Consider the following 72,089-nt stretch of genomic DNA (forward strand, 5'->3'; position numbering starts at 1 on the left):
TTTGTTAATTTTGAGAGCCTCCTTAGGCAGGTGAATAGGGGTGTGGGGTAGGCAGTTAGACCCATGGGTCCCTGTATGTATGTATGGGTATGGGTGATGTTTAAAGTCATGAGATTAGACGAGATGACCTAGGTTGTCAGTGTAGATAAAAGCGTGAGATGTCCTGAAGGACATGTCAGCATGTAGAGAGCAAGAAGAAAAGTGACCAGAACAGAAGACTGAAAAGGAGCAGCCACTGTAAAAGCCTGTAAACCAAGGAGTGTGACAACCCAGAAGCCAAGCAAAGGAAGTGAAATCATGTTTATTATCGAAATTATTCTCTATATCTGAGAGTGCTCTTGGGCAGGTCACAACCTCTTCTATGGTCAGACAGTGTTTCTAATGCTCTGAACCCTTCCTTCTTTCCTTCTTTCCTTCCTTCCTTCTTCCTTCCTCCCTCCTGCTCTCTTTCTCCTTCCTTCCTTCCTTGTCTTTTTTCATTCCTTCCTCCCTCCCTTTTTTCCTCCCTTTGTTCTGTCTTTCTTTCCTTCCTTTCTTTTAAAATCATACAACCACAAACCCACCTTTCCAAATGAAAGCTGGTTCTCAACAATAACTTCCTCCAATCATACGTCTCCATATACCATTCAATTCTCTGCTTCCTCCTCCCTACAGATCAGCATCCTCCATCCTCTGTTTATCAAAAACTTGTTCTTCATTTCACAGATTTAGAGCATCTATGTGTATTCCTAAAAAGTACTTTTAATTTGCTGATTTTAAACATTACTTAAAAAGTGTCATGCTGCTAAACATATTTTGGACTTTTTCCATGAAATATCGTATTGCAGATACTCAGCCTTTAATTATGAATCATTGTAGTTAATTTTGATTGCTGTCTCGTATTTCATTTTGTGACTATGCCATAGTTTGCTCTTTGATTCTCCCACTGGTAGGCAATGTTGTTACTCCTAAAGTTGTGCAACTGTGAGCCATTGCCTCACAGTTACAATGTCTGCCGTTGTATATGTGGGAGAACGTTTTTTAAGAATATTCGTAGAAAAAGAATTACTACAGCTACGGGTTTTGTGAGAACTCAACTTTAAGAGGCAATGCCAAATTGATTTTCAAAGTATATGCATCAGTTTTCTCTCTCACCAGTGACATACTGAAGATCCTGTGATTCTACAATATACCATTTGGAGTTTTCAAAATTTTAAAATATTGCCGACTAAAACTATATGAAGTATGTCTCTGTGGTCTTAATTTAAAGTTTCCATCACCAAGCATATTGAACATTTCCTTATATGTTTACCGACTTTTTTATTTGTATGTATTTTGTCCATTTTTTGAAATGATTAGTTGATTTTTATATTAATCCTTCATTAGGTGTGTGTATTCAAAATATCTTCTCCTGGTTTATAAATTGTCTTTTCATTTTTTAAGGATGGTGTGGTTAATTTTAGTAAGTTGAAGTTTTTTATCCTTTGGTGTCTTGTTTGAAGGCCTATTCAGTTCTCAAGATCTAAAGCATATTCCCACTTATTTTTGACAAGATTTTTAGCGTTTTGTTTTTTATTTGAGACTTTAATCCATCTAGAATTAATTTTTGTATGTGGCATGAGGTAGGGGTCCAGTACTCCATCTTTACATATGGATAACTACTTTTCCAATGGATTTTTAAAGTCTTTTCTCTACTTTTTCATCTCACATGCTACTCTGAAGTGTTCCAAAATCCCTCACACATGTAGACAGATTTCCTCCTTCCACCCCATTGGTCACTGTGTCTTCCTGTGTTCTATTTCATTCTCCTGTGATGTCTATAGTTTCCTAATCGATGCTAATATCTGGTATCACCACTTCCTACTTTTCTCCTTCAGAAAGGTCCTGGCTAAGCTTAGAGGTTTAATCTTTATTCTCTGACATATATTTTATATATCATTTTTCAAGTTCCATAATTGGAAATACATGAAATAGATCAATTTAGGTAAAATTAATATCTCTATGATATTAAGCTATCCTGTCTATGAACATGGTATATTTATTTAAATACTCTTTACTGCCTCTTATTAACATTTTTCTAGGGTCTTTCTTATAGTTTTCTCTCCTTTTATCCTGTAGTTTCTCCAGGGCGTTTTTGGGAAAGGGGCATAGCAGGGCGTTCCTGCAGAATCCAGGCCACAACCAAAGGCAGCGGTCCTTCTCTCTGCGGCTCTGCCCTGTTGCCTCTAAAGTGATGCTTGCCGATGTCAGCGCTCACACGCAATTTCACACCTTAGTTTATGTTGTCCCCTCTGTTTCGATGTCCTGGGCTCTCTTCTCATCCTGGTTAACACCGTTCGTTAACTAGCACTTAGCTCAGACAAGACCTTTACCCCAGGAGCTTTTCTGACCTTCCTGTCTGGGTGAGTTTCCCATGATTACACGCCTTTCAAATTTCTATCAATTTCCATCAGCCTGACCAATGAGTTTGTCTTACCCATTTCACTATGGGCATCGGGACAGTGTTTTATTTGTCTTGGGTTTTTCAATGCCTAACATAGAGTTTTTCATATACAGAATGTTCCTTAAATGTTTCTTCAGTTAAACTGCAAAGTTGCTTAGTAACCTAGAGGTCATAGGCCTGGGATCTGATTTAAGTCGACATGATTAAGTGAAATTATTCTGAAAAAAAAACAGCCAAGGAACCTGAGTCTTGCCCTTCCTCACAGCTAAGAACAATGCGAGAGTGCTGATGGCTACTTCTTTCTGAGCGTCGGTCTTTCCGTTTACTGTGTGGCCATTATCCCTGGCCTCCGTGTCTAGTTGGGAGCTTTGAATTTTAAAAAAAGGAGAACAAATGGGGAAAGTGACAAGTGTTCTGAAGACACAAGGATGAGCACCACAGGGGGCTCTGCTTTTACTAATTCCACTGCAAGCCTCAGCCTTCCAGGGAAGTGCCAGGGTCCAACGTGTAGCATTGACGCTCTTGGGAGGGGATGAAGAGATTTTTATACACACAGCACAGTGAATCTCTCTCTCTCTCTCTCTCTCTCTCTCTCTCTCTATATATATATATATATATATATATATAGACATCTACAGATATATAGAGATAGATAGATATCTATATATAGATATATACACACACATGTGTGTATAAATATATTATATATACAGTATATTATAGGTTGATTATATACATTTAAATATTAATGTGTGATATATATGTTACTCATATATTAATTATGTTATTTTTACTTGTCAAGTCGTCTTTGCTAAGAAATTACTTAAAAAATGATGAGACCAAGACTATCCTTTTTTATATGAAAAATATAACAACTATTTAAACAGTAAATTAAAGATTCATTGTATTCTATTTTTAATAGCATTTATAAGGATCTCTTTATATGACTTCAATGCAACAAGGTTTAAGCTACACTTTAAAGATTCAATTCTATTTTATAATGTCCTTAATCCAATTTGGGGGGCAAATTTCCTATCACTAAGCACCATTAACATTTTTATGAAAGATTGATTATTTTGACAAAGGAGGCAGCCGTGGCTATGATTATAATGATCGCATTTTCCAAACAGGGAGAGAAGCTTTAACCTGGGCCAGGAGATGCGAAGCCCAGCTCGGGGAGAACCCTGGGCCCTGAAGCGGGGCCTGGGGCTCACTGTGGGGAGAGAGGGAGGCTGGGCAGGCAGAGACAAGACATGTCTGCACTCTTTTACATGATTGTACAGTATTTGCGTGTACGTGGACGTCAATATAAGTTCATAAATGTCCAAACTACTGCGCCCTAATAATACAAACAAACCAATACATCACCATATCTGCTCCGCCTTTTTCAACTAACACAGCTGAGATCGAGTAGAATTCTCCTTTCTAACTGTCCTTCCCTCTCTTTTTCCCCAAAAGGTCATCAGGTTTTGGAAGTCGTTGCCTACCTGTCCCGCCCATATGTTTAGCACTGATACTACGTATTTTTCATTTATAAATAATGAACAGTACTTATTTCTGGTGCATGCTCAATAGTCAGTAAGAGGTATCATACTGTATTATCCTCCGGCAACACTCTGCTGTTCGCTCACACCTGTCCTTAAGACTGAGCCGTTGATTCTCACGGATCCGGTCCACTCGTTTTAACAGCTGTGTATCTGCGATCGTCAGGGGTCTCGGCTGCAAACAACAGAAACTGACTCTAATTAAATTAAGCAGAAAAGGATTTCATGAGAAGGATGGTGGGGATTGACAGAAGAAACAGACAGGAATTCTGAAGAAACTTCAGGAAAAGGACAGCTAGGGGGAGAGGCCAGGCAACTGACATCACGGTCACAGTGTTACCGAAGGAAGTGCGGTCAGGGACCCCGCTGGTGCCTCTGGGCCCGTGGTGAGTGCCACACGGCCATCTCTAGCAACACCACCAATAGCTCCAAACGATCCTTTTGCAGGCGCTCTCCTACACCCTGAGAACAGAGCACTACATAAGACTAAGCATTTGTCCTCATAGGCCTTACTCCCCAGGCGGGAAGACATCGTACACTGTATTCCCACCTGCGTCTGCATTATACCGCCACACCTGCAGACACTCACTCGGGACTCAATGTCCCCGGCAGAACTTCGGCGGCACAAGTGGTTGTTCAAACTCAAGCTTGCCAGTGCTCTACCTGCCAGGAGGCCGGACAGAATATCCCCTCCCTGTTTGCAACTGGGAGAAACACGATGCTACGAAAATAGCACGCTTGGTGTCGGCAGGGCCAAATTTTTAATTTCGGGCAGTTGGTAGTAAAATTATGTCCAAAACTGTCTTCACTGGCATTTCCCTGATCTGTAGAGAGAAAGAGAAGTATGTTGCAGTTATATTCTCTGTGTTTATGCTGGTTTTTGATTTAAAAAATCAGCTTTATTAAGTTATATTTTACATGAAATGAAACTCACCAGTTTTACTGTAAAATCTGGTAAGTTTTGACAAAGGTACATAGTCACAACTATGAGATAAACTACACGCGTCACCCCCGAAAGTTCCCTCATACCCATCTGTAGTCTGTCCTCTGTCCCATCCCCAACGCCAGGCACTGATCTTACCCATGTAAGTTTTTTTTTAATTTTCATAACAAATGGACTCGTACAGTACGTAGCATTTGGTGTCTGGATTTCTTCCTTTAGCATAACGGTTTTGAGGCTCATCGATGCCGCTACACACGTCAGCGGCATGATTCCTTGTGTGGCTGAGCACCGTTCCGCTGTACGGGTATTCCACGATTTGTTTAGCCACGCACCAGCTAATGGGTATCTGGCTTGTTTTCAGTTTCTCGTGATTATAAATAGAGCCCTTTGTATGGGGGTAGGTTTTTATTTCTCTTGGATAACAAATGAAGAAAAGAAGGTCATAAGGGGTGTGTGTGTGTGTGCATATAGTTTTTGTAAGAAAAGACCAAATTATTTTCAAGTGACTGCAACATGTGGCATCCCCGGCAAGTGTGTATGAAAGTGGCATTTATTTGCTCAACATCTGCACCAATAACTGATGTTACGAGTCATTTTCAATTCCGCTGTTCTAGTGGGTGCGCACCCCTTTGCTTTGTAGTTTTAATTTGTTTTCTTTTCCTAAAGATATTTCCCCAAATAATTTTAAGTTCTCTTTAGTGCTTTTCTATGCTATCCCTGTTTCTTCTTAGGTGAAAGGTCTGCTCAACAATTATACCCACAATATTTAAAGTCAGGTTATTTTTCTTTTTATTGTTTAGTGTAGAAGTTCTTTATATATTCTTAATACAAGTCCGCTTTTGGATGAATGTTTTGAAAGTATTTTCTGCTGGTCTGTGGCTTGGGCTATTTTCTTTACTATCTTATGAAGAGCAAAAGTTTTTAATTTTTATGAAGTTTCATTTATGACTTTTTCTTTTTATGATTCATGTTGTTTGTGTTTTACCTAAGAAATCTTCACCTCACTCAAGGTCGCAACAGTTTTTTTTCTACATTTTTATCTAGAAGTTTTATAGTTTCAGCTGCTGTTACATTTAGGTGCGTGACTCATTTCTAATTCATTGTTTATATAGTGTGAGGGGAGGGCCAGCTTCATTCTTTTCCATCTGGATGGCCAATTATTCAAGCAGCATTTACTGAAAAGACTATTCTTTCCCTTTTGAATTGCTTTGGAATCTTTGTTGCAATTCAATTGACCATAGATTGAGGATGGGTTTTCCATTTTTCATTCTTTTCCATCGATCTATTGTGTCTTTCTTTACACTGATAACACAAGGGCTTGATTACGGCGGCTTCAGAGAGCTTCAGTTTAGGTACAGTAATTCCTCTAAGACTGCATCGCAAGTACTCTTAAAATTCCCATATAAATTTTAGAACCAGTTTACCAATTAAAAAAAAATCTTACTGTCATTTTGTGATTCTGTGATTTTGATGGGGATTTTGGAAGATCTATAGTTACATTTGAGTATATTTAATTGAATAATATTGAATCTTCCAATCTCTAACATGCTTTATCTCTTCATTTACTTATTTAACTCAATTCAGCAGTGTTTTATAGATATTCTGTTATATTTGTTCCTGCATGTGTCATATTTTTAATGTTTGGTGAAATGGTATTGTTTATTTAAAGTTCAATTCTTTAATATATTTTATTGATTATGCTATTACAGTTGTCCCATTTTTTTCTCCCCTTTATTCTTCTCTGCCCTGTACCCGCCCTCCCACCATCATTCCCCCCACCTTAGTTCATGTCCATGAGCCGAACATATAAATTCTTTGGCTTTTCCATTTCCCATACTATTCTGACCTCCCCTCCCCCTGTTTATTTTGTACCTACCATTTATGCTACTTATTCCCTGTACCTTTTCCCCCATTCTCCCCCCTCCTCCTCCCCACTGATAACCCTCCATGTGATCTCTATTTCTGTGAATCTGTTCCTGTTCTAGTTGTTTGCTTAGTTCATTTTTGTTTCTGCTTTTTTAGGTTCAGTTGTTGATAATTGTATTTGTTGTCATTTTACTGCTAATATTTTTATCTTCTTTTTCTTAGATAACATTTCATATAATAAGGCCTTGGTGATGATGAACTCCTTTAACTTGATCTTATCTGGGAAGCACTTTATCTGCCCTTCCATTCTAAGTGATGGTTTTGCTGGATAGAGTAACCTTGGATGTAGGTCCTTGACTTTCATGGCTTCGAATACTTTTTTCCAGCCCCTTCTTGCCTGCAAGATTCTTTTGAGAAATCAGTCAATAGTCTAATGGGAACTCCTTTGTAGGTAACTATCTCCTTTTCTCTTGCTGCTTTTAAGAATCTCTCCTCATCTTTAATCTTGGCTAATGTAATTATGATGTGCTTTGGTGTGTGCTGCCTTGGGTCCAAGTTTTTTGGGACTCTCTGAGGTTCCTGGGCATCCTGGAAGTCTATTTCCTTTGCCAGATTAGAGAAGTTCTCCTTCATTATGTTTTCAAATAAGTTATCAATTTCTTGCTCTTCTTCTTCTCCTTCTGGCACCCCTATGATTTGGATGTTGGAACTTTAAAAATTTTCCTGGAGGTTCCTCAGCCTCACCTCATATTTTTGAATTCTTATTTCTTCATTCTGTTCTGGTTGAATGTTTATTTCTTCCTTCTGGTCCAAATCATTGATTTGAGTCCCAGTTTCCTTCCCTTCACTGTTGGTTCCCTGTACATTTTCCTTTATTTCACTTTTCATAGCCTTCACTTTTTCCTCTATTTTATGACTATACTCAACCATTTCTGTGAGCATCCTGATTACCAGCGTTTTGAACTCTGCATCTGATAGGTTGACTATTTCTTCATTGCTTCATTGTATTTTTTCTGGAGCTTTGATCTGTTCTTTCATTTGGGCCATATTTTTTTGTCTGGGCACACCTATTCCATAGTACGGGGCAGAGCCTTAGGTGTTCACCAGGGCAGGGCAGGGCAGGGCGTTGTGACACTGTATGTGGGGGAGGGGTCTGAGAGGGAACAGTGCCACTTGCCCAGCTCCCAGCCAGCATTCAGTCACTTCCCTCACTACCCACAAGCAAATTGGGCCCTTCTGCTGCTGATTCCCAGGTGGGTGGATTTGTGTACATTCTAGGACCCTGTGGATCTCTCCAATGAACTCTCCTGTGCAGCTGGGAGTTTCTCCTACTGCCAGAACCCCCACAGGTTTTCTCAGTCAGAGGTTTGAGGGTTTATTTCCCTGCACTGGGGCCCTGGGTTGCAAGGTCTGTCTTGCTCTCCAGTTGTTCATCCAGGTTTATCCGCTCGCAAATGTGGACCTCTCACTCTGCCAGCTACCACCTTGCCGTGTGTCCTCTCCCCTCTGACTGCCCATCTCCGCCCCTCCTACTGGTCTGGATAAATGTTTCTTCTTTAACTCCTTGGTTGTCAGACTTCCATACTGTTCAATTTTCTGGCAGTTCTACTTATATTTTGCTGTTGTCCTTCTTTTGGTTGTGTGAGGAGGCAAAGTGTAGCAACCTATGCCTCCATCCCAAATTTCAATTTTTAATTGTTCATTGTATGAGAAATACCTTTGATTTTTGTATATTGATTTGTATCTTAGGGCTTTGTTAAACTCACTTATAAGTTATAAAATTTCTCTTACACTTTTTCTTGGAATTTTCTGCACAGAAAATCTTGCTTTACTTCTTTCTTTACAACTTAGATGCCTTCGATGTCTTTTTGTTGCCTGATTGCCCCAATTAGGGCCTCCAGGACAATATAAAATGCACATGGTGAGCAAGGGCATCTGTGGCTTGTTTTTAATTTTTAGGGAAAACATTCTGCATCCTGCCCTTAAGTGTGATGTCAGCCCTGGCTTTTTGCTAGACTCCCTTTATCAGGTTGAGGAAGCCTCTTCCATGCCTAGTTTACAAAGAATTTTTGTTTGTTTTATCATGAATAAGTATTAAATTTAAAAAATACGTTTCCATATCTACTGAGATGATTTTCCTTTTTAGTCTGCTATTATCATGAATTACATTGATTTTATTTATGTATTTATTTTACATCAGTTGATTTTAGAATGTTAAGCCAAACTTGCACTGCTAGGATGGGCCCCTTCTGGTGATGATGCATTACGGCTTTTGTGCACGTTGTTGGATTTGATTTGCAAGAAGAAATTTCTTGTGAATTTTCACCTCTGTGTTCTGGAGGGATATTGCTCTATATTTTTCCTTAAGTGTAATAAAGATAAAGATGTCAAGTTTAATTATGATACTGCAAGACTCATAAAATGAGTTGAGAAATATTCTCTCATCTCATATATTCTACAAGAGTGGGAGTAGAATTGTTTAGAGGTCTTCTTTAAATACTTGGCAGAATTCACCAGTAAAGTATGTGGGCCAAGAACTGTTATTATTCCGTTTGTTTTGTTTGGCCTTTTTAACTACGCATTTGATTTATATAACAGATGCAGGAATTTTCAGGTCATGTTCCTGAATTAGTTCGATACTTTGTGTCTTTCAATGACTTTGTCTTTTTCACTTAAGTTGCTGATTTTTTGTTCTGGCCCTGAAGTTGTTCACAGTATTTTATCCTTGTCTTTTTAATATATTTACCATTGTTTAGGATGTCACCTCTTTAATTCCTGTTAAGGGTAATTTGTGTCTTCTCTGTTTTATCTGGATCAGCTTGACTAGATATTAATCAATTTAATTAATTTTTTCAAAGAACCAAATTTTGGTTTCATTGGGTTTTTTTTTTCTGTTGTTTTTCTGGCATTGCTTTCTAGTTGTTATTGCAATTTCTTCTTTAACTAGTTACTTAGAGGAAGGTTGTTTAATTTCTCAGTATTTTAGGATTTTCTAGATATTTTACATTATTGACTTCTGGTTTAATTTTGGTTTGTTAGATAAACACATTGTTTTATTATGTTATTTAAATCTCAAATTTATTGGGACCTTTGCTAGACCATATTCTTTTCTTTGTTTTCCTTATTAGTTTATCAAAACTGTTTATGATAAGACGTACTGAATTTAATCAAATATTTTTTGTATCAATTGCAATGATTATATATTTTTTCTCTTTTAATTTGTTGATAAGGTGATTTACTTTACAATATTAAACACATCTTACATTTCTGAGGTAAATCCAATATTCAGTGTTTTGAAACACAACTGAAATTTGATGTGTTCATATTTTATTTATAATTTTTATGTCTCTATCTCAGTAACAATGACCTATAATTTTTCTCTTGCTCTGGCCTCTAGTATTAGAATCAAGCTAATACTAACATTATATAGTAATTTGGTAAAACTCATTCATAAAACATCCTAAACCCAGTGGCTTTCTAGAAGAGATACATTGATATAATCTATCCACCACCAAGATTTTTTGTAATAACAATTGGTTAATTCATATATTTTATTCTTTTATTTCATTTGCAATCATTCATATTATTTCAATAATTATCCCTATTATATAAATTATCCCATTTACTGTAGTGAAGTTAATCACAAAATCTCTGTGTCTGTTACTAATCTTTTCCATTCCTAATGTTTTTATTTGTGAATTTTGTCTTTTTTCCCTCTCAATCTTTCCAGAGATATTTCTGTTTCAAAAGTCTTCTAAAGAACCAGCTTTGGTTTTATTGAATCTATTTTTTTCTGCTATCTAGTCTTGTCTTTATTATATGTTGGCTTCTATTTCCCTTGGATTTACTCTATTGCTCTTTATCTAATTTATTAAACTGTTTACTTCATTAACTTTTAAGCATTACTTTTTCTTAATACACACCTTTAAAGTTACAAACTTCCATCTCACACTTGACAGGTTTGCATAAATCCTAATTGTCACTTATTTCTAAATCATTTGTTATTTACATTATGCCTTCTAATCTTTTTCTTGAATTGTTGCCTTTTTTCTTTTTTAGTGTCTAGACATATGATGGACTTAAGAGGCATCATCATTCCATTGATCTCTGATTTTCTTGCCGTGTGATTAGAAGCAATCTATTTGACATGATGTTTTGGTACCAGTTGAAACTTTCATTATAGTTTTGTTATATTATTGGTCAGTGTTTTGTAAATAATACATGACTGTTCTTAAATGTATTCTCTACATTTTTCAGGATTTTACGTGTGCCTTGAGCTTTTTACTATGTTGCTCAAATTTCTCATAGCCTTACTAAGTTTTTATCTTTCTTTTATTAAAATATCTCATTCTGATTATGTATTTGCCAATTTCTCTTTATAACTCTGTAAACATTTGCTTTTTACAGATTATAGTTATGATTTTAGCTATGTTAAGGTTCATAACTATTATATACTCTGACAGAGTGTTCTTTTTATTATAAGGCACAAACTTCTCCATTCTTAATGACAGTTTTGAGTCGAGAGAGCCAGTCAAACATCAGGAAGCCCAAGCCCACCACACATGGATGTTATTCTCTGCGACGTGAGCTCAGTCAAGGTTTCCCCCTCTCTGGGCCTCAATTCTCCCTGTTTCTGGACCAACCAAAACGTATTATGTTCCTTTCATATAATTGTCATTAAACCCATTTTAAGAATTAAGAAATGCATGTTCAGTGAGGAAATACACTTGTTAAAGCTGAGAATATCCTAGACAAAGCTCTTTCTATTATGTCATACAGCCTCCTCTTAAAGGCCTCTGTTTTGGGTTTAACTGTACCCCTCAAAACTCATGGGTTAAAGTTCTAACCCCCGTGAGGCCCTCTTTGGAAATGAGTTTATTGCAAATGTAATGAGTTAAGGTAAAGTTATTAAAGCGGCCCTAATCCAACATGACCGGTGTCCTGATAAGAAGGGGAAACAGGACATAGACATGCACACAAGGTGAATGTCATTGGAAGGTAATGACAGGAAGCCAAGGGACAGCTAAGACTGCCGACAAACCAGAACTAAGAGGGAAGCAAAAGCTAGACTCTCGCCCACAGCCCTCAGAAGGAATCAACCCTGCCAGCACCTTATCCTTGGACTTCCAACCTCCAGAGCTGTGAGACTATAAACTCCTGTTGTATAAGCCACTCAGACTGTGGCACTTTGTTCCTGTAGCCCCAGGAAGCAAATACAGCCACTGCATATTATAACTGGAAACCTTCTTGCCAAATAGCCACATCTGTCTTCTGTAAATGCATGCATGCATACATACAAACTACATACATACCTTCTTACAGACATACCATGGAGAAGCGCTGCCTTCTAAAGGTAGTTTTTTAAAGACCTCACATTCTCCTTGGAAGATCTACCAGGGAGTGAAATGTGAAAGACAGGGCCCTGTGGGTGGGTCAGGAAACTCCAGTGGGGACACTGATGTAGACAAAACCCTTCCCTACAGGCTTTCGGTGTCAGCTACACAGTGAAAGGGTGCCCACCCTAACAAGCCTTGCTTGAATGAACTTCACATTTTCAAAATATCTGCCAACAAATCTGCATTTATAGTAACATAATTAATTGGATTGCCCAATGTTTATTGATCAAAAACATATATAACAGGATATGCAGTAAAATCACTTCTCCCAAATTCCTATGATGTCACCAGCAGCCAATCAGCACTGAAAGGAACAATCTTGTGGATTAGTTTCTGAAGCCCCTGCACAGCTGGGCCAGATGAGCGGGGGCCCAGCAGGGTGGCCCTATGTGGCCGGGGGCCAACATCTGCCCAGAACACCCCACGTGGCCTCTGCGTCGAGCCCGGCTGTCCCATCTGGCCCGAATGTCAAGGGCTCTCTGGTGAGTGGTGGGTGATAATGGAATCCTTTCCTCTCACTGCCCCAGCCTGCATGTGCTCCCATGGGGGCCTGGGGGAGGGGACAGCCAGACAAGGACAAGGAAGGTCCCAAGAGCCCAGCAATTGTCTTGGCCACATTCACATGAAATTCAAGGCCTTACTCAGGCCCCTTTAAGAAGAAGGGAAAGCAGTGAGTTCGTAGTAACCTTCAGCATGGAGCCCAGCGCCTTTCCGTCGGCTTTGACAGCAGCAGGCCCGGGTGTCAGGCCATCTCCACCAGTTACTAGCCTTGTGGCCTTGGGAAAGTGGCTTAGCTGTTCTGGGCCCTTTCTTTTCTCCTTTGTTAAACAGAGATGGTAAGTCCCAGGCTCCCTGTCTCAGCAGGGTAATTGCGAAAAGTTTATTGAGTATTCTCCAATTCAGCAAATCTGTCCTGAGCATCCAACCAGAAAGGTGTCCATATGTTTAATCAGCAGGGACAGACTGAGGGCCTACTATGCACCAGGAAGCAAACTAGGTGCCAGACCATTGAGCCTAGTGAGCTGACAAGCTAGTGGGAGCAGAAACTCAGCCCTGCCTTGTAGCATGTGTTGTTGAATAAGAGTGGATCAAAAGGTCCAGGAAGACCTTTGGGATGTAGGACTCAGCTTTCAACTTCCAGGTACTAGGTGGGGCTGGGTAGGGAGACCTTCACCAAGGCAGGCAGCTGAACTTGGCCTTGAGCAGAATGAGCTCTGGGAGGCAGTCCAGGCTCAGGGGTCCTGAGTGCAGAGGAGCGGGGGACTCAGGAAACACAGCAAGTCAGCAGGAGGGCTGGGTTCTGCGGCTCTGCAGACAGCCTGGATAGCCTGGTTCACTCCTAGACCTGGATGGGCAATCAGACCTTTTTACTCCGACATGTACTGGCTTTTGAGCAGCAAAAATCCCAACTTCTGAGCACATGCATTTTGCTAGAGAAGCCCCTACACAATGAGTCTCTGTCAAGTGAAAAGATGGGGATTTCTCCTTGACCTCCCTGGGACTTCCAGACAAGTGAGGGTCACAGTGACCCCGAGGAAGGAAGGACTAAGGCAATGCCTTTCTGATACCCCCATCTGCCCACAACACCGTGGCTGCCATTCCCTTTCCTTCCATGACCTCATTCACACAGAGCCACGTCTGTTATCAGCCCCATTTGACAGATGAGCAAAGTGAGGCTGTGGGTAGGCGAGAGCAGACTGGAAAGTGGATATTCAGCCCAACTGTCCGGGCTGGCCTGGGTCTCCCATGGAGAGCTTTGTCTGTGAGCACCAAGTGCTGGTCACCATCCAGGGAAATGGCTCTCCCTCCCAGGGCTGGGACAGCTTGGCAGGGACAGCTTGGCAGCTCCCTCGGTGGAGGAGATAATGGTGCTTGGAGCTGTTTATCAAGCAACTTTGAATGACAGGCCTCGAGTTCCTAATTAACTAACATCCATGGTCTGGTGGCTCCTCTAAGAGCCCAACCATATCAGATCACTGGCATTCTACACGGGTCTATCTCGCCCCCAAACCTGTGCTCAGTGCCTAATAAATAGAAGTTTCCGACGATAGTAATTAATGAATGGGAGGGGAAGAAGAAGCAGGATCTGTGGACTGCCCCAAATCCCCAGAGCACCAAGGAATTAAAGTCGATTTGTCTGCCAAAGGGAGGCCTGCATGGACACTGTGCTGTGAGGAAAGGACTGGGGATACTCAGCTGTTCTGAATTTACCCAGGAACGCAGAAGCTGTGGTTCTGAGCCACCTGGCACCCAGCTGTTCCTGGCCTCACAGTCCCAGGATCCCGCCCTGACGGGGCCCGCGGAGACCAGCTAACACAGCCCCTCATTGTCCGTACCTTGCTGTGTCCACCCAGCTCCTGAAGTGTCAGACACAGGACAAAGACCCAGATCATCCCGGACAGCCTGTCTCTTAAGTCATGTGCCCTGTGTTCCAGACATAATGGACACTATTGGTACTGTCCTCTTGTATGGGTCACTGTACTTGCTCGCACTGTCCCTTTCTTTCCTTCTCCTCCAGGAGAGTCTCAAATCGTCTATCAAGTTTAAGCCCAAGCTCACCTTTTAGTGAAGGCTTTCTTGACTTGTTTTCTCTTGGTGCTGAGTTAGTTGCCTTCCTCCAGGCAGCCTGCCTGGATTCAGTACCTCCATGGTGGCTGTTCGCGCTGCATTGAAGTTGTCCATGTCTGTGTTTGAGCTGCCCACTTAGACCCCAAGCTTCTGGAAGTCATCGCCAGAGTCTTAGCTGTGTTTTTTCTTGTTTTTCCAGAACCCGAGATGAATACTAGGAATGAAAGAATTGGTGAATGAACAAATAAATAAACCAGTCTTTTCTTTTTTAATACCATTTCAACTCTCTAAGGACAGGGATGCCAGTTTGGTTGTAAGTAAATTGCCCAGTGGGGCTTGGCTCCTGACATCAGAACTGGGAGAGGGATGCAGGGCACTCCTGACAGGCTTAGGCAGACTTCAGAATGACTAGGATGGCTCCGGAGCCAGGTGGCTGGCACGGGGGACCGCACGCCCTGTCCGATGGACACGCACCTCGGAGTGCTCAGAAAGCCCAGGGCGTGTCCCCGCCCACACCAGGCCAGGCCTGAGAAGGAGGCTGATGTGTACGATCCCAGGCCTGCTTCCCCATCCACAGAGGTTTGCTGCTTGTGTCCCCACCACAAGAGGATGCTCACATGGCCAGGGGAACCCGGGCCAGGCTGGACCAAAGGTCAGGTTATCCCTTGGGTGAGATGCTCATTGCATTTGCTTAGATCCACAGACACAGAAGTTCACAGCCGTGTATGGGTATCTTTTAGGGGCATTTTTACACATCAGCTAGGAAACACGTTGACAGCATCTCCTCTGCAGGGGACAAGGGGCACATCATGGTGGGACAGTGCGGATGTCCTGTCTGGGGTCTTCTCAGACTCAGTCCATATCGGCTGCCTCTCTCCGGCTGGACCAGGGGAGGCCGTGAGGGGCCAGGAGCTGCTTCTCAGACTCATGTCCTCACAGCTCTGCCCTGGGCACGCGGCCGGCGTTAGCTCCCACCTGCCTGGGCTCTTGGCTCTCATTAAACGGTATTTCCTCCTTGAAGGCTCATGTGGAAGATAATAAAACCTCGATCTCCATCAGTCTGTAGCCTTTCTTAAAGATGGAGCAATAAACTCTGGAATTCAACCCGTCTCCCTTGTGTGAAAAATCTCAGACCTCCACACCCCGGAAATGCAATAGGTAAGTTCATCAGCTTCCTGTTTGTTGCCTTCCAGATATTTCTAGTATGAAGTGCAATGTGTTCGCACATTCTGAATATGTTGCAAACCAAAAGGAACTTTCTGGACATTGCAGATTCACTTGGAGGCCAATGAGAATGACCACATGTGAGGTCAGAGGTTTCTTTGTGTAAAAACCTGGGTGACAAATCCTGCTGTGCCATAATTGTCCCTTCCCAGGTCCCTGCTTACACTGTCCCATGGCTTCCCCAGTCTCACACTGGGGTCACAGACTCATCTGCCCCGCCCGAGAGGCATGTGAAGGGGTGAACCCAGCTGATGAAAGTAACAAAGAGTGGAAGGGACAGCTGGGGAATGGGAGAGTGCCCCTCCCACTTGGAGTTATTTAAACTCCTTTTGTGTTGTTTTAAAACACTGCAACACCCCCTCCCCCACACACACATCTATGGTCTGAATTCCGGCCATGGTCCACGGCCATCATGAGGCTGATCAGTAAGGAAGTCCTGCTCCTACCCTGACATTGTGTGGCCTCCAAGCTCCCCGGGAAACATGAGCGTCCCTCTTGGTGCCTCTCTGACATTCACTGCTCCCAGCACCATGCCCGGGCACTGGGCTGAGGAAGGAGGACAGTGGGAGCTGGGAAGGGGAGCCCCACATTGATGTCTCAGGATAAGCCTGTCTTAGAGCGCCTTTCCTGTCTGCTGGCCAACCCCCTGTCTCCCTTGCAGCTGTGACTCAGGACGTGACTGCACACAGCAGCCTTCCCCAGTGTCCTCTGGGAGCAGCAGCCTGCGCCCTCATCACCACGGTGACTGTGGCCAGTACCCCCGTCCCACCACACCCCTGCCTCACACAAGGGTCCATGGCTCCATCCACGTCTTCACAGAGGGTATGCACTCCCCCTTCGCGCTCCTCTCAGCCCCACTTGTGACCTGCATTCTAGTTTGCCCCCGTCCACATGGGGGGCTGCCCCAGATGGCAAGGCCCCCAGGGTACCTGTACACTCAGCATCCCGGGGAAGCTCGGCAAGGTTGAGAGCCTTGGGCAAAGGGCATGTTTAGCTCCTGCTGGATGAAGCCGGATGGAGACGCACACACCCAAAGCACGATCGAGCGCCTGCACAGGCACTGCTTTTGGAGCTCACGTATCTCATAGGAGCAAAGAAGGTCATGGAGAGATGTGTTGATAGGAATAAATTCAATGACCCCCTTCACGCAGAAGTGAGGCCTCATTCCCACATGGTTGTACCAAGAAGTTCTCTGGCTAGTCATTCACATGTTCAGCCCACGTTTCTGGGGGGCCCTACGTGCCGTCAGTGTTCTAGGTGTTGGGGCCCTTAGGTAGGTAGCTTGAGAAGAGCTCCAGCCCCCACAGAGAATCCGAGGGGGGAGCAATCTGCCAGACCTCGGTGCAGCAAAGCCAGTCCGTGAGGAAGAAGAAGGTAGTCTCTGGGCTCGGAGATGTTCTAGAGTAACATCTCCATTGTTCCTGGCAAGAGAGCTGGGACATGAGACAGGAAAGCAAAGGCAGCCACAAAGCGGTGTGCTACCCAAGCCACGCAACCTAGGAGGCCACTGGGCTTCACCCGACCTGGGGAGCTTGTGAGATAAGACACAACACATCCAGACACTGCCCACGACAACCCCCCACCAGGGACAAGGAGCTGGGGTATCATCCTCCCTCTTGCCGTTCCTCACCAGTAGAAGGTTGTTTCCCACAGCATTAATTAGCAAGCACTTCTGACGTGGCACCCGTGTGGGCTGAGCGTGCTCCTCCTGCCAGGCAGGGCAGCCCTCAACAGACATGAATGGCCCATGGCCAAAGAAGACAGGAGCGGCCATTCTCTGAGCACCCTGTGCCCCAGGCTCAGCACCCATGCACGACCAACCTCGCGCCGAGGGAGAGGCACTGCACAGTTAGGATAATATCTGGAGTCTGCGCCGATCAGCCGCACGATCTTGAACGAATTACTCAGTCTTCCTCCAGTGTGTGGCCAGATGGGAACAGGTATAGTGCCCAGCACACAGGATGAAAGCGGACAGAGAGACTGTATGTAAAGCAGCCGGCGTGGATCCAGGACCGGGTGAGTTCCCCGCACCGGGTCACCTGTGTGCGAGCTGTAGCATCCTTAGCTCATTAAGCCCACCCACTGCTCTGTGATGAAACTGAGTCTCGTGAGGGTCCCCACAAGGTGCCCTGTGGCCTCCAGGCATCTGAGAACAGAACTGGAACGTGACCTAAGTCTGTGAGACAACAGCTCACAGAGTGGTGCTGGGGCGCCCCCGAGGACCCGTGTCATGATGAAAATGGGAGCATGAGCTGTTTTCCTTTGTGTGTCTGGGCACCCCCGCCCCTGCCCCCACAGAGCCCAAGGTAAGAACGAGCCCCCACCCCCCTGCCTTAGAAGCGTGGATGCTGAACAGAGTGAACTGTGCAGCTGCGTTCCTTTCCAGAGTGGGAACACTCGTGTATCTGTCCCCCCAAGTGCCTGGCGTGGATGTGCTGGAGATGGGCAGGTGCCTCTAAAGCTCACTATTTCTGTGATTCATGGTTTATTGGATGGTGGGCAACAGAAATGCTCTCCAGGCTCAGAAGAAATAATTCAAATAGGGAACATTGTCTCTTGCATAAAACCTCCATTTAAAGGGTTTTTAATTTTTTTTTAAGTGACTTTGAAAGGAAGCTTCAACTTGAGGAGAAGGCTTAAAAGTAAAATTGATGGCTTCAGGGTGAATTTTTTTCCTTCCATGATTGAACTGTCCTGATAGAGGTAGTTATATGCCCACCTGTCGGGGCAGGAAGGCAGGAGAGCTGCAGAGAAAGACAGCGGGGACCTTCACAGAGCCTGTGGCCCCAGAAGCTCCCTGCAGGGCTGGGGGGAGAAGAGCCATTCCCCTGCCTTGTGGCCTGTGCCTGCCGCCCTCTTTCTCCAAGCTGGGGAAGGAGTTGAAGGCCACAGCCATTCCAGGAGGCTGATGAGGAGGCGCACTCGGGGTTCTGTGTGGCTGACCGCTCACCCCAGCCAGCAATTCTTACCTGTGCCTGTCACTGTGCACAGCGCCTCACCTAATTAACTCACCTCTTTTACAGACGGGGAAGCTCAGGGTGGCTAACCCACAGGCACTCAACCAAGATGGGGAAGACACAGGGGCAGCCTGAGCTACTACCCACTGTGTCACACTGCCCCTCACTCCCAGTCGCCTGCAACCTTCTGCCCGGTGCAGCTAGAGGGGGAGTGTGGGGCTCATATCAGAGTTAGGTGACCAAGAAGCCGGCAGGGACTATGACTAGTTTAAGGTCACACAGCCAGTATGTCACACAGCTGGACCTGGAACCAGAAGCTACATCACAGCTGATGGGAGTGTGGAGGACCCTTGCTGTTTAATTCTCTTCACTGGTACATTTTAACTCCTGATTCCGGCATTTGAATAGCTTTTGTTAGAATTAGCTTCTTAGGTTGTATGCTAATAAAGAATAGTTAAAATATACTGAAAGTTGTGTTTGTTTTGTCTTTTATTCTGGAAAAAAATAGGGCTGCCAAACAAAGTCGCCCTGAGAGAAGTTGGTATATTGTTGTCACTGCATCGCAGGAACGAACAGATCTGCATGTGTGTAAGCTTACACATGAGTATTACTACAGACATGCTTCATATGTACAAATACATCGCCTACGCGGAAACAACACTCTCACAAACACACACCTTTTTGTATTGCCCAGAATTATTAACCACGGTTGAATAAGTTGGTCTCCGATGATATTGCTCATGAACTTAGAGTTGCCCACAAGTAAGCATCTTGTCACAAAGCAAGAAAAAACCTAAATGAAGTTCAAAGTTTTGCCCTTGTGACTTTCAACTTAGAGCTCATCCTTACAAACATTGTTCTATCTTTCCTAACAAGCCATCACACATACCTCTCGTCAAGGCACAAGGTCGGCTGGGGCTGCCTGCCCCTGTCTTGGAAAGGCTATGAAGCTCCCCAAAGCCAATGTTCCATACACCTTGGAGCACAAGTTTGACATCCAGCCACCGAACCTGCTGTGCAGAAATCTGTCTCTGGTCGTTTTCATTAGATGTGGTAGCAGAGAGAAAAACTGTTAAGTCTATTTTATGGTTTTATGTACACATCGATTTATTCTGCAGAGCATCAAAGGCGGTTGAGTGAGATGTAGATCTGGGCAGCTAATCCATCATCTGCATTCCAGGGCCCTTCATATTTCATTCACTTTGAAACTAAACACCGTCAGGTCATTATGTAAATAACAAATTGTGATGTGTAATTTCTTTAAAGAATACCTGATAAATCATCTGTTATCACTTTGGTATTGATTGAGTTAATAGAATTGGCACTTACCTTATTATGAACTGCACATGTTAAAATATAAGCCAGGGTCTGATGAAAGTTTAGACCTGGCAGAGTGGTCATGAGCTCAGCTTTGCTTCTCACCAGAGAAGAGACTGAGAACAGGCTGCCCAGCTTCAAGGTCACTGTTCTTTCCTCAACAGCAAGTTCATTGCCTACCATCCTCACTAAGGCAATTAAATTCCCTTTGAAACTCAAACTGATGGCAAAAGGATGTTGCACCAAGCAGGACGTGAGTTTGAAACCCCAAAGAAGAGCCACAGAGAGGCCGTTGCCTCATCTCCCACCTGTGTGGGAGGAATGGCTGATTTCTAAGGCCGGCCCCCATCTCTCTCTCACAGCCACAGTCCATATCAGCATTTGGCTGCTCTAAAAGCCAGTAGCTTCAACCATCCCCTCTGACTCTGTCAATTCAGAGAGGTTTCACAGTGAAGGAAACGAGAATATCATTGCAGAAAGCTCCTGGTTTTTAGATGGTCAAGCTGAAGATCAGAGTAGGAAAGGCAATTAACCAGGCTCACAGAGCAAGTCCATGGCTGAGCTGGGAATTGGTCCAAGTGATCTGAGACTACTAGGACGACCATCCACTCCACCACACTATTCACCCTAACTCAGAAGTGTCAACTCAGAATAGTGTCCCAGGTACCACCCACTTGTACCAGGTACCAGTCTTGGGCTATGGGTCCACGTTGCCCAGTGTGACTGTCCACCCTTTCACCACCACCCCAAACTTTACTCATCATGAGCTCTGCTAGCTTGCCATTGCAGACTGCCTGGACGTCTCATTGCCATCCGGTCCCACTGTGGCCATGTCCGCACGGGCTGCCGAATCAGGCTTTGTCTTAAGTAAGAGTCTACAATTGTGTCAGCACATTTTGCCAGGGATGAGATGAACCTGGGTGTGACTCAGATAAGAGGGGTTCGAATATTTACAAATTGTAAACTAGGTCTTAGCAAGCATTGTCTTCAAATATCTACAGAGAAGATTAGGGTATGCATGAGGAATTAAAACTATATGCCCAGAGTGAAAGTAGGGCCTTTCAAGTGGTTGGTCCCTTTCTACACTAATTGAAGACTTCTATGTCCAAAAAATGATGTCTTATCTTGTGAAGGAAAGTCTTGCCCAACCAAAGAAGTATAAGGCAGCCCATCACAGTGGTCAGGGCAGGTCTGCATTTATATCATAGCTCTAACTTACAAACTAGGAGACTTTGTAGCTACACAAAATAGTGAACTTGCCAAAGGTGATGATGATGATGGTGATAATGGCCTTGATGATGGCAATGATGATGTGGATGACGATGGTGATGGATGATGATAATGACAATAATGAGAAAAATAGAAATGAGGAAGACAAGGAGATGATAACAACATAAACAAAGCCTGCTTCTGTTAAAACTATTGAGTAAGAGAGCCTTTCAGTGGGTGGGAGGCGGGAGCCAGATGACTTCTAAAATTGCCTGCTCCCCCTAGGATTCTGACTCTTAAAAAATGGAATTGAAAAAAACAGAGCTTTAGAGTCCCATCAATAACAGGTCAGATTCAATGAATTATGAATTACATAATCTTGGTCAAATTATTTATGTTCTTTGAGCCTGTTTTAAACCCTAGAATATAGTGATAAAATATCTATTGTGCAGAGTGGTGAACAAAATTAATTTTTTTTAATTCTGTAAAGTGCCTTGTCACAATTCCAGAAATATGAGAGTCATCTAATGAATATTAAACAATCTCTGGTGAAAAATGTAAGAAAATGGGGGAGGAGGTGTTGACCTACATACAGTGCCAGTGGTTAAAGAGCCAAAGTGTCTGGACTAATGTTGATCGAGGACTTTTTGAAAACTACATGCATTGGCCATGTCTGGTGCCTTTGGAAATCAAATAATAGGGAAAGTCTCTATGTTGTCCTAGTAAGATGCCAGGTGAACTTGGGTCTGGAAATTCCTCCCACCACCCACAATCAGCTTAGAATTGAACTTGCTATCGAGCCTTTTCAGACCTTGTCCAATTTTGTCCAAAGTTGAAATCCAACCAGGCTGCTTACGCATTCATTTGCTTAACAAACCCTTATTAATCGCTTATCATGGCTGAGCTGTGTTAAGCTTAGAGGATGCATACGTGGATACGACCAAGTCCTGACCTTGCCCTGGGCACAGGATGGAGGAGACAGGCATGCGTGCAAGCCAGCACAGCGTGGCGCACTAAGAGCAGAAATGCAGCTGCACACAGAATGCAAGGATGGTGTGGTCCACAGCTTGCCCGATTCTGTCTGGGGCAGTAAGAGGGGGTAGGAATGCTTCCTGGAAGAGATGACATGTAGACTTAGGAGAACTGGGTGAGAGCTGTACTTACTGGAGCGTAAGAATAAGTGCTGTAAGATCTGGGGGTTCTTTGTATATTCCATAAATACTTATTGAAGGTCTTCTACGGGAAGCTTACCTGTGGTAAGCACTGGGGACACAGTGAGGGCAAGATAGGTGCAGTATCTTCTCTCCATTATTTCTAGTGGAGGAAGCCTAAAGTTAAAATGCAGATAGTGGGTAAGCAGATGGATGGATGGATATATATATATATATATATATATATATATATATGAGAAGAAGTAAGAAAAGAAAGTTTTCATTAGTCATGTAAAATGAGGGAATGAAGACAATAGCACAGGGTGCCCTGATGGGCAGAGGCCAGAGTGCAAGTGGCATCACTGGGGATCATCAGAGAGGCCACTGTGCCCGAGCTCATCCTGGAGGAACTGGTCCATGACCCCCACAAAGCCCCGTCTGTGGGTAGTACCTGTCCTGGACACCGAGATTTAGGGGTATAGAAACGATCATGCTGATCATTGCCTCCAGATAGCCAGTGAGGTGGCATGTGAGGATGAGGGAGGGAGGGGAACTGAAAGGCCTGGGCATGCTTGTGCAGTGGGTGCTGTGGCCATGTCCTTTAACCTTCCTTTGCTCTCCTAGCCCCATGGGGGTGCACTCGTGGTGCCCCTGTGACATGGGACACTTCACAAGGTCCCACTTGGCATTTTGTTTTTCCCACCATTGAATTTCCTGCATCCACATAGAAATGAGTGATGAATCATCAATTGGATGGCTGGCTGGATGGCTGGAAGGATGGATGGGATCATGTGGTTATGAGAATGGCAGTGTTCCTGCTTTTCAGACGAGGAAACTGAAGCTCAGCAAGGTCCTGTGACTTTCGTGAGATCCCAGAGCAAGAAACTGGCAGGGACAGTCAACCAGCAATCCATCCGTTCATTCAATCATCTCTTGAAGAGCTTTGATGACAGTGCTGACCACACGTGGGCCACTCTTCTGCCGGCCTGCGATGCCATGAAAGATCAGGCAGTCAACCACACGAAACAAATAAACAGGTGTCAGTGTCCAGAGTCCAAATCTCAGTCATCTCCCCTCAACATAGGATGGCTTGTGGAAGTTACAAGTGTAAAGGTGTGGGTACAACATAAAGAAGACCTTTTCAGCGTTTCTGGTTCAGTGAATGCTTATGAGTTCCTGCTCTCTGATATTTGAGGCGAGGCTGAATGGGCCTGGTGGGGGACAGGAACGGGGGACCCCAGCTACAGGTAGCACATGAGACTAGGCTGGAGAGGGGCAGTCCAGGGGAAGTTCCTGCCTGCCCTGAGCCCAAGGACACAGCAGCAGGTCCGCAGACCCCATGCCCATGTAGCCCTAGGCACCGAGACCCAGAGCTGGTGGTCACTGCTCGTGCCCAGCGGCACCCAGAGCTCCATGGACAGGCACCTCTCCCCTGCAAGAGAAGTCCCTGCACCACAGGGACTGGCAGATGAAGGAACAGATGTTTGACACGCAGATATGGGGGAGGGGCCCCCAGGAGAGCAAAGGCCAGTGGACTTGCTCTGGGAAACCAAGTGTCTCAGCAAACCTTGCTTGAGCATCTGCCGTGTGCAGGAAGTTGTGTGGGACTCAGGGAGACAGGGAGGGGTAAAGAGGCAGCGTGGACAGCCCACCCCAATCTCCCAGGTCATGGGACCAAACTGAGAGGCTCCTATCACAAGACAGACCAGGACATGAGCTTAGAAAGACAGATCAGAGTGGAGGTGAAGCGATGCTGAATGCCAGGGTGCCCTTTTCGGAGCTTCTGAGGAAGGAGCCATCGCAACCGCTCTGTTCTCAGATTTAAAACAAGGGCAATAAACCACAAATTTTAAAAAGAAAAACCATAAAATAACTTCCAAACAAATGTGCCATGGAAAAGGGGTCCCAGGTGTGCGTACCTGAAATGTCATTTGCCGCCTTCCTGGGGTGGTGCCCCATGTGACAACAGCTCACCTTCCCTCTGGGGACCTCGGTGCCCCCGAGGACCCTGCTGAGCAGAGGTGAGTCTTGTGTTCTAAGGATCAGCTCTCCCGAAGAAGCTCGTTTGACAAGCTGTCAGTAACATCCACGTGGGATTAGGAAGCTTGGGGAAGGAACGACATTGATGTATTTTATTTGGGGGTGATCAGGTTTTGATCATACACCGTGTCCTTACCTGTTCGTCGGTTTTCCTCTCTGTCTGAAGATGGAGATTTATGCCATGTGAGGGGAACAGAATCTGACCTGCCCTTTCCTCTCCAGCCCAGGAAGGGCTGGGGCCACTCGTGTGTAGCCAGATGACAGCAGAGGGTGGGATAGGGTTTACTGGCTTTTCACTGACCACCAAATGCCATCGGTTCTGTGCCTGTCCCTCCTGGCTCTCCTTGGGTCATTGTTGTGCCCCATACTGCGTCTCCCACCTTGAATCCTCTCTCTGAGCTCTGGACCTGCGGCTTGCCTCCTCTCTTCTGGAAACTGCCTGGCTTCTCACACCCAGGAGCTCCAAACCGGAAGTTCTCACCTCCTGTGATTTCTGTCTCTCGTGAGTGGTGTCTCTGCATAGGGCACCCTCCACCCCGTGGCTCAAAACAGTCAGGCCACCCGTCCCTCTTCTGCATTCCTGGTATCCTGAAGAATTTAATTCCTGAAGTTTTCTTGATTCTGCCCCTTTCCTACATCACTACAATTACTATTCACCCCCTAGGCCACCCTGCACCCAGAGGACCCAGTCCCAGCTGGTTTGCAAAACTTAGAACATCCTCCCTGAGCTCTGTGTCCTTGTCTACTTCGATTCCAGCGACACCAAAAAGCCTGCAATCCCGGCTTCAATTGTTTGCCTGGTGATTTCATGCCTCACCTCCTTGACGTGTTCCTGTGCTCGGTGACTCACACCAGGTGTCCGCTCCTCCCGAAAGTCTGGCCCATTCCCGTCCACCCTCTCCTGGGTACTGTTTCCCCAGTGGCCTCAGCTCCCCGGCCCAGCGCTCTCTACTCTGGCACCTGCTGGTCAGTCAGACAGAGGTGGGACCCAGGTTTCCCAGGCCTAAAACTGCAGCCGGAGAACTGCCCATGGTTCCGAGAGCCTGCTGTCAGCGACTTCTGAAGGCCAAGCCGCCAATGAGGGGCTGCCTGACCTCCGAACTCTTGACCCAGCACGTTCTGTCAAAATCCAACTCAGCACCATGTGCATGTCCATCCTTGACTCACAGGCTGCACTGCAGGATCCACCCTCAGTGTTAGACGCCGGGGCCGAGAGTAGGTGCTCAGGAAAGATGGGATGAAAAAGACTTCAGCTTCCCGGACTCTCAGCACAGGGCACCCCCCATCATCAAGGCAGATAGAACACTCCCCGGCAGGAAGTGCAGACAGCCACGCAGAGCTTGTGCCCCGCCCCTGGGCTGGGCTGGAATGGCACTGCCTCATTCGGTCCCCAGCACCCTTACAGGAAGCAGCCGCTGTCATTGCTCCCATTTTAGAGACGAGGAAACTGAGGCAGTATAGCCTGCCTCAGATCATCCAGCCACGGATGGGGCCTACATCCACTGGACCCCAAAGCCTGAATGGGGCGTCGGTCACATCTCATGATTTGTCACTTTCCGAGTGGAGACCACATGACTTCCTCTCAATTTGTGATAAAAAGCCTGGACAGCAAGGAAGAGACGTACCTGATGGCCACGTCAGAACCATCCACGTGGTGAGAAGCCAGAAGCCAGCGGGTGGTAGCCCAAGACCTGTTTGGGTTACACTTAATTAACACAAGCTCTTTTTCTTTTATTCTTCCCCCCCCCCACCCCTTTTATCATGGCTGCACTATTGGCTTGTGCTGTCTAAAGAGAAAATAGTTAATTGGTTTATTTAGCCAACTATAGATGTATTCAGTATTATTCTCCATCGTGTGAATTAAATTAAATAGTTTATTTACCCCCATGCAATTCATTCAGTTCATTTAATTTAATTTCATACTTATAACATAGGGAACAAACTAACTAGCTCTCTCCCTTTGGGATGGAAATGGGCAAATATTTTGGTTCGGAATTAACAAGCAGCAAAGCTGATATTTATAATAAACCATCCATTGTTAGCCGTCCTGATCATTATTCCGTGAATGGCCTAAAACAGACACGGGCACGTAATAGACATGTTGTTGGCTTTTACAGCAGTTTAGTTCTTTGTGCTAATGAACAATCTACACTGAAACCTCAGAGATGCCTCCAGAGCAAATTGCTTTGTTTCCCAGGCAGGAACTGAGCACCTACTATGCACTTGGCCTGTGAAACAGCTCCGCGTGTGTTAGCCTTCACATGAGCCCCTGCTTCAAACATGTCTGGTCTTCCGTCTCCCATAGGCCCATGCCCATGCCCCCTTCAAAGCTTGCAGGGCCCTGTGACCTGGCCCCACTCATTTCCCATCCTCAACCTCACTCTTGCTGCCTGTACCCCCTTGCCCCCCAACTTTGCTGCAGATGTTTGCAGTTGCACCCACATGTGAGCTGCACTGTGACCATGGGTCTTGGCTTCCCCTGTCCTTGCCGTGGTGAACTGGGATTCCTCACTCACAATTCAGGTTCAGGTCTGAAATGTCACCTCCATCCTTTCGGCATGCCCTAGTGCAAGTGGTCCTGTCGCCCTGAGTGTGGCCTTTGCCATCCCAGATCTGGAAAGGGAACCATCTCTGCCTCCTCCTCTCTCACCCACTTTCCCCCAAATTCTAAAATGGGCTGATAACCATACTGTTTGTATATAGCTGTTTTGAGTATTAAATGGCATTAGAGTATGTAGTGAATAAAATGACAACATGTGTAACAGGAAGCCCTTAATAAATATTAACCATCACTACCTGTTTATCATATTTTAAATCACAGCGTGAATTGGAGGTGAACCAAGAATTTGGCTTATTTTTATCTCATGACTCCCAGTGAAGAACACAGTACTTTGAATTTTTGCCTCAATAAATGCATATTTCATGATTTCTGAAGACAGTTAGAAAATTGCAGGTGACCATTAAGATACCGGGCAATGGGAAAGGAAAGAAGGGAAGAGATGAGAGCAATGTTATGTAAGAGGCACCGAAATTGCAAACAAAAGCCCCCTACTCTGCGGCAGCCTGGGAGCTCCGGGGTTCTCTGGCGGGTGTCAGGAAGCACGTGGGGGGCCTGCAGCCAGCAGCTCACACCGGTGGGGAACTTCAGAGCAGGAATAAGTTCCCAAGGAAAAAAGCAGCCTTTTCGTCCTTCTTCACCTCATAAGGACAAGCTGTCTTTGGGGAGAAAAGAGCAGAGTAGTGAGAAAGGGTATAGGGAGGTTTTCTTCTAATGAGGGGAGCAGATCCGGAAAAAAAAGGAAAAAGAAATTCAAAGCCCAAGAGCTCCCCTGGGTGTGAGATGTGCGGTCCGGGGCCCTTCCCCACCGCCCTTGGGCTGAAGGCCCCCACCCCTGTAAAGGGGGGAGGACAGCAGGGGTGAGTGGGTGAGGGGGAGCAGATGTCAGGAAAGTGGGGGAAGATGTGGACGTGTCCTGGGAGGCGTCCTTCCCACACCGGGCCCCACACATGCCACCGACTCCACAGGCCTTGCCCTTCGAGCTGCATATGAATGAGTCACAGGCCTTCAAGCTGAATGCAATTAATTCTATAAGGAGCCACTGCTCCTGCTTCCTTCCGGTGACATCACATTTGGGAAGTAGGGCATGAGGAAGGATCCCTGACAACGGGCAGGCCAACTTGAGTCAACCCTCCATATGCCCTTGTCAGGGTCTGAGCCAGGGCCCCAGAGCCAAGTGGGGCCCTGTGGTGGCCTCCACCACCGGCTCCCCACAGGGACACACGTGGCGTCCTGAGTATCAGCCCCTCATCCCCAGAGAACATCACAGGGCGAGAGAAAGAGACTCGGGAAAGAGCAGAGGGGCCCCACCCTAACCTCATTTGCCCACGTCGTATCAGGAGACATGTTGGGAAACAGACCTTTCAGAGTTATTTTTATTGTGGTAAAATATACCTCACATGAAATGGGACCATCTCAATCATTTGTCACATACAGCTCTGTGGCGTTCAGCACATTCGCATTGCCATGCAGCCGTCACCGCTCTCCGTCTGCAGAAATGTGTCACCTCTCCCCCAAAACCGCTGTCCCCACTGAGCACCAACTCCCCACACCCCCCACTCCCAGCGCCAGCGACCAGCGCTCCTTTGTACGTCTGGCTCCACAAACCTGAGTGTTCTCAGTGCCCGGGTAGGTGCGGCCGGGCCTACGTGTCCTTTTGCATCTGCTTCTTTCACCCAGCTCGGTGTCCTTAGGAATCACGCGTGTTTTATCATGAACCAGGATTTCCTCTCTGTAAGGGCGAATAATACTCTGTTCTGCAGGCGCCACAGTTGGTTTACCCAATCGCCAACGGGCATTTGTGTTGTCCTCACCGTTCGGCTCTGGGGATGTGGCTCCGCGCGCTGGTGTAGACCCGTCTGCCGCCTCCCTGCTCCCAGTCCTCCCGGGCGCGTACCCCAGAGTAGAATTGCGGGGTCACATGGTAATTCTCCGCTACGTGTTTTCAGGAACTGCCATGCTGCTTTCCACAGCGCTGCACCCTTTTACCTCCCCACCACAGGGCTTCCAGCTTTCCTGCAACCTCGCTGAACCTGGTTTTCTGTTTTGGGGGGAAAATATTTCTAAGTTAGCCACACTGCCTCCTCCCACAATGAGGAAGAAGTGGGGGTGCATCTCTGAAAAAAACAATTTTTTTCTTCTTAACACCTACCTAATAATGTAACTCCCAATACACGGAAAACAAAAATTTGATTGCACTGCCAGAAAAATAAATAAATAAAAAAGAATGAAGGCCCAACCCAAATGAGTGTCTCCCATACACCTGGGCAAAGGATGACAAAACCGATGTCACGCAGTGAGAGGTCTAGCAGGGCGGACTCTGGCTATTGAAATGCTGGCGTACAGCTCACGTCGGCACACGAGTGCAGCGTAGCTGATAAATCGTAAAGCGTGTGCGCCCAACACGCAAGGGGCCTATATCTTTTCAGGTACCTATAGAAGATTACAGAAATCGATCAGCTCCTGAAATCCACATCAAAAACAGAAGCAAGAAGAAAGGGCTGACACGCGGGGCTGGGACTCCAAAGACAGCCTGCATCCACCACACACAGTCCCCTTCTCCATTGAAGCTCCACCCTCTGCATGTATATTTGTGTCAGTTCTTGCGTTCATACATGACCAAGGATGACGTGCATCTAAAAATCCCAGCGGGGTGATTCTGTATCCTGGGGGTTAGAAACCAGAATTGCTCGTTCCCACGGGTGATGGAGAAGGACCCACACTCCCAGAAGCTGAGTTACCCTCGTGGTCTCCCAAGTGGACATGTGGGTGGCGGCTGAGCTCTGGCCATGCCTGACTTCCTGCCAGGCACCCTGGTTCTCTCTGGTCTTTTTCTCTTCCTTTCCAGAGAACGAAGCCTGGCTGACGGAAGCAGCCACCACCTTGCAACCCCAGAACTTCGAACAGGGCGCTACATCCAGACTCCAGCTGTTTCTGAAAGTTCTGCAAAGCCACACGGTCTTTATACTGTTTTAAGAACACAAGTCCATAATCTATCGATTAGTTCTGGTATCACCGGGTAGCATCTTCTTTGTCCCTTTTCCCTTTTAATTTCCTTTTTCCTGGCACTAGCATTAACATCCATCTTTCTTTATGTGGGAGTTTTGCCTAAATATCTCTTTCATTCATTTTCCATCCTTGTAGCCATTACTTTAGCTGTATCACCTGTGAACACCATTTTGTCATGTGTCAGAGGTCTGTTTTAGGTGAATTTAACTTCTTCTGTATTGAAATTACACAAATTTTGGACTTATTTCTGCATTCTCTATACTTTCTCCTATTCGTTTCTCTGTTGTCTTATTTTTTCCCCTTTCCTTAAATGAATGAGGTGTCTTTGATTATTTTTTGTTTTTCTTCATCTGGTTTAGGAATTACACATTATCTTTTAATATCTCTCAAGAATTAATATACATAGTAAATTATTTCCTAAAAGACAGAAATACTATCTGTACCCCCACTGTCCTAAGCAAGACCAAAAACTCTCTGTCACATTGCATTCTTGTCTGAAACTCCATTCGAGCTTGTATTTACAGATTTTAATTTTTTAAAAAATGTTTCATTATATCATGATTGTTAGTTAATAGTTAGTATCCACTTAGATTCCTCAAAATATTTATTGATGGCTTCATTTAATTTCTTTCTTCTAATTGCTTTTTCCTGGGTTCACATTTCCTCTTGCTGAAGAACACCTCATTGGGTTGGCAAACCTTTTCTGTAAAAGCATAGACAGTAAGTAGTTCAGGCTTTGCGGGCCACGTGGTCTCCGTCACAACTACTCAGCCTTGCCCTTGTCCCCTGACTGCGGCCATAGTCACCGTGTAAATAGACGGGCGTGGCTGCATTCCAATAAAACCTGATTTATGGACACTAATTTGAATTTCATATCACTTTCGTGTCTCACAAAATTTTATTCTTCTTCTGATTTTTTTTAATTTTAATTTTTTATTGTTATTCAATTACAGTTGTGTGCCTTTTCTCCCCATCCCTCCACCCCACCCCAGCCAAACCCCCCTCCCTCCCCCACCTCAACCCTCCCCCTTGATTTTGTCCATGTGTCCTTTATAGTAGTTCCTGTAATCCCCTCTCACTGTCCCCTCCCCACTCCCCCCTGTCCATTGTTAGATTGTTCTTAACTTCAATGTCTCTGGTTATATTTTGTTTCCTTTTTTTTTCTATTTATTATGTTCCAGTTAAAGGTGAGATCATATGGTATTTGTCCCTCACCGTCTGGCTTATTTCACTTAGCATAATGCTCTCCAGTTCCATCCATGCTGTTGCAAAGGGTATAAGCTCCTTCTTTCTCTCTGCTGCATAGAATTCCATTGTGTAAATATACAAGCGAGTGTATCTTCTTCTGATTTTTTAAAATCATTTAAAAAATAAGAAACCCATTGTTGACCCACAGACTATACAAAACCTGGTGGAGGGCTGGACGGGGCCCACAGGCCACGGTCCACTGACCGTCACTCCGGGATGTCTTGTTCTTTCAGAGAGGGTCTGTGGTCGGCGTCCTGGGTGGAGCACGTCCTTCAATTTCTATATCTGATATCGTCCTCGCCCTTGAAAACTGCTTGGGAAGAGTAAAGAAGTCAAGAGAGAAAGCTGTTTTCTCTTCGATTACAGTTACGTAATTCTTCTTCTGGCATCCACTACTGCTGAGAAATCTGTTGTCAATGTGATTTTCACTTCTTTGTAGGAAATCCTTTTTTGTAATTTCCTCTGATAGCTTGTAAAATCTTTTTTTTTTAATCCGATATGCCTGGAGGCTGTTCTGGATGACGTCAGTGAGTTGCTGGAATATCCCAGACGGCTCGCCCTCAATACCCCTTGGACATCCCCAGGGCTGGATTCTGCCACGCTCTTACCCGAGGACACCTACTGGACGTGTGGGTGGCTTCTGGACAGACCATCGTCTGTGTCTCTTAACTTTTCTAGCTCCTTCTCTCTTTGTACTGCTATGGCCTTGGAGGTTTCTTCTGTTAAGCACACCTATTAAGGGATTTCTTTATTTTTAAAAAATACCTTTTGCATATGGAATGATCACTGCTTTTCCTAACACCCTGTTCTTATTTCCTGCACAGTCTTCCTGCCTCCTCTCGTGGCTACGTTCCCTCCTTTATTTCTCTCAGGATATTAAAAGCACTTAGCTGCCTGTGTGATTTTTTTCCTCAGGCAAACGATCTTCCGTCCTCTGAGGCTTTGTTGGTCTCCCGTGAGCTGCCCCTTCCTTTGGGGTTTTGTGAGTCTTGGTTGTGGGGTCACCATCGTCCTGGGGATTTCTCCTCCTGGCACTCTGGGAAGTCCTAGAACCATGGGGTCTGCTCATGTCTCAGGTTGGGCCCCACCCCACATGTTGGACTTACGCCAGGACCACCCTTCCTTCTGGTGGCTCCAGACGCTGTTGGGGGCAGGGCACTGCTCAAATCCTTGGATTAGGGCATAAGCCACACCCCTGGGTAGACACACACAGAGAAGTACAGACTCTGGAAGCAGAGGTCAGGTAGCAAATTCACAGCCACCCCCAGACTCCCAGCCATGGCCTCGGCTCTTCCTAGGGCCCTACGTCCTTGCCCCAGCCTCACAGTTCAGGGCCTCGGGGATGCAGATCCTGCAAAGCACCACAGGGTCGTCTTCTCAGGAAAAATCCCATTTCTGGAGTTGGTGCCTTCCCGTTTCCGTTCGTCGCACTGTGGCGTGTTTCACGCACCTGCCTGGTATTTGGAAGCCTTCCTCTCGTGTTCTGGAAGTGGGGGGAGGGCGAGTGTTTCTTCTCTGCACCACCTTGAACTGAAATTCCCGTGACTACGTGAGTGCAACGGGGTCGTCACACCCACCTCCAGAGATCATTCGTAAAACCCGCGAGATAAACGCTTTGGAAAACATAAAGTGTCTACGATCTAGCTAATAGTCGTTATTCTTTTTTCTTTTACTTTGTAGCAAAGCCCTAAGGATTCAGCATCCATGAGCGAAACTAGGTTTACTTGGGGGAAGCACTGACTTGTGGGGCTGTCAGGGCAGTAACAGAGGGGTCCAGGGTGAAACAGCTGCAGCAAAAGCAGCCAACTGCCGCGTTCTCTGGGAGACCCCAAATACACCGTCCTGTGTTACAGGCTGCAAGAAGTCCCCCGTGAGGACTCCGCCCGAACCCCCGCTAATCCCACATCCCCAAAGTGCCTTGATCACAAAAGCCTTTTTTCATATAATTGTGACGAAGATGGGCAAGAATGAGTGGATCTCAGGGCGCTCACAGAGGAGTGTTGCTTCTGTACGAACCCTAATTATGGAAGCCTCCTAAATGAGGTTTCACTAGTACTAAGCACAGAACACGCAAGGGCCCCCGCTGCTCGACAATACCAAAGCCTCGAAAGACGGGATGAATTAAAATAATTGCAGTCCACCCTAGGCTCACCCGACTAATAACTCATTACACATGGGTGCTTGCTTCCCACGTTGGAGAGACCTGAAGGGCCAGCCTGCTGTGGGAAGGCTCACCCAGACTGACCCCTTGTGAGTAGAACAGACTCATATCGTGCACATGAGCTTGAATACTAATTTCAGCCTCAGTAGTATCTTCTGTGAAATGGGCTGACGTCAACCTCAGTGGCCTCTTATAAACCCTGCCCCCCCTACACATGCAGAAAAGACACGTTTTCTTCCGCTGCAGCCTCAGCTCCCGAATGGGACCCATGTGCAGCTACCCTGCAAATCTGTCACTCTTCATGGTGAGAGAAATTCTCCTGTTCCCCAGCCTCATATTATGTTATAAACACAAGACAGCTGAAAGATCACGGAATTTCCAAGCTGGAAGGGGTCTGGTGCGTCATTTAATTAAAGCCTCTGACTTTCCAGATGAAGAGACTGAGGTTTGGAGGCAGCCCCCGACTTGGGCCAGGTTAATGGCAGGTGGCAGTCAGAACCTCACCTCCTTGGCTCCCCTCCCAGTGATCCACCAGGACTGTGGGGGGAACAAATGCTTATCCAAGTTCAGACAAGAAACCTTGGGCTCTAAAGAGGCAACAGTTTCAAAACTTATTTCCTTCAGCAGATCTTCACACACAAAAGACGATGAATCACATTCTGCTTTCAGTCAAGTCACACTCCTCCCTGCCACTTCTACAAACAAGTCAGAGTTCGGCAGCCTTTCCATCGTCCTGGCCGGCAGACAGGGCAAACTTCTGCTCCAGGTCCTCCAGTGTTCCGTCTACTTTCTCGCTCCATGTCCCGCAGGGTGAGCCGGGGTCAGCCATGCCAGTCGGAGGAGGGAAGTGGGCTTGGCATGTGTTTCTGTCACCTGGAGGATGACCAGTCGTCAAAGCCAGCCACTTGTGCCCGCGAGGTGCCTCTGTGTGTATTTAGAAACGGCAGGCACTGTTTCATGTGGCAACGCTGGGGAGGAAAAGAAGAGGAAAAGGAAGGGAGAACAAGATTTAAGGCTGGAGCACAGATCGAAGGGGTCAATGCCTTCCGGGGCTGAGAGCAAGTACTCTGAGCTGGGGGAGCACCCCCCTGGTCTCCATTCCTCCCGATGCCCCCCAACGCGATGAAGCACACGGTATGGGCACAGTCCACCATGTGCCTCCCGGGTCACGTCACCTGGCTGTGAACCTGGAAGATGAGGCAGCCTCAGTGCAAGCGGGGTGACAGCACAGCCGTGTGGACAGGCAGGAGACATGAGTCCTAGGAATGTGGTTGGAAAGGAAGCGGGACCCCCCTGGAGGCAGGCTCCAGAGCAGGCGCTGGGGTGTGGACGCTGCCCGCGGACGGAGGAGCGTGAGATAATCTCACACTCGCAGCAGCTTCTTGGAGCTCAGAGAACATTTGCGCACCCCAGTCACTGGGCCCCAAATGACCCACTATGGTGGGCACAATGGCCCCTCCCACTGCACAGAGGGGGCGACGGAGGCTCAGAGGGCCACCCAGCCCGTGACCAACGAAGTCAGGATTGGAACCCAGATTTTCTCAGACCACCCCCAGGCTCCTTACACATGGGGTGCTTTGAGCAAAGTGGTGTCAGGATGTGGGACCTTGAGTTGGGTGGAGGAGGGGGCCTGAGAGGTGAGTGGGAAGATGTCACAAATACAGAGTGGTCCAGAACCAGCGTCAGCAGGTGGGCCAGATCGTAAACAGTGTAGGCTTTGTAGTCTTCATGGCATATTCTTCTTTGTGTTTAGTATTTGTTTGTCTAATTGGTTTTACTGACCATTTTAAAATGTAAGCATTTTCTTAGCTCGAGGCCTCTAAAAGTGGGCCCGGGGCTGGATTAGGGCCCTGGCTGCAGTTTGGTGACTCCTAGTCTCAGATTTGATGTAGGGTAGCCATTTGGAAGGCTGCTGTGTTATCCCAGGAGGAAGGATAAGGGCTTGGGCTGGGCTGGAGAAGAAAGTTAGAGACCCAGTTCTACCAAGAACCCAGGTGTGAGGCCAGGTCTGGGAGGGGCGGCAGCAGGAGAGGGGCAGGTTCTTGTACTGGCTGCCTCCACCATACCTGCCGCAGGCACACGTCCCCGGCCAGTCTCTCGGAGCTTCCTCCCTCCACACCTTTCTTGGCCGAGGGGTCGAAGCCAGCCCGAAGGCCCACGGCCATCCACGTGGGCTGCAGCAGAAGCACTGCTCGTAGGACTGAGGCATCTCATCTGAAGAAGAGCCTGTGGTCAGGCTGGATCCCAAGAGAGGAGTCACTCAGGCCACACAGGCAGGGCCACACCGATGCCACCTTTGACTCCTGAGGTGAAGGGAGACGTCCAGTGAAGCTGCAAGCACCACCAGGTTCCAATGAGTACACCCTGACACCCACACACACCGCTCTGCCCAGTTCTCCACTTCGAACTCCAGGGGAGTGAAGAAACGGCTGCATCCCGGCCCCGTAATCACCACGTGACATCTGATCTGGGAATCCCCCCTCTTTGCGCTGCACCAACATTTAAAGGGCCGTTCAAAAGAACAGTAGAGGAGCTGTCGCAGATGAAAATTTGCTTGAAAGGAAGTCAGATTTCATAGATAAACACTGGCCACCTCCACCGGCCTCTTCCATCCCCAGCTCTGCGAAAAATGGAGCTCCTGCTGTCAGCAAGGCTTACGTGTGGATCAGAAGCATGCCGAGCACAGTCATCTATGTGGCAGGCCCCTAGGACGGGAAATAGGAAGCCTGCTCATGCTGACAGTTCTAGAAATTCTCCCATTTTTGTGAATTATGTGTTTGTCCAGTGATCGTGAGACAGCTGGAAAGCTGAGCCAGGAGGCAGGAGAAGCTACAGAGGGAGGAGCTGCCCAGAGCTCGGGCCTTTCCCATAGGCCCCTGGCATCCAGCAGCTGGGACTCTGCCCACAGGGTCAAGGGCTGGGAGTTGTCTCCTGTTCCCTGGGCTGAGCACTCCCGGGAGAGCCCTCCTCCTTCTCAAGCTTGTAGTCTTTGGTAGAGCTTATTTAAAATAGAAATTTCCAGACCTCTCTTCCCAGGCATTCTAAGTCTGAGGACACCTAGGGATTTGCATTTTGCACACACTTGCTCCTTGGTGATTTGTGGCATGCATAAAAAACATCAAACACTAATTCGAAAGGATATCTGCACCCCTCTGTTCATTGCAGCACTATTTACAATAGCCAAGGTGTGGAAGCAGCCCAAGTGCCCATCCATAGACGAGTAGATAAAAAACTTGTGGTACATGTATACAATGGAATATTATTCAGTCATAAAAAAGAATGAAATGTCACCATTTGTGACAGTATGGATGGAACTAGAGGATATTATCCTAAATTAAATAATTCAGAGAGAACCATATTATTTCACTTATAGGTGGAATCTAAAGAACAAATTAATCAAACAAACAACAGAAATAGACTTATAGATGCAAAGAAAAACTGATGGTTGACAGGGGGCAGGGGGTGGGGACTGGGTGGAAAAGGTGAAGGGACTGAGAGGTACAGACTGGGGGTTACAGAATAGTCATGGATGTAAAGTCCAGCACAGGGAATGTGGTCAATAATTCTGTAATCACTATGTACTGTGCCAGGTGGGTACTGGAATTATCCAGGGGACCACTTTGTAAAGCACACGATTGTCTAACCACTATGTTGTACACCTGAAATGAATATAAAATAATAGTGAATATCAACTGTAATATAAAAATTAAAATAATAACAATAAAAGAAAGAAAACCATCAGCGGAGGGCTCCGTTGGTTCATCCTGGAACCAATTAGATCATTGGCAGTGTCCAGAAGCCTGTGAAGAAGAGCAGGGGCGGTACAGGAATGTGGACCATGGGCAGGCACCCAGGGTGCATTTCGGAGAAGGCCAGGTGTCAGCTGAGACTTAGCAGGGCACTCGGGAATAGGTCAGAAGAAAGGGCTGGAACCAAGACCTAGAGGCCAGGGAGATCCCAGTGAGGCAGAGGACCTGGACAAAGTTCAATAAGGTCAGTACAGACAAGGAAAAGAGAAGCCGAAAACACGTCAGGGGGGCGGAGTCTGAGCAGGCAGGACCTGATGAGCTGCTTAAGGGCTTTGGATGTTATGCTGAGACCTGTGAGGAGCCACAGAAGATTGTACACTGGAGAGACACATGGCCTGACTTGTACATTTAAAGTTACTCTTGCTGTTCTGTGGGAGACAGCTGGGGAAATGCTGGGTTCCACTGAGGAGCTGCCTGCCTCCCATCAGCTGACAGATGAGAGTGGTTTCAATAGGATGGGGGCTGTAGAAATAGAGGGAAGAGGCAGATATGAAAAGCATCTAGGAAGCAAATCTACAAGATGCGGCGGAGGCTGGCTTGCATGCGGGGAGACATAGGTGTCCAAGCTGCTCCCAGGTATTTGACCTGGGTGACTGGTGCATGGTTGGTGGTGTTCACTGGGGTAAGGCACTGAGCGGGTGCGAATTCTGCCAGCTCAGACTTCGTCTGACTCTCACTGATGCCTCCTCAGCACCCTACACCCGGCCTGGACACACTCGAGGCTGGAAGGAACTGCCAAATCCATGGAGAAGGATTTAGGGGTGCGTCTGGGAAATGTTGAGTCTGAGACCCCTCTGTGGAAATTTCAGGGGAGAGCCTGCACAGATGTGAATACCTGGAATCCAGAAGAGAGGGCTGGGAGAGACGCACACCATGTGGAAGCAAAGGCCCAGGTGAACAGCACCTGAACCCGCGAAGGCATTTAAGACCACTGGGGAGTGTCCACTGATAGAAAGGCAGGAAGGCAGGAAAGGCATAAAAGAGAGGGTGGGGAGTGGGGATGGGAGGAGAGCATGGACTCAGGGTAAAGAGGCCCTGGCACTGTAATGTGGTCGGGGTGAAGCAGGAAGCTGGAGAGTCTTGTGCTGGTGGCGGCTGGTAACAGACAGAAAACACACTGAAGGTCCAGGTGACCTGGATCCCAAGGCCAAGAGAAACCCAGACATCAGAGCTGGACTCCACGGCAAGATAAACAGCACCGAAGCTTTAGCTGGGCGTGGCATCTGGAGGGAGCTATTACTTATTCCGGAGCATCCCATATGAGCACCTCTGAAAGGACAGAGGGCACTTTCTAGAAGACCTACCTTGTGCCATGCACCTAGTAGGAGAACAAGAGTTCGCCACCCAAAAATATGTCTCCTTGGCCTAAGGATTATTGCAGGCTGGTCATTTTTAAGAAACGAAAGACTCAGGAAGGGCTTATTAACCTCTCCCTTAACTGCCTAAAAAAAATTTAAATAAAGAACCTGGCCCAGGAAGAGCACTATTGGAAGAGATAACTGCAAAGAATATGGCCAGATGTGGCCAGGGGAACTCAGCAGGGCCTGCAGACCAGAGTCCTCTCTGTGCCCCATAGTCTCTGGTGACACGGCGAACACTTGCTCACCAAGCATTTGCTTTCCCATGCCCATGTGAACTGCCTCTTCCCCTCTGAGGTCCAGACTCCTTCCCCTTCTCTTTGGGTCAGGATGACATACAAGCCTGGCTGCCTGACTGTCTGTGGGCCCCCTGTTCTTATGAAAGCCCCTGTAGGTAGGCAATGAAATTGGTGTGTCTCCTGTGAATCTGTCTCGTGTGGGTGTAACTCTCAGAGCAGCCAGAGGAACCTACACGGGTAGAGGAGAAATTTTCCTCCCCAATTACTTTATACACATTAGCCACTGCTAATCAACTGCTTTACATTTGCAAGGCACTGTGCTAAGCATTTTGCGTAACTCATTGCATTTAATCCAAACAGCAGCCCTATATAGTAGGTATTCTCATCCTCAAGCTTCAGATAAGGATGTAAAATGCCAGAGCATTTAAGAGATGTCGTCACATGGCCAACTAGTCAAAGCTGGGATTCTAGCCCAGTTTCCAGGTTCTTTACCACACGCCTGTCTCTGAGGAGGTTAGTAAGCCATGGAAAGAGGCGAATTCCCAGTGAGTGTAGACTGGAGATTAGAAAAATTCACCTATGCAAAGTCGAAAGTATCCATTCCTTTGTGGCTGAATAAATGGGGCCTTTGAAAGCCAGCACCGCCACCCCTGCTCACCCCCTGCCCCCCGGGCTTTGAGGACAGCCGGGCCCTGCTAGGGCCCCACACGCTGGGCTCACTGGCGTTCTCTGTGAAGCGCAGCAGAGAGAGTGCTCTCGGCCTGATTTATGGGTGTGTTTGTTGAGCTTAGATCATAAATCTCCGCCCCCGGGACATTTCGGTTCTGGTATTTATTGACCAAAGACAACTTGCATTAAAAAATGTTTTGAGATTTTGCCAGATAATCACTATGGAATATTTGAGAAAACAGGCTGTCCTCGGGTAAGTGAAATTCTGCAAGTAGCTGATTTTACTACTGGGGCAAATACCCCCCCTGTCTACTCTTTTATTGCCTTTTCTGTTTGTTTTCCTGGGACAGGCAGGCTCTTCACACATGTCTCTTCACCATCTCAGGAGTTCATCAAGGAAAGACAGAGGAGAGGAATTATCAAAGACTTCTCCCTCGGGGCCGAAGAGAGTTTGGATTCTTCTGAACCAGAACGCTTGGCCAAGTGTGTCTCAGAAGCACTCAGGTGGCAAAACACCTGGAGAAAAACTGTGAAATAGAGATGCTTTCCATGTAAAGACAACAAAGGTGGAAGTGTGACCTACATCTGATAAGGAGGCTAGATTCCAGTGCAGACAAGCTCAAGACTTTAAAGAACACTTCTGGAGGAAAAGTCACAAGACTCCTAACAATGAGCTGTGCTGTGTGGAAGCACATAAGCCCCTTGTACACGGCTGTGTGAATTTGGAAAGACTGTCAGCGATCGGTCCTAATAGCGGACCACCTTCTCCGGCTTAAAGAAAGCAGTGTTCCCCATTGGGACACAGGAAAGCATTGTTTTAGAGAAGGAGTCTGCAGATTCTAACATCCATAAGGCTTGGCAAGCCAGGGAGGTGAGACTGGTATAAGAAAACACAGGGGCCGTCAAACACCACCCCCAGGATTTGGGAAAGCAGGTGTCTCCTTCAAGTTCATGTCCTCTCCTTGGGGTCTGGTGGCCGTGGCCATGTCAGATGTGAACCCAAGGTTCGTCAGGTCTTCTGATCTCTCAGCAGAGCCTGGAGATTCTGATTTTTAGCATGGCAAATGCGAGTTGTAAGTGTTGAATGATTGCTTTTTTTTCCTTTCCTGAAACAGCGTGTGAGCCAAACAAAACACATCTGTAAGCCAGACCTGACAAGGGCTGCCGGCTGCAGCTGTGGCCAAGGTTGGGCTATTGCTGCAGATTCAGAATCCTGGGATAGTGGAACCATCGCTGCTCCGTGGGGTACTTACTGGCCCTTCTGTTTCTGTAATTATGCAAATTGGGTGTTGGTTGTTGACTCAGAAATCGGAGAGTTTAAGAAAGCAACAGTGACTGGGTGGATGCAGTCCCAGCCCCTGGCTGAGTGAGGCCTCTGCCTGTCCCTTCTCCTGAGGCCATTTGGTCTGGGGCCATTCCGCCAGCACGGTGCCTGCCCTTTGCCCCAGTTGGGTATGGAGTTTAATTTTTACTCTACTGCTGGAAGTAATGATAGTAGCCTGTTATGGACTTCCTGTCATGTCCGAGTTGTCCTGTTCGGTTCATTACCCCATGGGCCCGTCCAGTCTTCAAGCGGAGGGAGATGCTGTCATTACTTTCATCCCATACATTAGAAGCTAAGGGGGTGGGGGGTGCTTACCTGGCGAGCTCAGGATCCAAGCCTAGCGTGGTCTCTCTGCGGACCTCTGCAGATATCGGGCCACGCTGCCTATCTCCACACACAGCCATGCTGCATGTAACCAGCTGCCGCTGTGCCTACCTGGCCCCCACGGCTCCCCCGCAGCCCACCTGGGCTCGGTGTACTTCTGTCTCCAATCTCACGGCCCATGATTGTCCTTAGCCTTGAGTTTCCTGTTCCAGCATGGATGATGTGTCTCATCCCTGCTTTGGATGGCCATGTGGGCCCCTTGTCCTTAAGTGATATGTCCCTGCTTGGATGGAAGACACACTTCCTGAATTGCTTCCCAGAGCTGAGCAAACTGAGGCTGTCTGTCCAGGTAGCTGTAGGAAGTTTTGCACCAACCATCTTGGTGAAAGCACCGCCATTTAGCCAGCAGCAGAAGCTAAAGGATAGGAGCCAAGTTGAGATAACGCTCTGTCCCTCACCCCTACCCCAATCTAACCAATCAGTCAACCCTACGGATTTATGTCTGCAGACCTCTGATACAGGCCTGCCTCTCTCCATTGCCACGGCCACCTCAGCAGCCCAAGCTCACATCCTCTCCCCCTGGAACCTCAGAACTTTCAATCGAGTCTCTACTCATCAGATCTCAACCACTTCCCACACTGTCCACACTGCAGCTGGCGTGGTCTCTGGAGGGTGGTGATGCCCTGCCCTGCCCTGCTCTACGTGTTTCACCAGCATCCGGCCGTTCTGCGGGCTAGAATGCTACTCTAAGCGTGGGTGATTCCTGCTTCCCTTCCCTGCGCCATTTAAATGTCAGTTTCAAGTCCATTTCCTCCTCCCTCCACTAACCAGGTCTTCATTGTCACATGCTACTAAAGTTCCTAGACTTGTCCTTTGTCACATCTACCCCCATTTTAATCAAGCAAGTCATTGGGACCTGGGGTCATGTGTGTCTCCCCGGCAAGAAGGTAAGTTTCACGAGAACAGAGCTGGAGTTGTTACTCTTGCATTCTTGCTTGGTGCCTACATGGTGTCTGCAAAGAGACAACCCTCCGAGATTCCCGACAGAGAGAGAGAGAAGAGGGGAGGCTGGGGCAGGAGAGACTCCTCCTTCGGGGTAGGAGCGAGAGGTAAGGTCCTTGTGTAGCCAAATGCATTGCTGTGGCTGGAAATTCATTAACTCGCCCAAGACCCATCTCGCTGTTCCCTTCGAGAGGACAGCAGTCTCATCCCGTCCCTAAGGCCCACGTCCAGGGTCATCTTCCCTGCGGCCATGCTGGAGTGCCTTTGAGATTTCAAATTATAGTCTTTGGAGAATGAGATCCATTCCTCCATTTGTAATTTTTTTTTTAAATTTTTATTATTTGCCAACACCATCAAACCCCCTGGCCCTGGCGGTGGGGTCAGTGTCTGTGGGGCATCACGTCAATCCCACCCAGAGGACAGACATCAGGGGTGTCAGAAAGAACTGCCAGGCGTGAGGTGGTGTTATCCCCACAGGGCTGGGTGCGTGCTTCTCTGCCAGAACTCTTCAAAATGGCTCTGGGTAGCTGGCACGGATTCTGGTCTTGCAGAAATACGGGGCCGCGGGCTTCTCAGCCTTCAGCTCCGATCGCATTCCTGGGAGCTCGGTTGCAATGATGAAAAAGCAATTTGCTTAATAATTTCAAAAGAGGGGACCAAACCCCTCCTCCTTCTCAAATGCGCCACCCACAGGTGTGCCACCCACCCACATGTGCGTGGGGCTCGTTTGACAAGCAGCACCAGCCTCTTTCCCTCTGTAGATATTACAGCTCTGGTCATTTTTGCCAGGAGAACTGGGAGAGACGCTTGCATAAGGCAAAGGGTGGGAGCACAGGGAGAGAGAGGAAGCTGCTCATCTCCCTGAATGTCGGCACGCACGGGCTCCGCTACTCTGGGTCATTCCCCTCAGCAGCTCCGGAGCGGTCTCTGGCTGAAATCCACAAGTAAAACTCTCCAGTTCCCAGGGAAGCCAGCTCGATCCCTTTCCAGAAGAAATGAGGCATCTGAGCAACCTTTTAATGCATCTGATTCTCAGGATAATTATGTATTTTGTTGTCTAATTAGTTAATTAGGTTGGCATTGTGTTTTAAGTCAAAAATCCTGTTGTTTGGGTACTAGAAAATGGAGCTCTGTTTGTTTGGCGGTTTTTGCAGGGTGATGGGGGCTTGTTAATTGAGTGGCTGGCTGTGGATGAAGCTGCTCGGGGACACAGTGGGGACTTTCTGGGAGCAAACGGATTTCTTAGCAGCAGAAGTTGTGTTCAAAATAAGAGCACAGGTGGACAGGTGTGCTTCCTGTTTCATAGCCTCGTCTTTCTCGGGCAGTTTGCAGTCTGCCCTATGCACTTACTTAGACAGGGTCCCTGGGGCGTGCTGTGTTCTGCCCCATTCACAAATGGGGCAGCTGCTGTCCCTCGCTGTGCCGCTACACAAGGCGTCTGTCCTGCAGGGTGGCAAAGAGGAATGAAACGGTGGCAGGGCAGATCCTCAGTGTGAATCCAAGTGTCTCCATTTTTTTAATCTCATCCAACGTTCAGCAAACATGAGCCAAGCATCTGGCTGGTCCCAGGCACTGAGGAGGTTCGAGAGAGCCAGCCGTGACTGGCGCAGGCCTCCCACTGCCCAGATGGACACGCAGGGCTGACGTCTCTAGCGAAGCTCTCGGTCCAGTGGGGACAAGGCTAATGACCTGGAAGGACTGCAATCAGACTGAGAGACAGCCTCGGTTAGTAGGGGCTAAGGGTGGCAGCTACTCCTAGTTAGAGCCCAGGTCCGTGGCTCACCCCCCTTAGACACAGGGACAAGCCCCACTCACGCAGGACTGCCCTTCACAAGGGCCCCTTTGCAGCCTCTGGTCAGCTTCTTGCTCTGGCTCCAGATGACTTGCTCTCCACAGTCCCTTCCTGCAGGGACGTAGAGACTCTCCCTCACACTGTCCCTCCAGAACCACCTTCCATCCTCAGCTGGTACCCTGGCCTCCCACGCAGGCTCCATGCTCAGTGATTCACCCCCGGCCTTCATGGAGTCATGTCTTATTTGCACACGACTCCATTAAGCGGGTGAACCAGTACCCTGGGGCTGCTGTAACAAAACACCACACACCGAGTGGCTTGAACAACAGAGATATATTGTCTCACAGTTTGGGGGGCAGGAAGTCCAAGATCAAGGTGTCCGCAGGGCTGGTTCTTCCCGAGAACTGGAAGGAAGACTCTTCCTATCCTCTCTCCCCACTTCTGGTGGTTGGCTGGAATCTTTGCTGTGCCTCGGCTGGTCCAACAATCAGCCCGATTTCTGCCTCCGTCATCACATGGGGCTCCCCTTGGTGCTTCTCTGTGTCCAAATCCTCCTTTTCATGAGAACACCAGTCCTATGGGATGAGGGGCCCACCCTACATGAGCTTCAGCATGAAGCTCATTTTCACTTAATTACATCTGCAAGGATGCTATCCCCAAACAAGGTCGCCTTCTGAGGCCCTGGAGTTAGGGCTTCACCCTACGAACTTGGAGGGACAGCATTCAGGCCTTGACAGCAGGTGTCACCTTTCCATTTCTTAGGTAATGACGTGACCTCAGAAAGGCAGCGTGTGGCAGGTCTCAGAGGGAGTTTCTGACCGAGCCATTCTAAACCACGCCTCCCTGGTCACTGCAGTGGTCAGAGTCTCTCTTGGTTGACAGGTGGTCTCTAGAAACAAAGACGTCCAGGCAGGCCGAGGGCTGGAGATGAAGGGACTTCACCAGACTGTCACATGTCCAACATCGCTCTCCCTGCTCCAGGTGGCCCCTGGGAAAGTCTGAGTCTGTGTTTTGGGAAAGCATCAGCCATGTCCTCTGAATGACCAAGAGGCTAGTACCACTTCAGGGACTCTAGTTTTTATCAGGATCCGAAGTTCAAGGACAAGCCACGACCCCGGAATCCATGTCATCAATATGCTCCCATCAGCACATCCCTGGGCCACTGCTCAGGCTACCCCTCTGCCTTCCAGAACCACCAAATGCCACCTCTCTCCTTAGAGGTCCCCACCCTGTACTCACAGGCAGAACGAATGCTTCCGTAGCTTTTGTTGTTGGCTACATGTGACTTTGTTCGGTCTCTGCACAGATGGCATCAGAATCATCCAGCCTCCTCTTCTTCTTACTTCCACCTTCAGACTGCCCTGCTCACAGAACCACGTCGACCTGGAGTTAGTTTTCAGCCCTTCTAGCAGGTCTGTCTCCACGTCCCCAGTGCCAGGCATAGGTGGGCCTTGCAAACAGGCTCTGAGTAAAGATTGCCCGAGAACCGTGGGCACACCTGAGCGCCGGCCCTCAGAAGGTGACCTGGGAAATACAGAGGAGCTGACCAAAGTCACAAGGGAGAGAACTCACACCCAGCCAGAGGGAGGACCGCGGAGAGAACCCCCAGTGCTCAGCCTCAGGAAGAGGTGACTCAGAAGGCTCGGGCTCACTGGTTTCCAGTCAGAAATGCTGGGCTGGGACGGAGGCAGGGATGTGACCCCGAGTTCTGGGGGTGACAACAGCACACACAGAATCAGTAGGGAATGAGGTTTAGTGCCACAGTGGTGGGGGGGGGGGGCGGATTCCTCACAGAACTGTCAAATGTCAGTGAGAGGGATGACATAAAGTAGCACACGTAAAAAGATAAAATAGAGCAAGAAGGTCCTGTGTCCTGTTTAGAAGGTGTTCTCCAAGCCTACGGCAGTGCTTCGCAAGCAGGGTGACTTTGCCTCCCAAGAGACGTCCGACAATGTCTAGAGACACTGGGTTGTCACCTTGGGGTGGGAGCAGCTGCCCCTGGCATCCAGTGGGGACACGATGTGACACAGCAAAACACCTGCGGCACACAGGACAGTCTCGCAGGAAGGGTCTCAGTGGCGCTGACATGGGGGACGGAAGCCCAGGCCAGATGATGTCTCAGGAGTCCGCGGTGACTCACGTTAGTTCCCGCAGAATAGACAGGGACTGGACAGGCAACAGGTCGAGAGAAGAGCCCAAGAATCACCAGGTAAGCTGGTTAAAAGAGTGAGCTCTCGGGTCTCTGCTCCTAAAGATGTGGGCTTGGGGTGGGCTCAGAAACAGGGTTCCCGTTAACAAGCACCCCTGGTACCCTAGGTAGGAATTCAGGGCCCAACTCTAAGAAACATGACACCAGATGCCCTTGGAGGTCCCCGTACCCCATAGTCTCCTGACTCCAAGAGAGAGCTGGCAGAAACGCGCAACACTTTCACCTCATCCTCCACCTTTGGAAAACCCGGTAGAGCCAGGAGCCCAGTTAATTAGCATTTTTAAAGAATTTGGAGCGTTACATTTTTAAATAAGAAAATGAACATAAGTGCAAAGCATCATGATTAGTCATTATTTAATTTAATGATTTGTGGAGATTCTGTTGCCATAGTGACGGAGCACTATTTATAAAAATTAAGAACATAAATTCTAAATAATAATATTATTACAAGCTGAAGGGACTCGAGCCTCTCAGTCAGAAAGGAATAATTTCCAGATGGGAAAAAAAAGAAGAACACATTGTTTGCCTCACATATGGGCAAGGGCGCTGGTGAGCTTACATTTGCATAGTGTTCTAGAGGAAGAAATCAGGTCAAGATGAGGAGTGTGTGTCATTTGCCCCGCAGTCTGTGTCACTGTATCCCGCGGGGTGCCTGGTGACTCTGGAGGGGTTGTCAGAGAGAGCCCAGAAGCAGGGTGGGACGTCAGCTCTGAGATGTCAGAGTTACCCCACGCCCACCCACCTGGTGGATAGGCCAGCTTCCCAGGGTGCCTACCTGCAGACTGCGTCGGGCCAGAGTGCCCCCTTTCAGTGACAGGCAGGCAGGGTGGCGCTCTATCCCAGTCAACTCACTGTCACTTAATGAATGTGTTTGAGCAGACGAGGCCCGAGCTAGAAGTCAGTGGGACAACATGGCTGCAGGTCCGGGATGAAGCGTGGGACCCTTGAGCTGGAAAACCAGTCCTACCAAGGAGATCCCTTCCAGCAAGGAGTGGAATGCAGGCCAAGGCCTCAGCCTGCACAGCTCACTTCTGGATCTAAGCTGCTTCTCCCTGGTCATGCTCCTTCCCCCACTGCCCTTCCGGGGTCCTGGGCAGAAAAGCTATGGCCATGGGTCATCCATGGCCACTCCCATTGCCATTGGGTGTTGTCCTGACAGTCACTGGCAAATGCAGGCTGGAACCAGCCTGGATTGCCCCAAGCGACTTCTCTAGAGGGAAGGAGAGAAGGAGCAGCACGAGGCCAATCCAGCTGAACCGCTGGTTTCCCAATCGAATGGAGCCTGGGTTACCAGTCAGTCGTGTTTATACCAAGGACTTCCACCCGAAGGCCGTTCTCCCTACCTGTTGCCTGTCCAAACCCTGCCCATCCCTCAAGGACTAAAGTCAGTCACTGCTGACTCCAGGAATCCTTCCCTGAGCCCCCAACCACCCATAGTATTTTGAGAGACGTTTCTGGAAGGCAGAGAATAGGAGTGGCCTGCTGACAGCCATGGTCATTGACCCAGAAGGAGGCTCTGGTGCTGGGTGTGCCTTCAGCTTGGTCCCATCTAGCGCAGCACACCTGCCTGCATCTGGGTGGGGTGGGGGGCAGGCTCAGATCCGTATCAGCATGAACCGCAAAAGAGAGGGCCCTAATATAACCCTTTCATTCACAGAATACTTCAAATTAAGGTGCTTTTAAGCATCCAGAGTTAACCGAGATACAGTCTGCAGGCAGAGAGGAAATGGGGCATTGACAGAATGGGACTGCCTTTCCTCACCGTGGTGAAGGAACCGGGGCTCTCCACAGCCAGCGCTGACACGGAGCCTTGAACACAGGCCCCAGCGTGTATGCGAATGGGGGGAAGGCTTGAGCACTTGGCGTCTTCCACCCCCTAACTTCACCGCACAAGAATTATTTTGTAAACAGCGAAGTTTTTAAGCCATTAAATGGCAATGGGTACTGTCCAGTTAAAAACCAAGCAAATACCGTTTTTGTGCATGGGTGAGGAGGCAAAGCGACTCGGAAGAGGAGGAGCAGCAGAGGTCTGCATACCCAGAGGAAGGGGCTTTCCTTCGGAAGGCCCTGGGCTCAGCAGGTGCAGCCGTCTAGTGCGGCATTGAAGTGCACGGGGAGCCTGCATTCACCCCACCGCCCCCTGGCCTGCCCCTCTGCCTGTGGGGGTCACAAAGAATATGACTCGGGATCCAGTTGCTCTCCTTCAGGCATCCATGGCTTTTCTCTCTCACCTGGAGAGTTAAGTGGGATTCATTCACATCATTTCAGAAGTTGAGGGACTTGGATCCCAGAAGGGTCAGAATTACACAGAACGCTGAGAGCCTGGTGATGTCCACCGGGAGCTAATACCTGGAGCCAACAAGTCTCCTAAAAGCAGGCCTGCACCCCCAAAGTCTCCAGCCTGCAGCCAGGCTCCTGAGTGACCACAGGGTATGTCTACCACATGGAGACACTGCACACAGGGAGGATACACGCCCCAGCGGGATGGGGCGGGGTAACACACGACTTCACCACGCTGCTCCACAACCCGCGTTTTCAAACCAATGACTTGTTTATCTCTAGAATTTTTCATGTAATATTTTCAGAACATGGTGAACCGTGGGTAACTGAAACTGTGGAAGGCAAAACCGTAGTTTCCTCTTTTCTCAAATCCCTGATTATTTGTGCTTGGGGGTCAGAAACACTTTTTGATGTTGGTTATTTGTTCCAAATGAGGGGAGACGGGAGTAGAAAAAGACAATCGAGGCATTTGACATCTAACTTGTTCTAGGGATAAGCCATATGGCAAGCAGGGACTTGCCACTATGGGCTACCCACAGCCCCTGACACCTGGAAGGAAGCCTCACCACACGGAATGTGAGGAGGAGAGACTTGGACCTCACCGATTCTTCCCAGGTTTGGCCTGAGCCCGTTCCACTACAGGGGGTTGTCAATTGACACTGAAGCTGCCACACCTGAACCCTTGTTTCTAGGATCCAGCCTCGATGGACAGTGGGAGATATGTTTTATTTTTTTCTCAAGGGGAAAGGGAGAGGCATGGGGGAAGGAGAGAAGGGTAGATGCATCGGCTTGTTTGAGTCCCATAAATAATAATTCATCAAAGGTTAGAACACGATTTGTTTTCCATGGAGACACACAGGCTCCTTGCCCAGCGTTTGGACAAACATTTATTTAGGCAGATAGTTGATGAATTATACAGTGCTTGTTAAAGGGGGTGGGGGGAGGACACACAGCATCCCGGCGTGCTTCCCCAGGTTCCATAGGAACCGAAGGGCCAAGTCCTGTCAGGGAGGCAAGCACCCCCACCTCACCTGCCACCCTGAGCCACCCTCGGCCTGCGCCATGGCAGTCACAGACTCCCGGGCTCACCACACAGCGGAACTAGACGGCCGTTTTAAGAATGTGGGTCTTCTCCCAGGACCCAGAGCGTGAGCATACGCACCCATGTTTCCCAGAGTTTTCAGTGTGCCCAGCTCCTCGAAGCCCTCCCAGAGCGCCCTGGAGGTCCTTGGGCGCCGCTCAAGAGCCTGCGGTAGCTACCACCGTATTACAGACGTGAGAATCAGGCTGTGCCAGGCAGGGGCAGGTCAGATTGCTGGTGTGTGACCAGGCCACCAGCCCTGGGGCCAGCCGCTGTGCGTATTGGTCCTGCTCCACACAGGACAAGAGAAGCCCTGTCGGCTGGCAGGGGCGTAGCTGGCAAAGTGGACATGTGTCTGAGGCAGCTCCACCCCTGGCTCTGCGACCAAGCCTCTGACCATGCATGGTGCTCCCACGGTTGCTATGAGATGGGAGATGCCTTAGCATGCTCAGAGCTTCACACAACACCTGCCGAAGTCGTTCGTGTAAAGTGAGTTGATTAACTCAACAAAAATAAGCCAGTCTCTACTCTGCACCGGGAGCGCAGGACACAAAGGTAAAGGAAACACAGTCTGGAGAAGAAGTCAGAAGAAAAAGAAAAAAAGATGCTCAACCACCGTAATTTATGTGGTTTGTAGAAAACAGACATGTTAAATAGAGGGCATCGTGGGAAAAAGGAAGGAACTGTGATTTCTGTAAGAGAGGCCAAAGAGCTTCCTTCAGGCTAGAAGATTTGACCTGGGCCTTGAAATACAATGAAAAGACCACCTGATTGATTAGGTTCCAACTGAACCCTCTCATTATTATGAATTTAAATAATAAAAGGAAGAGGAGGAAGGCTGGGGAGGTGGGAGGAAGAAAGGGAGGGGACGGACCCAGTCAGGAAAGCAGGAGCTGCTCCTGGGGCTCCACCAGACAGAGTCCAATGTCTGGAATTGATAGCCCGGCTCCCAGAAGAGTTGGGGAGCCAATTAAGAAATGAGGGAGAGGACCCAGGGATTAGGTACAGCTGGAATCCACAGCCGCTGGCAGAGAGAACAGAGGCGGTGTTACCACAACGAGAAGCTGGGGGGAAACTGGGCCAAGGATCTCAGAGCCCAAGTGGGTCAACCCCTCACACGGGCAGCAGCTTGTGGTTCTGTTCCCACTATGAAGCCAAGAGTCTCAGACTCAGGGTCTTTCGCCATTGTCCCAAGGTAATGGGGCTGGGCAGGCAGGAGCGGGGTCTCTGTCCCCAAAGACTTTGCTCTCAGCCCTTCTTAACGAAACTGCCTCAGGCTGCTGAGCCTTCACTCAGTATTTTGCTAGTTGCCCCACCACCTGAGCACTTTCCCAGTTCCTACTTTTCACAGTGGACCTATTTCTCAGTCAAGCTTCCAGGGCCTTTGTTCTGATCCCTGCAGCTCCTCACTTTCAGAAAGGATGGCAAAATGTTATTCCTTTTGTAAAAAAAAAAAAAAAGAAAAACAATCATTATTTGTGATATCTTTGTGAGATAATTGAATGGAAATAGTCTTGATCTTAAAGAATAGTTTTGTATCTTATCATGAGAGTGACATTCCCAGCACCAAAAGCCAGAAAGGTCTCATGCAGTCCCAGGATCGATGGTCCTTGGGAAGCTTTTAAGAATGGGGACACCAGATTGCAAATGTGGGATCTCATGCTAATCTCAGATACTTTCTATTGACAGGAGTTTAGCTGTTACCAGAAACCCAAATCCAGATTGTTTTAAGCCCCTTTGGCAAAATAGGTGCCTATGTTACCAGCAATTTGGGCTTCAAGATTTCATCTTGGTCATTACTGCTGCTGAGGCTCATTTAAATATTTTAATGAATGATGTTATTGTCTCTGTGCCCGGGGGTCTTTTCAGCAGAGGTCACAATTTGAAGGAGGAAAAAAACCAGAAAAATAGCTCTAAATAAGTCAGTGATGATGGATGATTCATTTTGGATGTGTAGGGAAGCTCGGGCACGAGACTGAGACTCCTGCGCTAATGAAGGATGTCCCCTGTCTCCCAGAGGACGGTTTGCAGAGGCGTAGAGATGAGTCATTGTTTTCTGGATTTGCAGTCACTACCTGAAGCCATGCTGTTTATTGACCTCTGTTCCAAAATCTGCGGTCAGCCAAAGGCCGTCTTCCCAAAGCATCATCCCCGGGTCGTACCATCTACCAAAACTAAGAGACAAGGTAGAGGTGACATGTGACGTCACATACAAGGTTACTGGAAGCCCCCAGGCTTGGAGGCAGGTGGGGGCAGGAGAAAGTGTTTTACTTTTATTTCACTTCTTTGTCTTTGTTCTTCCATCTGATCAGAAAACAGACAATTGCAGGTGTGGGGGGTGAGGTGGGGAAAGGGTCGTTTCAAATCCAGAAACCTAGGTGAACACTAAGCTAAGCTGCTGCATCCCTTTCGTGGAGAGCTGCACCCAGCCAGCACCTCCGTCTTGTAGTCGGTTCCAATGCGCTCCACCACTGATCAGTTAGGTGCTCGGCTTTGAACTGAAGCTTCCCGAGAGCTGGAAGGAGACACACTTGCTCTGGCTTCAATTAGCAAGCCGTCAAGCAACCCTCTCCACACTTAACACAACAACAGAAAACTGAAGAATCTCTTCTTTGCGTTGAACCAGGAACGCGCACGCATGATGGGGAGGAGTAGACACTGCTCTTTAGTGAATGTCCCTTTTCTTTCCCTCCCTTTTCCAGTGCCAGGTTCATATTTAAAATCTTTAGAAACATTAAAATGGACAGGTCACTTGCTAAAAAATGATTCTCATTCCAGACTACCTATTCTATCAGGTAGACTCATTTAAATAGCGTGGAGAATCCTATTTGCTACTCCGCTCACAGAGACTGTAGGCCAATGTGAGCGTGACTTGGGAACTGTGACTTTTGGGTGTTTTTACTAAATTGGTCCCCATTCCAACACGAGTGAACATCTCACCATGGAGAATGCAAACCCAGGGTTTGAAAATGGGTATTTCTAATGCAGTCTGGAACATGGGTCTATCCCTGCCCCTGGTGTTCTGCAGAAGAAACAGCAGTGTGTGCCACCGTGAAGGAAGACCTGGAATGAGGGGTGATGCAGGGATGGCCCGTCACCTGCCAGCATGGCAGCCTCCAATGGGACATCAGGAGAAATTGGCCTTGTGCAGTCATCACTTACCATGCTGGCTCTTGGGCCTTATGGTCACCATGCCCAGTCACCCTGTGACCACACACTTACCATAGGGTTATTGAGCACTCTCTCCGTTCTGGGCAGGAATCTGGGAATTTGGGGGATGGGGATGGGCAAAAACAGTCTGGGCTGAGGGAATCAGACGATGAGGGAACACAAATCAGTAGATAGCACGGCTTGAGGGAGTGACCACAGTTCCAGAAATCAAGCATACGAAGGCAGGGCAGGAGTTGTCATTTGGGATATTGGGGACCAAGGTCAGTGAGCACCTCTCTGAGGAGGCAGCAATCAAGCAGCTTCCAAGTGGCGTGAAGAGGGGAGCTGTACCCAGATCCAAGCACAGAGAGACTTCCACAGAGAGGCTTCCCATCAAAGGAGCCAGGCATACAGACAAATACCTCGAAACACTATCACTGATGTGTGTGGCCCCCCAGAAAAACAATGTGGTGGCTGTGGAGGTATGATGAAGTCCATTTTAAAAATCAAGAACCTGGGAGCCAAGAAGTTTCTGCAGAGCCCAGCAGAGGAGGCAGGTGTGCATGTGACCAGGGACGGCATTTCCAGGCAGAACCCAGGGACAGAGCTGACAGGAGTGGAATCCAACGGAACCAAGGCCAGAGTGCCAGAGTCTGTGGTCAGCCAAGGGTCAGGCCACGGTCATGAGCACAGTTACCAGAACAGACCCACACGGGCAGGCCACTTGCCAGGAATTGGTCAGTGACACGGAGTCCTTGTGTGGACGATGCAGGTTCTGGGGTCAAGAGTGGGTTAAAGCAGCAGGCCAGAGTGTGAGCTTTTCTCCTTCTAGGAGCCTGGCTTCCTGAGGCTTGATCTTGCCCCTTCTACATCTGTGTGCCACGGTGGATGACATTTAGATACACATGGAATTAATTTGTGAAAATAACACTGGAAAAAATGATCAGAGATCATCTGGGGGGGTTGGGGGGAGACAAGCCCTGGGAGGCTCTAGATGAGGTGGTTACCACAGCCGTCTGGGTCAGGCCAACCCCCTGGCATCCCCGGCCGGGGTCCTACTGTGGAATCCCGGACAAGAGGAAATGCGGGCGGTTCCCGGAGGATAACCGTCCAGCTCCAAATTTATTTTGGGGCCCTCACATCAGAGACGGCTTTCTCAACAGGATTTTTACAGGTGACCCCTAGACCCCCTTCTAATGGGAAGATATGAAATGTCTTGTGCATATTTGCCAACTACCATCCTGGAAAATGCCAGGGTGTGAGTAGGGTGCTGGCCAGGGTGTGAGCCCCACCTGTGTCAGAGTCCTGCCTGCTTGCCAGCCTTCAGTTGCGCCCTGAACAACTCCCAGAGCACAGCCAGACAGGGCGGCAGCTCCGTCGCCGTGGAGCCCTTGGGCTTGCTGTGGCCGGTGTAGACATGGGGAGCCCAGGAGTCAACAAGAGCTGCAGCACCCACCACCCACACCCTTGAAATTGCCAGAGATTCCCTGCCTTGGGGATCTGGTCTTGAACAATACAAGCAGTGCGAGTCCATCATAATTAAAGTTTCCAAGATTTCTGCTTCAGTTATTTTGCTGAAAAAACATAATCTCTCGGAGGTTAAAATGACGACACTACTATTTACAAAGACTAAATGGCCTCAATCCCTGGGCCTTTGAGGGGCAGCTCTGGGGAGCGGAGGAGGGGGAGGAAGACCAGGGAAGGACAGAAGATGCTTTCTGCTCTGAGAAAGTTCTGGCAGGCAGCCTTCCGCAGCTAACTGGAGCTTTGGGAGGTTTGTTGTACCGCCCTCCACCCCAGCCATGGTGCCGCCATATTCCCTCCCAGGCTAATCCAGAACGTGACCCAATGAAAAGGCTTAGAAATCTCACCCCCCAGTCTAGCTGCTGCAAGGAACTCACTTCTCTTCAGACCTCCCACCAGAAATAGGTGCATTTACCTGCAAACACTCACCTCACAGCCCGGTAAGACCAGCATCATCGCCGTGAGCCTATTCTCACCAGAACTAGTGGGAACTGCATTCAAGAAAATCATATGCCAAAGAATCCATAATGACTAGATGGAGGGGGTGCTCCAACAAATATAGTTCAGTCTGATAAACATTGATTGAGGACCCTCTCTTTAGAAACTCATGCAGGACAGTGTATACCAAGTTCTAGCAACAATAACAACCAATAGCATCTGAGACGCTACAATTCAATAAGCCTTTCCCAACCATTGTCTCATTGATTTATGCCACAAACCTGTGAGATTCTAATTATTAATGTCATTTGACAGAGGACAGCCAGGCTCAGAGACAGCGAGTAACTTTCTCAGGGTCACACTGCTATTGAAATAGCAGAAATAGGGCTTGAAGTCAAGGTTTCAGATTTTCAGTCATGGATCCCTTCCTCTACACCAGACTTCCAGGGTGGATATGGAGACATTGGAGAATTGAAAGATCAATATTTTGTTTAAATATTACAGACATAGGGGGAAATTAGGACAACTGTAAGAAAACAACAATTTTAAAAATCACCAAAAAAATTACAGAAATATTTTTATTGGCTCACATCAGTCCGCATTGATCTCATCCAGCTTATTTCCACCAGGGTGGTAGCTCTTAAAATTGGCAAACCAGCCCTGGCCAGTGTGGCTCAGTTGGTTGAGCATCGTCCTGCCATGCAATGGGTCACTGGTTCGATTCTGTCAGAGCAGGTGCCTGCGTTGCAAGTTCAGTCCCCAGTCAGGGCAGGTACAAGAGGCACCAATTCATATTCCTCTCTCACACTGATGTTTCACTCCCTCTCTTTCTCCCTTCCCTCCCCTTCCTCTAAAAAATAAATAAGTAATTTTTTTAAAAAAATTGGCCAGCAAAATCATCAGTGTACGGTGACAGCATCACACACACACTTACTCTGTGTGCTAGACCCTCAGCACAGGTCGTCTCTCTGACCTGCACACACGTCTGTGATGAGTACTCTCCTCACCTGCACTTTACAGAGGCTTAAAGAAAAGAAGTACCCTGTCTAGTCACACCCTTGTCAGGGTCCAAGAACTTGAGCCTTGGCTGCTATCTTCAGACCTGGAAGCACAAGGTCTGTTTACATCTGTGTCGTGTCCGCTGGTCTCCATAACAAAGTACCTCGACTGAATGACTGAACAACAGAAATTCAGTCTCACAGTGCTGAAGTTCAGAAGTCCCAGATCAAGGGAAGGGTGCTTCCTGCCTTCTTCAGCTTTAGTGGCTCCTTGGTTTATGGCCCCAAGGACTTCAATCTCTGTCCCATCTTCACACGGCCATCTTCCCTCTGTGCTTATCTGTGTCCTAATCTCCTCTCCCTGTAAAGACACCCGTGGTGTTGCGTTAGAGGCCAGCCTGGGTCAGTAGGACTTCGTCTTCCCTTGCAAAGACCCTGACTCCAAATGAGGTCACTTTCACGGGGTCCACAGGCTAGAATTTTGATCCCCTCTCAGGGGTCCCAGTTCAACCTACACACCACCCATGGTCTTCCTCCTCACCCACGTGCCAGTTCCTTCTGTCTCATTCTATGTAAAAGTCACCTTTCTGCTGAGACTTTGAAAGTGTTTGAAGATGATAGAAGGGTAAATTAATCCCTAGGGAAAGGGCCCCAGAGTGTCAGGGCTCCAATCTGAACCAGCTCCCCTTCCTCTAATCCACCAAACCTAATGACTTTTTTTTTTTCAGAACTTAATGAGTCTCATCTTCCAGATTGGGATGTATTGATGAGAAATGGAATTGAGCATGACCAAGTCTTTGCTAAACTTTATTTCTGAAGCTTCATACAAAAAAAAAAATCAAGGAGATATTTATTTTGTAAACTGATAAGAAAAGAAGAATCTTATGTTCACTTGGCATATGTAACCTTCTGTGGTCTTAAAGGTGATTGTCCTGCATCGGATGTCTTCTCTGATTAACCGAGTTGTTTTCTGTTCTGACTGTTGCTGTTCTTATTATCTGAGATTATATTAAAGTCATCGTGTGGAAAGCCAATACCCTGATATAGATGTTGAGAAAAGCTTTCACTCTGCCCCCTTCATGGCTATTTAAATATTTTCCACTGATAACGTTTATATGAAATCTCCAAGTGCTCACAGCCCAAATGATATTAATATTTAGAAGTACGTCTGAACATCGAGTTACTCAAAACCTACATTACACAGGCAGAAGCCTGTATTTCCAAAATAAATTACTTGTAAAACACAGTGTCTCAACAAAATAGTCAAGTTCAAAATTTCAAATATTCGAGTTTAATATTCAAATACAAAACCCATTTTGTCTTCTCAATTTTAAACACAGACGCAAACTTATGCTGCAGCTTCCCCGGCCATATCTGAAAGTAAGCAGGCACCTTGAATCAATCAGCCGGAGTCCGCAGAGAAAAATAATCCCCCTGTCCAAAGTAAACTGCAGAAATCCATAAATAAGAAACAGAGCGACAGAAAACCCCAGCTCTATGGGAAAGTTTGTGCATGTGCCTTTACAGACTTCACTTTTCCCCCCAGCTTGGAGATTTAAGGGTCCTGTTTTAATAGGCAAATATGTATGAACTTGACTTTCACCTGTCTACCATTGAACCCAAACGTCTATAGCTTTTAACCAGAGTCACACTTGGGAGCAGAAAATTGTTGGCAGAGTAGTGAAAGAGGAATTTAAAAATATTGTTGAAGCAGGCTTAGCTGTGTGCATGAGCAGGAGGAAGAGACCCTATTTCCATGGCTATTTGCCTCCTCTTTCAGGAAGCCTTCCATCTCCCTGCACCTTGGGGAATGTACAAACCTAAAAAAGAAGGGGAAAACCCACACAGCAAAAGACCTCCAGTGTGAGTTCCATTTATCTTAGGGGTCACTTGGTGACTTATTTCACAAGTCAGGAAATAGAAGATAGGAGCATCTTGCCCAAGGTACTTGGGTGCCAAAGTTGTAGCAGCCATTTTCAGGTCCTTTTCCTTCTGGAAGATTCCCATCCTTCAAATCTGAATGACTCAGTTCCTCGGGAATCTCATTCTCATCGGCACATATAACTCTTCATTATTTAGTCAAACGGTGCTGTGTCCTCTGGCTATCCCAGGCCCACTCTGCCATTTCCAGCAGAAGGAGCCTGGCTCATCACTGAGCACCTGAGCCTCAGTTTTTTCCACTTAAAATAGGCTTTACAAGCCTGGTCTGATGGACCCACACCCTGACTAATGATTCCTTTCCCAGGTTAGCCTGACAGGCCTCTGTGGTCAAGCACCTCCCTCTGCGTCTCCCAACAGTCTGGTACCAGAGGGCAGACCGAGCTCCAGAGGAGACTTCCTGTGCTCCCAGCATCCCGTCTCCTCTGCAGCAGGCCCCAGGAGTGTGTGCATGAGTCTGTAAGTGCTGTAGCTCCCTGGCTAAGCAAACAGGCTTATGCTCCCCAGTTTATTAAACTCAATTTCTAATTCCCTTTGCTCCCTTTCTTATTAATAATTAGCTGTCTACAGTAACAATTCCAACTCAGGAATCTGATGTAACCACACCTCTGCCCTCAAAGTCTCCACCCAGTGCTTCCCCAGCACAGATTTCCCTGGCTGTCTTTCCACCTCATCTCTCTCCCGTCTAGACCAGGAGCACCTTGAGGCGGGACCATATCTTCTTGGTTTCTCTGTCTGCAGATGTGCTCATGAGTGGGCCATGCTGGCCTCTCCACCTCCATTTGCCTATTCACTGTTGGCAGCCACTGGGTTTTACACTCTCCCAATGGCATTGAGGCCTCTACAGCTGCTGCCCATCCTGGATCAGGAGAGTTCTTAGTCCCTGTCTCCTGCAAGCGAAATACCTCTTGATCAGCCATCAGCGGAGACACCACTGCCCCAGAGAAGCCTTCTGTTGCAGCTACACACACACACACACACACACACACACCATGTCTGTTTTTAACATCTGAGGTTCCCCAGCACCTTTTCGGCAGTAGATTGCTACTGAGTGAATGGATGACTTGCCCCTGTTCCCACCCTGGATAAGACACCTCCTCTGAGCCCCCACAGCATCCTCTTCTGTTTCTACCATACGGGCTACCAAATTTACCAGGCTGTCTCTCCATCTCCCCTCTCTCCCATCCAGGCTGTGAGTGTCTTGAGCACAGAGACCAAACCTTGCTGGTTTCTCTGTCCTCAGCATCCCACCCAGCAACTGGCAAAAGCAGAAGCTCAGAGTGTCCATTGAACAATGAGCATGGATGTGTACAAGGCCCCAACAATACCCTTTGTCTCTATAAGATCATAAAATCCTTCATCTTTTAATGCCTTCACGTGTGTTCTCAGTGACGAGGAGGCTTTTTCCAGCCCGTTACACGTTCTGGAGCAGGGGGTCCTCCCAGTGTCCTCATTCCAGAGACAGTCCCCATCAGCCCTGACCCAGCAAGAAAGGACCGAGCCGGCAAAGCTGCTGATAACATGGTAGCTCTAAGGGCACCTGTGAGGGATGAGGTGAGCCAAGTCCCTGCCGTGGCCTCGGCAGGCGATGCCTTATCTCCAAATATAACATAATGAGATGTGATAATAAACACACCACACAGAGAAACAAATCACTCCTTCTCCCAACTGCTGTCTTGCTTGCACTGCCTGCTATAAAATCATGAAACAAATATAACCCTTTTCAAGCAAACCACATTTTTAAAGCTAAGTGAACATTTGTTAAAATGCTAAATGATGCTACTGGATGGAGAATATTAGCATCTTTCTCAAAATAGTCAACAGCAGCTGCTTGGTAGTCTGCAGGTACATTTTTAAAGACAAAGAAGAAGGAAAGAAAGAAAAGAATAACAAAAGCCAGAAAGAATAGCGAAAGCTAGTTGCTTGCACTAGAAGTCCTAAAAAAAAAAAAGAGCTTTATTTTAAGTCCCTCTCTGGGATGGAACCAGATTATTTCACTCTCAGTTTTATGAACATTAAAAAAAAAAATCAAGAAGGTGAGTGTGGTGGCTGAGTGTAGGTGAGCAAAGGGTGGGGGGTGGATAGGGACATCTGTGATAGTATCAACAATAAAAGTAAAAAGTTAAAAAATAAGACCAACTCTCACTTCCTTTTTCTCTGAAGTCCCTTCCGTGTCTCTAAGATCAAGCGTACATGATAATGGGTCATCACAATTTTTTCAATTAAGGCCCAATTAGCACAAATGGGGTAAAAGTGAGTCGCAAGTATGGAATGATGGGAAAACAAACATCATTCTTGACATGCTAAGAGGTTAGCATTATTTATTGAACCAAATACTTCCACTGAGAGCAGTTCCAGTTTTCAAAGCCTTTCTAATGAGCAAGAAGCTCATTTCTTTTGGCAAATTTCATCACAAAAGAATCCTGTCTTCTTTAGCCTTCCACCACCAAAAACCAAAACAAGCTCCCCGTTCTTAAAGGGAACAGAAAAAGCACCCGGACTTCATTTTGACAGGAAATCAGGCTCAAGCAGGTTTTTCAAGATCACACAAAGTCAAGGTCATCTGATTCAGGGCTTTACCACTGCGGCAGCACTTACAATCATCGGAGATTTGGGGAGGGGAATTATTTCTGTTGTTGTTGTTGTTTTTTAAATGAAGCTCCTACTTCTTAACTCTTGAGTGCCAATTTGATACCATGAAGACTGTGGGACTCAAAGTCCACCCAGGTGTTTCCTACCCAAAATGCAACATGCAGTTCAACCTGGAGATCAAAATAGTGCAGAGGGGCGAAGGGAGTCGTCATGAGCTTCCACACCTCTCAGTCCACGGTTGCTCCAGCAGACCCACCCCTCTTCTGCTGAATCTAGGCATGAAAGTCTGATGCCATTTTTAGGTTGGGCCTAAGTATAGCTATCAAAACACCCTGCAGAGGAATTTGACTAGAGACTTCAGGAGCACAGCAACAGGGCTGCTTACAAATAAATGAACTCATCGTCCAGAGTGTCTTCTCCCTGCTGGTCACCCGACACTGACCCAAACAAGAGGTGGACCATGGGCTCCAAAGGACTTCCTCCCACCCTTCGTTCTTGAGCTGCATCATCAGGGGACTCAGCTGGGTCATAATCAGGATTTCTGTGTGGGGGGCAAGTCCTGTTGTATCTCTCCTGGAGCCATCAACGGCCGCATCCCAAGCCTTCTGCACAGACGTGCTCTTACCGTGGGTCAGCATCCTCAACTGGTTCTGCAAAACATCCAGAATCATTTGTGTCTACCATGTTGGAAGTGTCCTGTTTGCAATGGACGTTCTCTCTGGGGGGTGCTCTCTCCCTCACAGTCTATGCAAGTTCCCCTGCAGGCTGATCATCAGCCAAGGGATGGCTCCTGCCGGTCTTGTCAACACCCTTTGCCCCTGTCCTTCACCTTGGCTTGCCACTACAAGGGGAGGGATGCCTTGGCTGCTTGCTGTACAGAAAGGGGTTCGAGCCTGAGATGATGGGAGATCATCCCCTCATCCCAAACCACACAGAAGATGACATGCATAGCCTGACACTTGCTGGCTAAGACCCTTACTATCTGCCCACTGCCTGTCTGCTTAGAGAGTGACTTCAGTGCCCAGTGTCATGCCAATTCATATCCTAAACAGAAACAAAAGTGGAGTAGAACGTTTTCTTATGCATTTCCCCAGAAGTGTCACAGGGGACCCCTGTCCAGAAAGGTAAATAAACACACAAAACAATATACAGATGATGTATTATAGATTTGTATGCTTGAAACTTATTCAATTTTATGGAACACCACCACCTCAGTTAATTCAATTTTAAAGAAAGAAGACCAAAGGTATGCTGGAGCCACAGTGACCACGAGGCCACACCCACCATTGCCCCTTAAATGCGCCCAGCCCCCGTGCGAAAGCCGCTGGGCCGGAGACTCAGACTGCGGCCTGCCCAGCACCTGCTCTTGCAATGTGCTCCCTCCCTGGTTGCACAAGAGCACTGAGTCAAGGTTAGCTTTTGTGATGGGAACAGGCCGCCCATCCTGCCCACTTGCAAGTCCTCACCTACTCTCACCCATGCCAAGATAACTGGCCCACATCCACGCCCCCCCTCCACACTTCTAGCACGCCACGGACACTCCCTAGAGTGCCCTCCTTACCAACTGGCGTGCCGAGTGCCCACCCTGGCCTGAGAGTTAACTCCTCATGGTCTCCCTCTCTTTCCTTCAGTCACTCAGTAGATGAACATGGACTGCTCCCGTACAGCCTGCTAGGCACCATGGGGGCATTGAACTAGAGTGACGAAAGGGGCGGACGTGCTCTGCCCTCATGAAGCAAAGATTAGCAGAGAGTGTGACAAAAAGAAATTGTACTAAGGACTCAGAAAAAAAGAACTATAGAGGCAATTCCTAATTCCACATTCACAAAAAGGAACTTTGAACTAATGACATAAAATCCATAATTTTAAAGTTCTGCATAAACTAAAAATAGTTGTGTCTACTTTGCAGGGTTTTCATGAAGATTAAGGTGAACAAAGCTTGCAAAGCATTTGGCACATAGTAGGAGATCATTAAGTGAAATTATTCTTATCGCTGTGGATATTTTCTTAAATAGAGGCACTAAACCATTTTTGGGGAAATAATAAGCTGTCTTCCCAACATATGCCTATTCATTCATAAGTCATGTTATAAACTACACAGGTATGAATACTAGCAAAAAATGTATAGAGTTTTAATAAAGTTTCATGTTCTGTTACACTTTTAGATAAAAAATAAATATAAATAGAAGTTCTAATATGTTTTCCCACAGCTCAAGAAGTAATTTGGGGAACGCCTATGAGCAAACACCTCACTCTGAAGATCATTGGTCAAAATTGTGGGTTTCAAGGTAATTTGTAAGTGTAATTTCCCAGGAAAAAATACTTTCCAAAATCCCATGCTTTCCATAATTCTCTTAGGAGTATTTTGTAAATGAAAGGATTGCCCAAATCACAGAGGAAAAGTTGAAATGACCAATAAACATTTGAAAAAAGTTCAGTCACATTAGGAATCAGGGATCTTCTAATTAAAACAATGAGATTTTCTTTCTTAATCATCAGATTGAAAAATACGGGAAAAAAAAGTCCTCAAACACCAAGTGCCCACATGGGTGCAGGAGACGGGAATTCCCATATGTTGTTAGTGGGTGTGTCAAAGGCGTGGAAACGTCTTTTATTAAAACACCTGTCAGTTTCTACCGAAGCTGAAATTGTGAACGCCACATGCCCTCGCAATTACACTGTTACATGCCTAAGAGAAGGTCTTAGCCAATTTTTTTGTTGTGGGCTTTGTTGACAATCTCATGATGGATTATATGAATTATATTATATCACACCGTATTACATTACATAATATAAATATATGCAAGGACTGCAAAGAAAAGCAATTCTATTGAAAAATCTGTAAATGTTTAGAAAACAAAATTTTGAGATTGTATCCTGTGTTTGTTTGTTTTTTTCTTAACTCATTCAAATAAATATCCAGTAATATTCTCGTACTCACTATGATTTTGAAGTGCTGATGCTGGTCAACAGTATGTTGAGGTCCCTTCTACAGCCACCGTGTGACCTGAAACTGACCCCCAGGGTGTCAGCGCCGCGGAGCTGCTTATGTTACTAGAGTGTGGTCTACATTCAAGGCAAAGAAAATGCTGAGTTTCAGGCAAAGGTCAGTAACAATGAAAATTAGCGCTTTTCTCTTTCGAGTCCCAGACCCCTGGAGTCAATAGCCTGCCCTACTGAAAGTCCCCCCTCGTGTTTACAAAAAGACGAGCTCGAGGGCGTACGTTCCAGTGCTGTTCGTAACAGCTAAAAATTGAGCCGAACAGACTGGATGAACAGCACGCAGTCTGCTCGCAGACTGGGGTGTTACGAAGCAGATAAAAGGTGAGGTGTAGGTAGGGCTTTCAAACACACTGCTGAGCATAAAAGGCAAGGTCAAAAACGAACAAAGTCACAGTATTCTCCCATGAAGGTAAACTAAAAATATGTGACACAAAACGATGCTGCTGAGTATTTATTGTAAAAAAAAAAATGTTCCCGTAGATTTACGTGCAATAACACGTTAAAGTGGGGACTAAAATAACTCCCCCCAAATGCCTGATAGTTGTTAACTTTGGGGAAGGAGGGAGGGAATGGAGTTCTGCAGGATGAAAAAGGGACCCCAATTCATATGTTTGCATGTTTTTCAGATGGGGAGAGAGAGAGAGAGAGAGAGAGAGAGAGAGAGATGGGACACATAGAATTCTGTATGTGTGGTTATTACCATTTTCAAAATGTGAAATATGTGTGTGTTCATATGTATGTGTGTATATATATGTAGATGTATGCATGCATTTTTATTTATCAAGTGTTTCAAGAAGATCATGCCTGTGGCAATAGTTTCTTAACTTTAAGACTCTACTTCAACTACAACCTAGAGCTTTTTTAAGTTCCAGAATCATAAAGAAAACAAAATGAAAACGAATGGGCAAAGTTTATTGGTTTGCCATCCTGTTTCTCAATAATCCTGACATAATTTAGGGAAAATATTAGAAGCCATAATTATTAACAACACTATTTAGTAAGGCTCAGGTGTATAACTCTTTAATAAGCTAGTTGTGCCTTTAATAAAAACTGTTGCTAAAAGGTGGGATGTGAAGATGTAAGTTCGGAGGAAAATAAAAAACCGTCGGCATCGCCATGCATCGGAAAGGGCAGGTCCAGCTCCTATCTAGAATCCCTGTGTAATTCTGTGAGGGGCATCAGCCCTGGGAGGCATGTGTGGGTTCCCTGTCTATCACAGCCACCGTGCCAGGCAGTGCCTCTCTTTCAATTGTTCTCATTACTTGGCTTCAAAGCAGAATTGAGTGCCTGCTGTTGCAAAGGTTGGTCACAAATGTTTCCAGGACCACAAAGATAATGCAGGGAAGAGGTAAATCTCTGGAATGAAACGACGTGGGGAGATTATGTAAAAGCTATTTCCAGTCTTAAAAAAAATCAGTCTGAATAGAGAGAGCATGTGGGGGGGGTGGGGGGAGCACGGCACGCAGGGCCCTGCGGCTGGTTTTGAGACATTGCAATAGGCTCCAAAACTGTGAGTGCGAGCAGCGGGGTCCAGGGTCACAAAATCCCAGTGTCAGAGGACATCCTCAATGTCACAGGATCCCTAATACTCCTCTAACATTTGAAATAAGTCGATGATGATGGATGATGATGATGATGTTGCTGCTGATGATGATGATGACAATAACACAAACTGCAATGTACCAGGTACTAAGTGCTTCCCATTCTTTCAATGTCCTGGCCAAGAGGCCACAGAGTCCACTTGCCTATGATCAATGGCAAGGAACCCATCACCCCCAGAGGAAGTCCATTCATCACAGGAGAGCTCTGGCTGGACAGCTGTACATCAACCTGAAAACAGTGTCCCCTGGTTTCCACCCACCAACCTGAATTCTGTCCCTAAGAATGGAAGTCTTTTTCTATGACCTTTCTCCAAGTATGTGAAAGCAGTCCCCAGGTCTCCTCCAAGACCTCTCTCCACATCGACAGTCCCCAGTGACAGCATAAACTTCCTGCAGGTCCTATCACTGTCTCCACAACTCTCCAGGGAACTGCTGGTGGCCACGTTGCTTTGAAAAGACCCACCCTCAGGGCAGGGATCTTGCTGCTCCCTCACCACGGCAAGACAACAATCTTCCTTTTTGGAAACTCGGTTCACACCGTGCAACCTGACCTCGGTTGTATATCCTTGGAAGCACAGGAGTGTTATATCAAGAAATAGAGGGTACACGAAAGAAAATGATGGGTGAGAGCGCTAGACACGCTGTCAGAGCTCCTACAATGTCACACTGAGTTGTCTGGAGATTTCCCTAGGGACGTGGCAGGGGGTTCCAGGGACTTTGGTAACAGCAGAGTAATAACACAGTCAAATCTTGGACAGAGTGCAAAGATGAACTGGAGAAGGCAGGGTGGGGAGCAAAGAAACCAGGCAGATCACTTGAAAAGTAAAAATTAAAAATGAGGAGTGCTTAGACCGGATCCCTATGGGGAGACGAGAGAGATCTCACGCTCTGGGGCACATCAGGAAAACCTTGGACGTGTACTGGGAATGCCTGTCACCAGGCCCCACCCTAGATCTCCAAATGGGACAGACCAGCCACATGTTGAAAACCCTGGGCTCCTGAGACAGAGGAGGGAAGAATGACAGGGTGTCGTGGTGAAGAAACTCCATGCGAAGGAGGGAAGAGCTTGCAAATGAGTCCCAGATGTCTGCCCCTGGCAAGTAAGGAGGAGAGGCTGTTAATGCAAACTCGAGGACTGAGGGGACACGGAGGAATGACAGGATTGGGCGGGAAAGAAAATTACATTTCTGTTGCCGTGCTGGGTCTGCCTGGTCTAGAGCCTCCGCGTAGAGAGTCCCAGCGGATGCTCAGAACACAAAGCTGGCCCACAGCTCGGTGGGATCTATTTGCAGGCGAGTTTCTTTCAAGTCTATGGAATCCAACCTCTATTTTTTTGTATTTAAATTCAAAATAACATCTTTGAACTATTTAAATCCAGACTCTTGATTGGGATGAAGGTTTTAAAAAATAAAAACCCTGTTTAAGTCCAATGCTAAAAGGACCAATCTAAACTCACTTTTGATTTAAAACTTATAAATAACTTTTTTTTTATTTTTGATAAAAGATGGCCTTCACGTGCTTACACACAACAGGCAGTTGATGATAGCGGGTATTGAAATATCAATGTGTTTTTTCACAGGTGCTGAAACATAAATCCAAGTCGTGGAGAAAGTAATGGATGGACTTGAAAACCCGGTGGGACGTCAACCTCCTGGAGGCAAAGCAGCACACTCTCTGTCAGGGCAGGCCATGTGCCAGAAAGGTATTTGCACCCAACTTTGTTCCCCTGAAAAGCCTAGAGGTACTCCGTAATAGAGCTGCTGGCGGGGTCCTGACAGTCTTTACAAATATCTGCCCTCTGAAGGAGCTGGTCACACCAGAGTTCTCTCTCACACAGACAGCTCTGGAAAGAGCTGCAGAGGGGAAAGGCCCAGAGCCGTTCAGAGGCAGCGGTATGCTGGAGAGGCCCCTACCACGGCCCAGGCAGACCTTCGTGCCGAGAGGCTGATGAGGCTGACACGGTAACACCTATGACTTAGAGACAGGAGTGCTTCGGGCTTTTCATTTTTATCTGCTTTGAAGTCACGTGCAAGGGGACGCTTCTAGGTGGAACAGGCAGTGTCACTGTTTTGGAAGGCACCTGAAATCCACCACTCCCTTTTTCAAGGAAGCAAGCAGCTCAATGCACTACAGTTCCCGAGGCCCGTTCCATCCTGCAGGCTGTGTTGAGTCTCCGGGGTCACGTGGACCGAGGTGGTGGGGCCTGTACCGTGTTGATTTCCGCATCCACAGCACTAGCACAGGCCTGGCACATAGCACTTTCTCAATAAATGTCGAATGAAGGAATGAGCTCCCTTAGAAAATATGCCCAGAATGGTCAAAGTACTCAGGTCTAAGCAAGGGTTGACCTTGGCTGAGGCACACCTAAGATAAATGAGGTGAGCAAAGACAATCCGTGGGTCCAGAGACCATCTAAGCAAAAACACTAGGAAGCAGGGCCTGGGAGCCACGACTCCCAAAGGCTTCACCACGGCCTGGTCTGCTAGTTTGCAGTCCCACAGCAAAGCCCTACTCGAGAGTCAGCATGAACACACACACCTACCTCCCTTTTTAAATCAGCCTCAGTTGGTCCAGCCCGTCAAAGGGCATCAACCTAGCAGTCTTTGATAGAATTTCTTGCAACTTCTTATTACAATGATCCTGAACACAGAAAAACAATGGTAAGGTCCAGAAATATGTGCAAGCCCTGGCATTTTTGAACCAGACCGTGTGATAAGGGCGTGGCCCAGCTTCTGTGAGGTGCTCGCAGGCACAGCACCAGGGTAGTACTATCAACGCTACCAGTTTACAGGAGGGCAATGAGAGGCTCCGAAAGGGCCCCCTGTGCCAACATCTGACCAGAGCAAGCCTGGATGCCATACTCAGGGGACAGGGCTGAAGCCTGAGGTTCCTGGCCTGCCCTTGACCTAGCACAGCTGACGTTTCTCTAAGAGGCAGAGGCATCGGGACAGCAGTGCTGACTCAGTGGTCTCATCTGTAAAACGGGGACACTAACTAATAGCACCAAAGCTTTGTGAGTCATCACAGGATTAACACAGGTGAAGAGCTTCACCCAGCGCAGGGCACAACACAGACTCAGAGGAAGACAGCCACTGCTATTGTTACTGCTCATCTCCTGGTTTCTAATTTTTAAGAGACTGTAACACTCAGAAAATAAGTGGGTCAGAAGTCGGGGCACGTAAAGACCACGTGACAGGTCCCGGAAGGTGCGGTCTCTGTGTTAGAGACGTATCTAGCAGAAACAGAACTTGGAAGGTCCTGGAGGCTCATCTGGAAGGAGGTTTGCACACGCCCCGTGTGCCACTGCGTCTGAGCTGGCTCTTGGGACAGTGAAAAGGGGTGTCTTGGGTGGACAGGGCCTCCCTCCGTGACCCCGGCAGACCCACTCCACGTGACACAGGGGGTCAAAGGCCAGACTCTGCGATCTTGGCCACCCTCAGTCAAACCCTCAGTCCTTTCCGCCGGTGTCTGTATCTGCGACACGTACTACCCAAGGCAGTGCTCGCCTGGTAGGGGCGGTCAGAGAATAAAAAGAGCTCGTGTGCGTAAATTACCCAGAGTCTTGGCTGTCCTGGGCTAATCCTTCATCAACGCCAGGATCTGTCAGCATTTCTGCTGTGCCTGTTCACATCATCAGCACAACGGACATTTGGCATCAAGGAGCTCCAATTATGTGTCGTCTATAAATTGGCAAACGGGGGAGAGAACACAGAGTGGGGCGATGTGTGCGTGTCTCGTCTTTGGTCCACACAGGGCCCGCGGACGTCTCCCCTCACCTGAGGGTGAGTGGGCAGGGAAGGAGCTTGCAGGAAAGACCAACAACATTGCAGAACAAGAGGAGGGGACCCACAACATCAGCGTGGGTAGTCCAGGAAACAACAGAAGTAGAGGAAATGTAGCGCTGAATGTTTACAAAAAAAGAAAATTGTCTGCATCCTTGGACATCTCCAGGGGCCCAGCCAGAGTGGCCAACGGTCAGAGACAGCTGCCTGGGGAGGAACAGGAGATGAGTGTGGGGAGAAATCATCCATGACCTTGAACTATATTATCTTTCCATCAACAAATATCTTGGGAGGAAACTCCTATGACACCTCCCGGCTGCAGGGGGAGATCCCTCGGTCAGGCTCTTTATGGATCTTTTCCCATCTGTTTGTCTTCTGTCGATTCCCGTTGCCAGGCTCCCAGACAGTAGTGAGGACCCTGATAAATAGGTCCAACTTCGGTTAGATTCACTGGAGTCAGAGTGGAGAATAACACGTGTATCACTGTGCAGTTCACACCTGAGTTACTCATGACTACACCCCGGAACACGCAGAATATATTTGGTGTGTCTGAATCCTGAAACCAACAGAAAGGCTCCCATATGAATCTCCCCTTCCAAGGCAGCTGCCCAGAGAGATAGCAGATCTCAAACTGCTGTGCAGGCAGACGCAGCCCCTGCCCCCCAACCTTCTCTACAGGGTGGCGGGGGGGAATGGATTCAGGCCCTGCCTCCCTACCTCAGTCATAAATCTGTCCTACAGCTCAGCGCTCATCTGTCAGCAACTTTTATTCCTTTTGTACAATTGAGACACTTCACCTGGGGCCACAGGACAAGACCCAACTCAACACACGGTGGGGTGGGGTGGCAGGGGTGGTCCAGCAGGGCTTTCCTGCCTTCTTTTGGAAGAAGAGAGGCCCGCTCCCCCTCCTGCCCACCCACTGTCCCGCACAGAGCCCTCAAAGGCTGGCCCAGGGGCTCCTCTGTCTGCATGCATACCTTGCATTCCTGCAAGTGGCTTGCTCCCTCCCTCGCTCGTGATGCTACTTCACAGAGGTTAGCTGGGCTCAAAGCACTGGCCGGTCTCCTTAGCTTGCTCCCTCTCTGAAAGTTCTGTGCCCTTGACCCTCCTCCCAGAATCTGCTTGGATTCCCTAGATCCAAAAATACTGCCCAAGATGGGAAAGGACAAGAATGAACAGTCACAAAATGCCTACTCAATGCTAGGCATTGCAGCCTTACAGCCATGCTGTGGTTTAAAAAGAATTTTTTTTTTTTAATTTAAGAACAAAAAAAAAAAGCTGAGAGTTTGAAGTAATCCATCCTATGCCACACTTGAGTAAAGGGAAGCAAAACTGGGATGAAAAACCAGGGCTACCTGTTTCCAAAGCTTCTGTTCTTCCTACTGCAAGAGGACTTCCCACCGCATCCCTCTCTCTGCATGTTAGTAGAAAAGGAGAAGAGAAACCGGGACAAGAGAAAGAACCTGTGTAACACATCCCTCCTCCCACCAACGTACCACCGCCAGCCCGCCAACCACCAGCCAGCCAGCATGGGCGCTCTGACCCCTCTCTGCCCCAGGGGGGTGCCCTGCTCTGTACTCTCTTAATCTCTCATTTCTGTTTTACTTCCCCTGCCGGGGCCCTCCCTGAGAGGGGGGTGGGCGTGGGTGCTGAGGCAGGCAGGGGATGGGGCACCCGCACTGCCTGAGGGAGTCCTTCCCAGCACACACCTGTGTGCCCTTCGGCCTGCTCCTGGTGACAGCTGCTTCAGACCTTCAGCTCTCACTGAAGCCTATTTTCCCTGAGCTTGCATTAAACAAAGACCTGGAAACACAGGTCAACACAATCCAAACATGTGCCAAACTTGAAGTTGTCTAGGGAGCTCCCACCCTTCTGTGAAAACAGCATTAGCAAATACCTAATGCTGAGGGAAGCGCGGCTCGGCTAGTTCTGGATACAACCGGCCAACCAGCCCCCCTCGACCTCTGATCAGGTCACGAAAGCCTGACCTTGACTTCCCAGGTTCTGCGTGAACTTGCCCTCACAGCTCTCTATCCTCACTGCCACTCATCCCCACGAGCCTTTGGTTCTCTCCCTTCCTTCCTTCCTCTGCCTTTTTCTTCTCTTCCCCGCCCCCTCTTTCCTTCCTCTCCTCTCTCCTTTCTTTCCTCCTCCCTTCCCAGCAGGTATTGACCCCCTCTTCACTCCTGGATGCTGCTTTGCAGACACAGTTTCTGAGGCAAATAGACTCCATGCCCTGTGCGTTCCCCTTCCCCGCTCACCTGCTCTACCTGGACGGAATCTTCTCATCCTATCTCAAACGGAATATCAGGGTGTTTTAAAAAAGAACTCCCTCTTTCTTACCGTCTGTCCCGAGGCTGGGGTCAGGCACCCCTCCACAGCGCTCTTTTCCACCACTTTCCTCATCCTCGGCAAAATTGTCTGCTTACCTATCTGTGTCCTCAACAAAACTGCAAGTTCCTGAGAAGAGGGGCACTCAGCATCTTTGCAGACATACCCAGAGCTTCTTCTCCCCACACACCTCAATGCTTTCCAGGTCCCCAGGCTCAGCACCACCGACCACTTATTCCTCTCAGAGGAAATAGAGATCCTGAGATAACCACACCCTCAACATCCAGCTCCCAACCTCCACTCACCTGGAGATACCTCCCATGCTGTTCTGAATCCCACATCAGCACACTCAACTGTCCACTTCTCTAAGGCACACTCAACATCTCCCCTTCCACACCAGCTTCCGCGGTGCCCTGCAGTTCCCCCAGGTCGCAGTCACCTGAGCCAAAGCCCAGAGGTCAGCCTGGGGGCTTCCTTCTTCCCCACTCCACGCGTGCGCACAGCCGAGCAGCCACTCAGTAACGTGGATTCCAGCACCATCTGTGGCTCCCCCTCTCTGCGGCCACCCCTCTCCTCCACATCTGCTTCACCTGTCTCCGGGACTTGAAACGGCCTCCTCACATGTCTTCTTGTCCCATCCTTGGCCCCTGCCTGTCCATTTTCAACACTGCAGCCAGAGAAATCTTAAGACACAAACCAGATGAGGTCGCTCACCAGCTTAAAACCTGTTACCCCTGTTCCACTCCCACCTCCACCCCCCGGGATGATGCCCACGTTCCATAACCGAGCCTGAAGGCCACTCAGATCCCAGGTCCCTCCTTTCTTGATCACCTCCAGTCACTCCTGCATCACACAGTCCCCAGCTAGGACGAACCTTCAATCAATGCACCCCCCTCCCCCCCACCCCCGCCACCCTGCTCTCCGTAGCTTTCTCTGCCTGGAATATTCTTTCCCTTCCTCCTTGCTTGCCTCAGTGTGAATGTCACCTCATTATCACACACCAGTCAAACTTGCCAGGCAGTGCAGTGACAGG

The sequence above is a fragment of the Desmodus rotundus genome, chromosome 7 (assembly GCF_022682495.2).
Source record: "Desmodus rotundus isolate HL8 chromosome 7, HLdesRot8A.1, whole genome shotgun sequence".
NCBI lineage: Eukaryota > Metazoa > Chordata > Mammalia > Chiroptera > Phyllostomidae > Desmodus > Desmodus rotundus.